Source organism: Ahaetulla prasina, chromosome 2, assembly GCF_028640845.1.
Source record: "Ahaetulla prasina isolate Xishuangbanna chromosome 2, ASM2864084v1, whole genome shotgun sequence".
Taxonomy (NCBI): Eukaryota; Metazoa; Chordata; class Lepidosauria; order Squamata; family Colubridae; genus Ahaetulla; species Ahaetulla prasina.
Window position 1 is genome coordinate 136,092,639 of NC_080540.1, and position 72,089 is coordinate 136,164,727.

At 40.2% G+C, this 72,089-nt stretch overlaps 2 protein-coding genes across 2 annotated transcripts; one reads left to right on the top strand and one right to left on the bottom strand.

The window, feature by feature from the left end:
- The first annotated feature begins 21,617 nt into the window (after positions 1-21,617).
- Positions 21,618-55,641, top strand: CBX2 (chromobox 2). Its single transcript, XM_058166448.1, has 5 exons — positions 21,618-21,890; positions 22,006-22,049; positions 23,352-23,417; positions 45,534-45,603; positions 45,987-55,641. The coding sequence occupies exons 1-5, from the start codon at positions 21,819-21,821 to the stop codon at positions 47,340-47,342; spliced, it is 1,608 nt and encodes a 535-aa protein (XP_058022431.1). The 5' UTR covers positions 21,618-21,818; the 3' UTR covers positions 47,343-55,641.
- Positions 55,642-61,443: 5,802 nt separating this feature from the next.
- Positions 61,444-64,974, bottom strand: CBX8 (chromobox 8). Its single transcript, XM_058166449.1, has 5 exons — positions 64,726-64,974; positions 64,106-64,149; positions 63,833-63,898; positions 63,634-63,700; positions 61,444-63,388 (listed from the first exon to the last, which is right to left on the bottom strand). The coding sequence occupies exons 1-5, from the start codon at positions 64,792-64,794 to the stop codon at positions 62,552-62,554; spliced, it is 1,083 nt and encodes a 360-aa protein (XP_058022432.1). The 5' UTR covers positions 64,795-64,974; the 3' UTR covers positions 61,444-62,551.
- Between the last annotated feature and the right edge of the window lie 7,115 nt (positions 64,975-72,089).

A 72,089-nucleotide genomic window follows, 5' to 3' on the forward strand; every position in this document is an offset into this window, starting at 1 on the left:
AAGAGCTTCAAATAGAAGCAGAGTAATTGTGGCAAAAGAAAGCACAGATAGTACCAATAATAAGAGGCACCTTGGGTGAAATTCCAAAACATCTGGAAGGCCATTTAAACACCATCGGCATTGACAAAATTACCATCAGTCGATGGCAAAAGGCAGCTTTATTTGGAACAGGTTACCTCCTGCAACAATACTTTTAACATTATTAAATAAACATCTGTCTATTCCAGGTCCTTGGAAAGGACTAAATAGGTGAACAAAAATGCCAAATCCAATCTAAGCATCTGCTGACTGTGTGACCGTAATTAATTAGTTTTGTATTGTGCTTGATTCTGAGTAAATCATAACTAACAGATTACAATAAAATCGTTAAAAAATAAAGCACAATGAAGTGAAGGGTCTCACTCTTCTTTGCTGAAGGTCTGGATGAAGAGATTTGGACTGCATTGGACCACCTCACTTTTCCTTGGGAGACAATATGTATTATTTCAAACTGAGATAAGGCAGTCCTGTTTTAATTTGAAAGGGTGGCACTGCTTTTCCCTTCAACATTGTCCATTCTCGTATCTTGTCCTCTTTATTTAGTCAGCAACACGTAAAAAAAGACAAAGAACAGGAATGCTGAACATTTCCATATCATCCTTTACATGGAAAGGCCAAACAGGACACAAAAAGAAGGAGGACATTTTCAGAAGAGGAATAAAACTCCAACTTGCCCTCAAAAAGTACCCAGCAGCATTCCTCCTGATCCCCAACCTATCTTTGTCTAAAGTGTAATGAAATGCCAACAGAGGCAACTATAATCATTTTATTTTATTATTATTTTTTAGACATGAGGCAGAAGCCATCATTCCCTTTAGTACTGAAAAATCTCAGGTTTCACATAATAATTTCATGAGCAAGCACATTCCACTCTGTGAAATATGTACAAGCTGCAGGTCAAAATTGTCTAGCAAAAGCTATCAATAACACTGCCCGTGAAAATCCAGACTGGAATGAAAGTGGGGGGTCTCAACCAGTATTTTGAAAACCAGATTGAATGTAGATACTGTCTGCAATACGACCACGGTGCTGACTGACAAAAGCTAGGAGTGCTCCCATGAATCACTTGACCACTGGGCTGAAAACGCCTGATCAATGCAATTAATCAATGGGTTTCTCACAGCTCAAGAAGTATTGCCTAGCAGATGGATGTTATTCATACCTGCCCTGTACAGAAGGTTTATAATGCTCCTGAAACAAGCTCTATATCGTTGCCTTTTAATTTCAGCAAATATATTTAATCCCATCCTCTGGAAAGATCAGAAAGGCTCTTGCCCTCTTGCCTTTAGGACAGCTGCAGAACATTGCCTGGTATAAGGGGAGACATTTATAAGCATTGGGGGGGAAATGAGATGCTAATTTAAATATCAACGTATCTATTCTTTGAACAGAAGAAACATTGCCCAAGAGTCACAAACATTTCTTCCTTGCATTGCCTCATAAAGAAAATGACTTCTTTAGCTGTACTTGAAGTAGGAGAGTCCAACACAGCCATTCACATGTTCTGCAATACCAATTGCAAGCAGATGATGGCTCCCAAGCTGTGGCTACTATTAAAATAAGCATAATGCATTTTTAACCCCCTGGGCATAGGCTTTTGCAGCTGCAGGGTCAAAACAGGCCAGGGAAGAAATGAGCTCTATCAGCATATTTTTCAAATGTCAAGCAACTTTTACTTGGCACTGTTATCACATAAGGTCAACATAACAATTTCCTTTCTTAGTATTGAGATACCGTTGGTCTCATCCAAGTTAGTGTTCTCTAGATCAGGGGTCTCCAACCTTGGTCCCTTTAAGACTTGTGGACTTCAACTCCCAGAGTCCCTCAGCCAGCTTTGTTTTCCACAAGTCTTAAAGGGACCAAGGTTGGAGACCCCTGCTCTAGATGTGCTAGATTTCTACTGCCATAATCGCTATCCAAGAGGTGGATGGGGGAATTTACACATTTGGCATACACTGAGCGGAGGGGCTATACTAAAAGGGGCTAACCTAATTCACCTAGATTAATACTCCTCTTCCCCAAGCCCAGGCAAGCAATTATTACAGGCTGAAGATCACAGTTACAGGCATATGTACAGTACAGTAACTGATGCCTAAACAACATTGAAAGTTAAAGCAGTGGGCTGCCTGCATGCCTCCCTCTGTGTTTTGACCTTTTTCAAAGCAATTGCAACAGCAGTATGTATAATATGTGTGAAGCAGAATAATTTGGGCCTCGGGTGAGAACTCTGGATTGATTTATTTGATTAACCATTTGTTTGTGTTTGTTTTGTTTGTTTTTCTTGGTTTCCACAGTATTCTCAAGAGTCTTCTCCAACAATAAAATTCAAAAGCATCAATACTGCTCCTGCTCCTTCAAAGGCTAACTTTCACTTCCATGGATTATTGCAGGAACTACTGTTTGTGCTGTTCTGACCTTTGTAAACATAGGTACATCAAAGCATCTACATGTCTCCTCCAAGTCCTTCATGGCTGTTCTACCAAAGTGCTACCGTAGCCTGCAGCATATTTCTTGACTGCTTTTTCCTTTATTATTGATGGTTGATGCTCAAAGGCAGACGATATCCACCCTTTCAATCTCTTTGCTGTTAATTCTAAGTCTGGGTGTTTGTTTCACCAGTTCTCATTATTTTGACCTCCTTTATTTTTAATTTAAGTGCCTTTTTTTTCACTGTACTGCTTGACTTTTATTACTGAAATTTGCATTTTCAGCTATCTGACTAGTGTTATCAGTATAATGCAGGCTATTGGTGTTTTTTCCTTCGATTTTAAAACATAATCTTCCATTCTAGCATTCCTTAATATATATTCAGCATTGGATTTTTTGTGAAATTCAATATTTTCAATAGTTTACATATTCAGATAAGTCTCTCTTTTTTGGTATTGGAATGTAGATTGTCCTCTGTTGGCCACTGCATTTGTTCTCCAGATTTGCTGACATAGTTTGCTGATTCTTCTTCTGTTGCCAGCCATGTGGATATTCCATCAGTTTCTGTAACCTTCAGACTTGGTAAGATTTGGAGTGCTGATCTATCATCTACTACTATCAGTAGAGCTTCTTGTAAGTAGGGAATACCTTCTAAACTATCTAGGATGTTGTCATCTCAACTTTTCATTATTTCAGATATTCCTTTCAACCTTGTGTGATCTCTTTTGAATTGGTCATTATCTCTCTATTGGCATCCATTACCATACTAAATAAAGATTGGAAGCCCCTTCTGAATTTAGAGATCTTTTGAAGACTTTCCTTGTTTTTCCTTGTCTGATTCTATCTTCAGATGTTTTCAGATAAGCAAGCACATTCAGATTTCAGTTTTGAGATGTTGTTGTAATACTCCTTATAGTCCCCTCTAAATGCTCTCTGAAAGTATTTATTCTCTTCTCTTCTCTTCTCCTTCTCCGCAATTTCTGCAATTTAACCGTTGTTTTTTCCCCTTCTGCTTCTTCATCTCTGGCAATCTCTCTTCACATTCATTCTTTACATCCTCGTTAAATTCGTTCCACAGATTCAAGACTTTAAAACTAGTGTGTTCCTTGAAAATAGGGGCATATTCAAGATCCTAATCATGCAAAGTGGTTGGCTTTCTTCTTCTTTAGCTTAGCTTGGAATTGTGTATGAGTAGTTTGTGATGAATTAATGCATTTGCCACTATCACTAAAGCGATCCTATGACTCCAGCATCTTCCTATATTGCTGCTACCACCCAATTTAAATGCCTGCTTGCTTTAGCTGAGCAGCTGGGACGACTTCACACCTTAGATGACCCTGCTGTGAATAGATATTCTTGGCATACACTCCTCACATTCTTCCTTCATTCTTCCCAGAAACTTACTCCCACCATAATGAGATAACACAGCAGGACTTGAGGGGATAACCTGACACTATGTTAATGACTGGAGACCATTACTAGTCTAAATGACTCTACAGCCAATCGCTGTATTGACTAGCTATCAAATATACTGCCAATATATACTTTTTGATTTCTTGACGGCTGCAACATTATAGGATGACTTATGTATTTATGAATATTCCATTTAGACCTAGCATTTCAAACTGACCTTTGATGTTATTGATGTTAAGCAAGTCTCGTGTCTATGGACATTCTCAATAATCTAGGTCATGGTTGTCCCAAAGGTACTTTTCAAAAGGCAACTGGACTTTCTTGAGGGTGGGGTGTTCCTTGACAACATTTCACTTTTCATTCAAGAAGCTTCTTCACTTCTACCTGGAGCAAATCTTGGTGAATCAGAACCTCAACATTCATATAATGTGCCTTGAGTTCCATAGTAAATTTGTGTCCGTATGAATGGATGGGTATATTAATTAATGGCCAAATTGAAGTATGTACCGCTTTCCTCTGTGTACATGTTATATGGAATTTTAAAAAATGAAATAAAAATGAATTTGGAATGAAAATTTCAAAAGAAAATATTTTAAATAAACAAAACAATATACAATTCTGTAGTACCAGTAACAGAATGTTGAAATGGTTCCCATATGAGCCACTAGTTATCTTTTGGCCACATCTACATCACAAGGCTGTTAAAAGTGTGACATGAAAAAAAATGTAAATAATTCCTCACAGAAATGCTTGCATATCAAATTACTAAAATAGTAAAATAATAGAAACATACCATAGTTTCATAAAACTTTGCCAACGAGAATTACTGCTGTAAATGGGATTTTGTTTCCTTTAGGTCAGGAGTCTCTAACCTTGGCAACTTTAAGACTTTACAACGGCCCTGAAAAAAGAGACTTGTGACCGTTTTTCACACTTACAACCATTTTACCATCCAAATCCAGATGCTTGGCAGCTGGTTCATATCTATGACAGCTGCAGTATCCAGGGATCATGTGATCCCCTTTTGTGACCTTCTGACAAGCAAAGTCAATGGGGAAGCCAGGTTCATTTAATAACTGTGTTACTAACTTAACCACTACAGTGATTCACTTAACAACGATGGCAAAAAAATATATATCATAAAATGGGGCAAAACTCACTTAACAAATGTCTCACTTAGTGACAGAAATTTTGGGTTCAGTTGTGGTCATAAGCCTCCACTTACAGCCATTCATTTTATGACCATTCAAAGTTACAAGAACAGTGAAAAAAGTGACTTGCAACCAGTTCTCACACTTACAACTGTCACAGCATTCCCCCCAACCACATGATCAAAATTTGTGTGCTTGTCAACCAGCAAGTTTTTCCGCTGGTTGCAGCATCCCAGAATCATATCATTGCCATTTGTGACCTTCCCAGCTGGCTTCCAAAGTCAACAGGTGAAGCTGGATTCATTTAATGACCATGTGTTTCATTTAACAACTGCAGGGATTCACATAACATCTGTGGCAACAAAGGTTGTAAAATTGGGCTTGACTCGTTTAACAAATCCCTTGCTTAGGATGGAAATTGTGGTCATAAATTGAGGACTACCTGTGTAAAATCTTCAACTCAAGGCTCTCCAAAAACTTTGGCCTATAGATCCCACCAATCTGCCTTTGGTATGATGATGGAAGCTATCATTCAACCTAACCCAAGGAGGCAGGATTGGAGAAGGATGACACAGGAACAAGCTCCCAACACTGCTTCTCCAGCTCCCTTCCAAATGTCTTAATGACATTTTTTTAAAAAATAATTACTTTTCGAGTGATCCAAGAAAGAGAAGACAGAGTTCTGGGTTACAAAAGCCAAAAAGCCCTATGGAGGGTTTGGCGGGTGCTTCTGTCCACAAAAGGGTTTGGAAAGACCATTATTGTTTCCCTCTGCCCAGAATGATTGGTTCCCCATCTGCCTCTCCTGCCTCCCAGGCGGAAAGGAATCACACAGCACAGCAGGGAGAGGCCTGTGTTATATTGCCTTCTAATTTGCTACGCATTTCCACACCATTTGCTTCCCTTTCTCTCTCCTAGGTTGGAAAGGCATTTGCTACCCAGGGGGTCGTAGCTGACCAAGAGAGTTGGAGCTAAGTCCAGAAGAGCTGCCTGTCAGGGGACCGGCTTGGGGGCTGCTCCAGGTGTTCCTATGGTTACCCCAAAGCCATAGGGACAATAAGGGTCTCAGGCCAGCTGACTGGTGGAGATTTGAAGGCTATACATCTATAGTTTCTTTATTGCGATGCATAGTCAGATTCTAACAGGCCAGAAGCCCCTTAATAACCGTGGCCAGCCTATGCTATCTAAACTTCTCCATCACCCCTGCTGCATTATAGAAGTTTATACAGCTGGACATGTGAAATAAATACTCTAGGAAACTATTTTCCTACCAAGAGCTGTTTTAGCCTAGAGGTTCTGACCAATTTATTCTGAATTCCAGATTCTCCTGCTCTTGGACTGATTATCTAAGAGAATCTTTTCCAGATTTCAGAAATAAAAACTTGGCAGACTGGGAACCGAAGATAAGACATCAACATGAAGAAATCAACCAGATGCTCCTCGCATTGGGCTGCTGAAAGAGACAAAAGCATTGAAATCTAGAACATTAAAGTTGCACAGCTTTCAGTTAAAAAGTTATAATGAAGCAGAAGTAATTATTTGGCTGATTCAGGAATGGCCATCAAGCCAGTTTGTCCAGGCTGTGGGTGTCTTCACGTCTCATCCATTGTGATGTGAATTGCATTTGCCAGCAGTCTATCTGAAATCTCTGCAAGGCCAGCTTTGTTTTGATGGTTTCACAGTTTGTCATTGGGAAATGCTCAGGAAGGTCAAAAAGTGCTCTCAAAGGCTGTTGCAATCCTTCCAGTGAAGCAGATAAAAAGACAGCTCTTCTTCTTTTTCTAGTACTATAATGTCAATAGTTCCCTAGAGCTGAAACAAAATATCAGTAATATCATGCAGGGTTTATTTTCTCTTTTTTTATTAGTTTATAATATAGCATACAAAGAAACTACAAAAGTAAATAGTAGGGAAAATAGGAAAGAAAAGGCATTGACTTTCAGCTCCCTTTGGTGCAGTAGAATAAGGCATTAACATCAAACCTCAACTTTTTACTTTTACATAATAGTATAAACTAGCTATTTCTATAACAACAAATCTATCAAATCGGTAAAACTCAAAATCAAAGTTTCATTTTTTTTCCACCTCAAGCACAAATTCCAGAAACTGTTTCTAAATAGAAATAAAAGTATTTATATTTTTTTTCTTTGCTCAAAACAGTCAATTTAGCCATCTCTGCTAACTCCATCAGTTTTTGCAGCCATTCATCCGTTGTGGGGATCGAGGTCCAGAAATGACCTTCCATTTCTGTGCATAGTCTTGCTGCCATCAACATGTTGCATAACATCAAAGTTCCAAAAAATTTTCCAAGTCCTTTTCCATTAAACCCAAAAGAAAAGTCTCTGGTTTTATCTTTATATTCACTTTAAGAATTTTCTGTATTAAGATGTGTATGCTACTCCAATATTTATTTGCTTTATCACACGTCCACCATAAATGATAAAAAATCGCTTTCTTACATTTTCAACATTCATTCAAAATGCCTTTATACATTCTTGACAACTTATCTGGAGTTAAATACCAATGATACATCATTTTATATAAATTTTCTTTTACGTTATAGTTTAATGTAAATTTTATATGTTTGTTCCACATATTCTCCCATTGTTCAAGCATTACAGTTTTTTTTTCTCTTAAAGCAGTCTATATTCCTCTATTTTGACAATAACCCGCAACTGTGTGTTTCTACTTAATATCAGAAATGTTTTAAAAAATCTCTAACAAAATACATATCCTTTGGGGAATAAAACCTGTTGAACTTATTGGAAGTAAGTCTTGGGTCTCTTGTGGCTCAACAGACTAAGACAGTCTGTTATTAACACAGCTGCTTGCAATTACTGCAAGTTCAAGTCCCACCAGGCTCAAGGTTGACTCACCCTTCCATCCTTTATAAGGTAGGTAAAATGAGGACCCAGATTGTTGGGGGCAATAAGTTGACTTTGTATATAATATACAAATGGATGAAGACTATTGCTTAACATAGTGTAAGCCGCCCTGAGTCTTCGGAGAAGGGCGGGATATAAATGCAAATTTTTTTAAAAAGTAACATTTAAATCAAGACACAGGGGATTCTGATACTAGTTAGGAATTTCCATGTTGAAGGGTGCAAACTTAAGGGGAAAAGCTGCCATGATTTTAAAAAAACCCAAGGGACTTGCTCATCTGTTACACAAAGGCCATTTAAAGAATGTTCTCTGGTTTATAACTAAGTCTCCAAGTATTTAGCGGTCAGAAAAAAATCAATCTCTGAAACATCCTCCTTCAGAATTAGATATAATTAGATATAATGTTTAATAAAATAGTAGCAGTGTGTGTTACCACCAAATGGTTTGTTTCAATTTAGATTCATAAGTAAATCAGTGGTCACTTAAGCTCCATCTTAAATATGAATGTCCTTTATATTTTCCCCAGCATCCAGTATGTTATTATGCACAATGATTTAAATTTGGCCTGGGAAGATTTGCTTCCAAATTGTTATGGAGCAATGAATTAGATGGCTAGTTCAACATGTTGAAGGAAAATAGAAGCAGACTTGGAGTTGCCCAACAGGGCTTACAATAAAATTAAAGTCCATGATAATAATTCACCCACTAAACCTCAAAACATTAAAATACAAAATACCATGTTCCTAGAAATAAAATAGGTACCAAAGAAGTACTACTATGCTCACAATCTGCACAATAATGGAAACCAGGTGAGTCTTCCTAGGGAGGACATTTTATAAACTTGTTCCTCTGTAAGACGATTTTTTTCTCTAATTACTACTGCTTCACCTCTAGGAAAGGGGTCATTTATGGGGAAAGAACCTGGATGCAAGTCTTAAATCATATTCAGATGGAAGCAACCCAAGCAAAGCATTTTGCTCTCGAGGCCTTTTCATTGTGATGTTTCAAAAGCTTTTGCAGAGAGACAGATAGGATATGATGTATCAGCAGACATTTAGTCTATAATATGAGCTTCCAATAGGCTGCACAACTTTTTAAAGTTGTATAGAATGCATCCTTCTGGCTTTCAAGTGGAAGAAAAATGTACCCATCTACAGCATCTGCCCCATCCTATTTAATGAGCCTCACATGAGACCTGACCATTTAAAAAAAAACACCATAGAATATAGAATAACTGGAAGGAACCTTGGAGGTCTTCTAGTCCAACCTCCTACTCAAGCAGGAGACCTATACCATTCCACACAAATAGCTGTCCAGTACCTTCTCGAACACCTCCAATGATGGAATACCCAGAGGTAAGCCAGGTTGGGATCTTGCTAAAGTAGGGATCTTGCTAAATATAGAAATCTGTATTTCTGATAGGCACAAAGGGTCCTCTTTTAAAAAATATTTCTTTATACTGGGGTGTCTAATGGAGAATAAAGAGGAAGTGTTGCAGGGGGGAAAAATGGGAGCCACAATAGCACCATCAAAGCTCTGCCCTTTTTATGTGCATCATTTTGATAGCACAGTCACAGATCCTTTCTGAGAGACAGACAGACAGATATAGAATCATAATTTTTCAATACAATAACAGCAGTGGTGGGATTCAAGTAATTTAACAACCGGTTCTCTGCCCTAATGATTTCTTCCAACAACCAGTTTGCCAAATTGCTCAGAAAGTTAACAACCGGTTCTCTGGAAGTGGTGTGAACTGGCTGAATCCCACCACTGAATAACAGTACATAAAACAAAACAAAAAAAATGGAAAGGAAGAAAAAGAAGAGAATAATAAAATACAGTATTGCCTTCCACCCTTCTTTCTGTTGAATAATTATTCTTTTTCTTATCATCTTTGGGCATTTTTAATCCCCAAATCCAAAAATCATCAAATTTTTTTTCTTTCAATAGAAAGCCCATATAAGGTTTCCAGACTTTCAAAAGAATTCATTGTTTCCTGCAAGTTCGGTTAAATTTATGATCCAATCTTCCGCCATAGGTATCTCATTACTTTACCAGCTTTTTGTAAACAATAATCTTCCCACACTTTCCCATCTTTCTTTTCTAATTCCCTGCCTATAAAACCCAATAGGAATAATTCTGCCTTCATCATGACATGAGTACCATTTTGACTTTTCAGAGAGAGAGAGAGAGAGAGAGGGAGGGAGGGAGGGAGAGAGCAGACACTCCTAGCATGATTAATAGGACTCTTGTGTCTGAGGCAATATAAAATTTTCCAGGATAATTCCATCCCCTACCAACTGTATTCATAAGTCTATATAACAAACCTTGTTGCATCTGCGACCCACTCCACAAATTATTCCAGAGATGTTTGTGTATCAGAAAGTGCCAGATGAGTCCCAATATTTTAAAAGCAAGGCCAAAGCTCTCATTGTAGGAGTTAGAAAGCAAAAGGGAATGGACCGCCATAGAGGTAGTCTGGAGATACAGTTGACCTTTCTTATTTTACCCTGAGCCCCAGTGACCTGCAGTCGAAGAGGAAACTAGGGCTCCAACCGTGAACTCAAGTACATTGGAATGAAATGCATTTCTCCACAAAACACAACTCCAATTGAAGAAGCCCCTTCTCCTGTTTAAAAGAGAGATAGTCAAGATGAGCTCAGGAAGATCATCAGCTGAATAACAAGGAAAGGTGGCAATAAGGGAAGAAGGATTTGCGTGTTAATTTTGCCAAATAGACTTGTTTTGTGCTCTCTGGCTATGCAAGTCCATCTCTGATGTTTATAGATGCCAAGTGAGGCATTCCTTTCATTGAATCTAATGAGGTTTGTTCTGAGTCTGAGGCAGCAACAAAGGAAAAGTGATAAAAAAAATGATAAAGGGGAAATGAAAACAAGGAAGGTTTGTTGGAGATATGAACAGTTCCACTCAATAGAAGGCATTATAAATAATAATCCTAAAAACCAAAGAACTTGAAAGGCCTTTTTATCTTCAGAAGTACCCCCATCTGACTGAAGAGAGGAGGAAGCCTCCCAGGGCTGCTGCTGCTGCTAATGAAGTCACTCTTCATTCAGAAAGGGCTCTGGAGGAAGAGGTGAGATGGCAGCAGCCCTGCCAGTAGTGGCTGTCCTTTCACTCACTTGCTACTTCCTTTTATTTATTTTATTTTATTTATTTTGTCAAACATGTACAAGATAACAGGTATAAGGAACGGTAGGCATGCTGGTGCGTTTATGCATGCCCCCTTTACAGACCTCTTAGGAATGGGGTGAGGTCCATGGTAGACAGTTTAAGGTTGAAGGTGTGGGGATTTGAGGATGTAACAACTGAATTCAGGTAGAGCGTTCCAGGTAGAATTCCAGGTAGAATTTCAGGTAGAATTCCTTCTACATTACTCCTCTGCTGTGGCTCCTATTGTTAGGGTATTTACCTGGGCTGCAAAATTTGGACCATCACTTTATCTGCAACTAATTTCAGGCCACTGTTCTTTTCACTAGGTCACTTTCTCTCCTCCCTGGGTTGAGAAGAAACTGGATTGGCACCCAACCTTCTTATTTTCCAGTCAATGCCTATTGACATTCTTCTGTTCCTCCTCACAGACTTTGCCAACAAAAAAACTCTAAGGCTCATGCAGCATATACACTATGGCAAGGGTTTTAGTGTGTAACTATCTACTTCATCAGAAATGAACTTCAAGAACCTCCTAATAAACAGCTAGTTATGTATTTAGATACACCCTACTTTTTCGTCTCATTCCTCCCCCCCCTCCCCGTTCATGACATCTTGGTTGAACCATAATTCAGTTACTGTACATCCTGCCTTTATAATCACTGGAATGTTTAACCCAGTCAACAATCACAATGCAAAAAAACCAATATTAAAATGAATAACAATGAAAGCAAAGATGAGGTCTCTTAGCTCCTCTCCTAAAGTAGAGACAGTGGAGATCAAATACAGCTTTCTAATCAGTGGTTTCCCCAAGTTGGAAGGATACAGAAGACTCTCTCCCATTGAAGTGGTCTCCTCAGAAGGTCTCCCTGAAAATCTTAACACCCAGGAACATCTGTAATGAGAGAAGGGCTCTCGCAGACTGTCAGTCTCTAAACCTTCTTATCAATATCAATACTTTTAAGTCATGGCCAGAAAGAAATCAGCAATCACTGCAGATTTTTCAACAAGGAATTCACTTGATCTCATGGACTTCTGAAAACAAGAGCATTGCAGAGCAATAGAGGGGCTGGTGGGTGGGAAAGGCTGAGCTGTGGAGAAGGTGAGAACTGCCACCATAATTATAGGTCCTGATATGAAGTTCAAGCACTTGCAAAAGCTTAGGATACTGAACAGATAATCATTGGTAGCATGAAGCTTGTATATTAGAGAAAGGCCACCTAGGGCTATGCACCTCCAGATGAGAAACAGACATGGGTTGGGGAGGGGAGGCTGAAGTAAGAGAACTGGCCACAGGAAAGTTGAGATGAAAGTGGAAGGTCATCAAGAAAGACTGAGTTAGTTATCAGAATTCTCAGAGAAGGAGAGCTATATATGGGAACTGAATGTGGATTGAGTTGATTGAGTAGTTTGCCAGAGTACCAACTACCTGGCTACCAAGTAGAGACGTAGTTGGTTAGTTGGATGGATGTTGGGAAAAAGACAGATCTTCAAGAGGTTAGGAAAGTTGTGGAGAAGGTAGTAGGGATAAAAGTGCAAAGATCTTTAAAAGAAGATAATTTAGAATTCTAGATCTTTTACATTTGGAAGGTTTAGATTGAGTATGAACAGAAGTCACTGCGTATAAAAATAAACAGATTTTCTCATGCAGTCATACCACCCTGGAGAATTGTATTTCTAAAGTCTATTTTCCTAAGAGAAAGGACAGAAGAAAAAAGCAAAATTGGAAACTTTGCTGTCCAACAGTATATTGGAAAAGGAAGAGAGACACTAATATACATACAATATTCCTATATCTGAAGGATTTAATAACCGTAGCTTAGCAACTGGAGAAAGGCACAATAATTTTCCTTGATTTTCCCTTTAGGGCTCTCACTGACCATTCAGATCAAATATCCATTTTCTCCAAGATATTTCCTTTGCCACATGGAGATTCATAAATTAATAGCTGAGTGCAGCTGAGTCCACTAGTAGTTTTCAGCAGGCTAATATTAAAGTGTGTGTGTGTACAAAGACGTGCATGTACATACTGTGATGCATACATTTATAATTTTGATGAGGAATATTAAGATTTAAACTTTCATATTTAATATTTCTGTCTCAAAATATATTACTAAAAAAAACCCCACCAATTTGCACTGCTGAAGTTATCTATTTTGGTAGTGAAACATCTGCAAGTAAACATCCAGGCTGAGAGAGCACTAAGGACTCCACAGATATTCCTATAATTAGAGATAAAGAGTTGTACGTACTTTGTTGAATCAACAACAACAACAAAAAGAATAAGCAATCCAACAAGGACAGTATTCAAGTTCTTTGCTCTTGCAATAATTTTACACCAGTGATATTTATCATGCTTCTAAAAAATGTTGATTAAAGAGATTGCTTTTAAGTTTTTGTGATTTTTTAAGAAAGGGTACAATGTAAAAAAGTAACTCAGTTTTGTTATAGCTGCCAAATAACAAAATGGATAAAATTACAACAGTTTAATGACCATAATCTAGAGACAACAGATTGCCTGACATTTTGCCAGCAATTTTGGCTGGCATCTATAGACCACCTTATCTCTGAAGACGCCAGCCACAGTAGCCAGTGAAATATCAGGAAAACTCTTGTCTATACCACAGTCATTAAACATTGAAGACCAACATTACCTACTTGTATCTGTGTTTCTCCCTCTCCATTTTTCTGCCCCAGCTGCATCTTGTTGACTTTTAAAACTAGGCTAATACAGTGCAACTTGGACTCTCATTAAGTCTGTCAGGTTTAGCTCCCTTCATTTTTGAAGAAATGTGTCTTCAAATGTTTCTAACATTCAACAGATTCCATATAACAGCAAAGCTGAGAGTAACGTATCTGTAGCTAGATCTGTTTGGCCTTTTGCTCCATGAACGGAAGACAGCACTAATATCAGGTCTGCTATCCTTCCAAACTAGACTTGCTACAGTTTTTGCATGTATAAAATCAAAGCAAACATTTGGATTAAACTCTGAGGTCCTCAGCAAGGCAAACAATGTACTTTACTTACCAAACTTCATCTACTAATAAAGCGCAGAAGTTTTAGATGGAAGAACAGTCATTACTGTACTCAAGGAATTTGGAATCCGCATAGATTTTATACTTCTGTCACTCACCCCTTTAAAGACTGCAAAGCAATTATAAATGTGCCCATTTTAGCTTTAGCATGTCACCATACTATATCCAAACTTCATCGGCGGTTCCAATAATTCAATCCTCGGTTTGAAGCACATCGGGGAGCACAATAGATAAAACACTTCATCATGTGAGGTCACCAAGTCAATGAAGACCATTCTGGGAGAACTTGTTCCAAAATCTTCTTGATGAGGCTACTGTAAGAAATAGTTTGAAAGTTCAGTGAGGCTGTATACCATTATGGATGAGAGGCAACAGGTTATTATCTAGGGATGGATTGTTTGATTTACTGATGTCCCATGTACTGTACGTTGAGTGGTCAAGAAAATAGTAAATAACATAACATAATAACAGAGTTGGAAGGGACCTTGGAGGTCTTCTAGTCCAACCCCCTGCCGAGGCAGGAAACCCTACACCATTTCAGACAAACAGCTATCCAACATTTTCTTAAAAATTTCCAGTGTTGGAGCATTCACAACTTCTGCAGGCAAGTTGTTCCACTTATTGATTGTTCTAATTGTCAGGAAATTTCTCCTTAGTTCTAAGTTGCTTCTCTCCTTGATTAGTTTCCACCCATTGCTTCTTGTTCTACCCTCAGGTGCTTTGGAGAATAGTTTGACTCCCTCTTCTTTGTGGCAACCCCTGAGATATTGGAACACTGCTATCATGTCTCCCCTAGTCCTTCTTTTCATTAAACTAGACATACCGTGTTCCTGTAACCGTTCTTCATATGTTTTAGCCTCCAGTCCCCTAATCATCTTTGTTGCTCTTCTCTGCACTCTTTCTAGAGTCTCAACATCTTTTTTACATAATGGCAACCAAAACTGATTGCAATATTCCAAATGTGGCCTTACCAAGGCATTATAAAGTGGTATTAACACTTCACGTGATCTTGATTCTATCGCTCTATTTATGCAGCCCAGAACTGTGTTGGCTTTTTTGGCAGCTGCTGCACATTGCTGGCTCATATCTAAATGATTGTCCACTAGGACTCCAAGATCCCTCTCACAGTTACTACTATTGAGCAAGGTACCACATATACGGTACCTGTGCATTTTGTTTTGTTTTTTGCCTAAATGTAGAACCTTACTTTTTTCATTGTTGAATTTCATTTTGTTAGTTAGTGCCCAATGTTCAAGTCTGTCAAGATCCTTCTGTATCTTGAGCATATCTAATATGTGGTTTCATGTTTGAATCTACATATGGCAGCTTCCAGGTGCCCCTTTCTGTACCCACAGAATGCAACCAGATGTCAAAAAGCAGGATTACAGTATACATTGCAAATTGTAATCCCAGGATGTAACCCAGCCACCTCTCACCTCCTCAGCCACCTTGCTAAAATCTTTGCTGCTTCTTGGAGAGATATGCAAAGAGAGCACATGAAGAACAAAGCATAATGATGCCCCCTATGCTTAAAAGGCTTGTCTTAGATAGAGGAGATTCTGATACAGACAGAATACATAAACATGGTTGTGTCAATGCAGAAAATACAGCAGTGTTAAAAAATGGTCATGTAATCTTTTTCAAGCCAGGGAGACATGATAGCAGTGTTCCAATATTTGAGGGGCTGCCACAGACAGGTAGAGGTCAAGCTATTTTCCAAGGCACCTGAAGGCCAGACAAGGAATAATGGATGGAAACTGATCAAGGAGAGATTCAAACTAGAAATAAGGAAAAAAATTCTAACAGTGAGAACAATCAACCAATGGAACAGCTTGCTTTCAGAAGTTCTGGGAGCTTCATCACTGGAGGCTTTAAAGAAGAGATTGGACTGCCATTTGTCAGAAATGGTGTAGGATCTCCTGCTTGGGCAGGGGGTTGGACTAGATGACCTAAAAGGTCCCTAGGTACAAGGAACAAAAGGTTGCATCACTCTAAACCAGTTGGAAAGTTCCCCATAGGGAAACCCTGATGGCTGCCTGGGATATGCAGTGTAGAGGACAATAACAAACTCTCTATTTATGAATGCAATTCATAAGTAGTTCCCCAAAGATGGTTTTAAGAGCTGAGTGGCTCCACATCCATTTTGAACAGGTGCCAGCTTTCTTGAAACAGAGGCCACACCTTCACAACATTTGTGTTCCTTTTTCACAATATTGAAAAGAAACTGGAAAGGAAAGATCATTTTATCACCTTCAGGAAAAACATGAAAAGGACATGAATAACTAACTTAACTACGTGCGAATAGTGAGGATCACTACTAGTACCCTCCACTCTTTGGTACAGCTAGCCCTTAACTTGCAACCGTTCATTTAGTGACAGTTCCAAGTTAACAATGGCACAAAAAAGATGACTTATAGCTGTCTTTCACACTTACAACCATTGCATTCCCCATAATCACATGATCAAAATTCATACACTTGCCAGATAGCATGTATTTAGGACAGGCACAGTGTCCCAAGGTCATGTGATCACTTTTTGGGACCTCCTGACAAGCAAAGTCAATGGGGAAGCTGGATTCACTAAACAACCATGTTACTAACTTAACAACTACAGTGATTCACTTAACAACTGTGGCAAGAAAGGTTGTAAAATGGGGCAAAATTCACTTAACAATTGTTTTTCCTTAACAACAGAAATTTTGGGCTCAATTGTGGTCGTAAATTGAGGACTATCTATATTTATTGCCTACAGAAACCAGGTCAGATAAGCTGCTCGGGCCTCGGTTTCAATAAGACTCCCTGAATGGTCTTCTCCTGTCTAAACTAAATTTAATGAACAGGAGCCATCTAGGAGTGCTGATTCATTCCAGAAAAGATCTCATTGCTATAATAGCTATCATCTAGCAAATGTTATACTGCACTATCATTACAGAAGAGGGGAGTAATTATCTAAAGGTCTTATGGTACAAAGACAACAACAAGAGCAAGATAACAGAATAACAGAGTTGGAAGGGACCTTGGAGGTCTTCTAGTCCAACCCTCTGCACAAGCAGGAGACCCTACACCATTCTAGACAATGGCTGTCCAATCTCTCTTAAAAACCTCCAGTGATGGAGTACCCACAACTTCTGAAGGCAAGCTGTTCCGCTGGTTAATTGTTCTCACTGACAAGAAATTTCTCCTTAGTTGTAGGTTGCTTCTCTTCTTGGTTAGCTTCCATCCATTGCTTCTTGTCTTGCCTTTTGGTGCTTTGGAGAATACGTTGTGCCCTCCCCCCACTTTTCTTTGTGGCAGCCCCTCAAATTTTGGAAGACTGCTATTATGTCACTTCTAGTTTTTCTTTTCACTAGATTAGCCATAACCAATTCCCGCAACCATTCTTCATATGTTTTAGCTTTCAATCCCCTAATCATCTTTGTTGCTCTTCTTTGTACCCTTTCCAGAGTCTCAGCATCTTTTTTATATAGTAATAACCAAAACTAGCTGCAGTATTCCAAGTGTGGTCTTTCTAAGGTATTATAAAGTGGAATTAACACTTCATGTGATCTTGATTCTATCCTTCTGTTAATGCAGCCTTGGACTGCATTGGCTGTTTTGGTGGCTGCAGCATATTGCTTGCTCACATTTAAGTGATTGTCCACTAGAACTCCAAGGTCCTTCTCACAGTTACTGCTATTGAGTCAGGTTCCACTCAGAATGTATATTTGGTTTTTCTTGCCTAAGTGTTAAAACCTCACTTTTCCCTACATTGAATTTCATTTTGTTAGATAGGGGCCCAATGTTCAAGTCTGTTGAGATCCTTCTGGATCTTGACCCTATCTTCTAGAATGTTGGCTACTCCTGCCCACTTGGTGTCATCTGCAAATTTGATGAGTTCCCCTTCTATTCTCTCTTCTAAATTGTTTATGAAGATATTGAAGAGTACTGGAACACCCCACTGCTACTTTGGTACTTTTCTACTATGTCCCCATACCATCAGCCACATCTAGCCACTGTCCTTAGAAAGGCTTACCCTTTGCCCAATGCTGGGGCTCTCCAACAACCATGGAACTAAGATATGGGGGAGCAGAGGGCAGAGGATCCATGCTTGGCTAATGAGAGGGGGAAGGAGCCAGCCGAGAAGGAAAAGAATTCCCTTTTCCATTCATCTGGCAGCAGTAGTAAATCACTGTCTGTCTGTCAGCCTCTTTTAGAGGTGTAACAAAGGAAAAGCTGTGGAGGAAGCAGTTTTCCAAGTAACCTACTTACCTCCTTTTGTTCAGGGACAAGAGGATTGCATCTTGCCAAGGGTGTGGGGGGAAGCCTTGAGATGGTAATAAGGCAATCATTTTGAGGAGGTATGGTACCATTAAGAATTATTTTTTACAACCTGTAATTGATGAAAATAGATGTGAAAGAAATTTTTACATCAAAAAGAGTTCCTGACATCAAAGTCAAATCCTACCTCCTCATCCTAAACTTTTAAGAGACTTTCAAGAAGAGTGTCTTGCTGTCTTTGATTTGATAAAGAATTACTTGACTGGGCCTTTTATGTGAGCTTGGTAATGGCAGCTGGGGAAGAGGGAATCAGTCACCCATCTGAGAAAATCCAAAAGCTTCAAAAGATGTTGTTGATGTTGTTTTCATTTCTCCCCCATTTGTTTTACTCGTAATGTCCTGAAATGGAAGTTACAAAGTTAATCCTCCAGAATATTAAACAGTAGTACCGGTATAGGTGGTGAAGTTGCCCAGAGCAGCCTTATCAGTGAGATTGATGACATATAAATTTAATAAATAAATAAATAAAACATAAGCAGATATAATTTATAAATCTTTGGCCATTCTTTCTCCACAACTATAGTGGAACTTCTTGCAATGATTTAAAATAAAGGCTCCATCATATTCTGTGGGCCATGCTATTTGGAAAGAAATGACTAATTTTCAGAATTGGAGAAAAGGTAAAAACTGCTTGGAAAATTCATACCAATCAACCAATCAATTTTTATTATGGTCACAGACCAGCATTAAATTCATATCTATCTGCATGAGTCATTATAACAATAATTTCAAAGTTGGAATCCTGCTGTCTTACACACACACACACACACACACGTACCTGCGAGGTTCCTTATGGGCTGATAAGGTTTTTACACAAGATTTTCATGAATTAACCATTGTATGGCACAACCTTTAATGTGAAGAATAATTTGCTACCTAAATCTGACATAGAATTTACTTCCAATTGGAAATTGTTCTTGGTGTAGAACAGTAGAGACAACCATTCATACAGTATAATGTTATCTATGAAGTTGTGTCACATCTGAGATTTGGATTTTCTTTTCTGTAGAATCATATTTCAGCTTGTTCTATAGTAATTTAATAACTAATTAATTCTGTAAGTCGAATAGCAACCTATCTCACTTTGGAGTCCTGGTGACTCCAAATTTTGAAAGTATGATTGTGATGGAGGCATTGCAAATAGCTCTGATTTTATATTAGTTTTTATGAAAATCCCATGTGAAATCACTTTGGTCCACAAAGCTCCATGACTCATCTCCACATTTTAGTGATATAGCACCTCCAAAATTGTTGGGTTCCTATGTATAAACGGGTGTAACTAAAGTGATTGTGGTTTCATGAGGATTGCAGATAAACAACATGTCTTTCTGTGAAGATCTATACATCACATCTATGTTTTTGTGCCATAGTGGTGCCAGAACTATTGGATACAAAATTTTGAAGGCACCTTCAATGTAATGGATGTAATCTAATGATGGTTTCATGGGAATCATCTATAGAATTTATGCACAATCAAGAGGATCCATTCTTTAAAATAAGTTATTTGATGAAATAATTAGATTCTTGATGGCTAAAGTTCAGTGCATGTAGTCATATATCTAATTTTATGTGCTGATGCTGATTTTGTGCATCCCTTAAAATACTTAACATTAAAATGAATATTTTGAGTTGAATCCACATTTTTGCATCATGACATGACTCTGCATGCCAAGATGTAGTCTGTAATTTGATAATGACTTCATGTGGATCCCATGTAACTTTTATGACAGGGAAATGTTAAATCTGCTTCCTAACTGTGGCATCTTACCCATAAAATTGATGTCATCTATTATTAATAATGGAGTTCTTGAAAAAATATGAAGATCCGTTTCTCAGATTAATGTATTTGTCTTATAGCACTGCTAGATCCATGGCGATCAGGGAATTTTTTGTGAATTTTTGCATTCTTTTTTTGAAAGGCAAATCAAGAGGATACAGCCCTCTGACACACATTTTTGCTGCATGACAGTGCCAAAATTCATCCAATCTTGATTAATTGAATTATGTATCTGCAGACAATTTATTATTTGTTCCAGGAGGATCCAATGTCAAAATATTACAAAATTATCTATGCTTGATTTCATGTATCCAGCTTCCATCTAAATTCTTCAGCCTCAGACTTCAGAAGATCCAATTTGTCAGCTCATGATTTACAACTCAATTATTCGGCAGCACCTCATTGAAATTACCATACTTGTTTCTCAGCAATGCTGAAGCTGATGAAAGCTGTAGAAACTTATATTTGTTTTCTTTTCCCTTTCTCGAAAGCCTTCTTTTCAAACATTTAATTCAAACAATCGTGGGGGGGGGGGAATCATAACTTTAATTTTTGAACATTGCTGTATTACTTGACTGATTTCCTGACGAGATCATTTGTCCGTTGGGTGATTCCAGACCCCTAAATCCAAGCCAAGTAAGGGGATCCCGCTACGGATTAGGACGGAAGCCCGTCTGAGCACTCCAGGATGCTCAGAACAAGCCGAGAAATCGCCGTAGGACGCCAGAGATTAAGTCTGGAGTTGGATTCGACTTTTATCTCTTAGGAGTCGTGAGAAAATGAAGAGCGAGGATGAAAGTTAGCGCTTTTCCGGCGCGCATTACGAAATAATGAAGAGGAGCCGTTCTTAGAACGCCCGCAACCGGATGACAAGAATTTCGATTCCCTGGTTTAACCGGCGTTCTAAATCAACAAGCTTCGAAGGCTTGTTGAGCGCTGAGAAGTCGAAACCCCTCGAAACATTAACACTTATTCGGGAGCCGATTTCTGGCGCGGCCAACACGTTTTTAAGAGCCCTGAAGAACGTCGCCGGCGGGTCCCCCGAACCTGGGCTGGGCCAGGCAAGCGTCCTTCCTCTCTCCAGGTTTAAACTTCAGGAACAACCCCACCCCTCCCTCTCCCCCAACTCAGTTTTTTCGTCCACTCTCTCTTAAGTCTTCAGCAACTGGGCCGTCGAGAGAGAGAGAGACCCAGCAAGCGACGCAAGAAACAATAGGCGAAGCTCGGTTTCCCTTTCTCCGCCACAAGCTCTCAAAAGCCCCGCCTCCCCCCTATCGGATTGGCTAACCGGGAATTTGGGGAGCCCCTGAGCAGGGCGTGGGAAGGCGGAGCCGGCTGCGCGCGCGTTGCATTGTGTGCGCTCGAAGTGAAGCTCTGGGCGTCGCGGGGGGGGGGCGGCGTTAGGTGCGCGCGTTGCCGCCGAAAGTGGGGGAACGGCGGCGGCGGCGGCGGCGGCGGCAGCGGGGAGGAGGGGAGCGCGCGCTCCCGCGGACTGTAAGCCTTGTTCGGGCACAACGCTGGCTCCGCTAAAAGCAAGTCAGTGTTGGCGGAAGAAGCGGAGGCGGTGGCCGAGGAGGAGGGAGCCGAGCGGAGCCAGTCGGGCGCCATGGAGGAGCTGAGCAGCGTGGGAGAACAAGTCTTCGCCGCCGAGTGCATCCTCAGCAAGCGGCTTCGCAAGGTGGGCGGCAAGCGAGGCGGCCGGCAGTAAAAAGCAGCGACCCCGCCGCCCGCCGCCTCGGCTCCTTCTCTAATGCGCCTCTTTTTCTCTCCCCCCCCCACCTCTCTCCACACAGGGCAAGCTGGAGTATTTGGTGAAGTGGAGAGGCTGGTCTTCCAAGTGAGTCGGACAATGAAGCGAGCAGCTGAGCGCCAAGCCAGCCGTTGAGCCGAGGGGCTCCAGGGCGGGGCTTAAGGGGCTTGGGGATGATGGGATTCGGGCGAAAACAAGACCCGGGCGGCGCGGCTGCAAACCGCCAGCCGGAGCGGAAAAGGGACTGGCGGAAAGTCCGGGACTGGGGAACCGCGGAGGTGGGTGGGGGGGAGAGGAGGAGGCGCGGGACCGCCTGCCACCTCGGCTGGACTTGCGAGCGCTTAGAAGTTACTTCGTTTCTTGCGGGTATTTTTTTGTTTGTTTGTTTGTTTTTTCCACTCTTCCCCCGGGAGCGTTTCCTTGTTTTTGTTTACTTAGTAATTAGTTAAATTTTTGGCGCCGTTTCTTTATTGGGGGTCGCTCTGCCGGTGCCGGCTTTGGGTGAATTTCCCTGCTTGGTTTCCATGTGTTGCTTTTGCCGCTTGTGCTTAAAGAACGAACTTTTCTTCAGTCTTTCGTCTCCCTGGTTGTAACGGGGGGCGGGGGGGTGGTGTAGAGAGCCCCGGAGAAGTGTAAAGGCTCCTCCGCAGAAATAGCAAAAGCTTCCTTTGCTCTCCGTGGACCCACTTCTGAAACCCCGATCTTCCCGCTCAGGCATGTGGTGGTGGGGGCTCCACCCCGCCCCACTTGCAGAAGAAGGGGGAAAGGGTTGTCAAACTAAAAAAGGAGCCTCTCCCTTTACCCCTCCTGCCAGCTGCTCCTGAAAGCCAGACTTTCCCTCTGCTTTTATCCTTTTCCTGCTTGACTTCTCTTCTTACACCCCAGCCCCCCCCTCCCCACACACGTGCCCAAGTTATCCATAATGCATCTCAGTGTGCTCTTTTTTCCCCCCTGATTGCCTCCCATGCCTTTTCCATTAAGCAAATTGAACGGGTCCAGTCATAAAGCACAAACTTTTCATTGAACGGCTGCAAAAAAAAAAATTAAATTTCATCCCAGAATTAAACTAGTGCTTATTACTATTCATCAAGTTCTCTTAGGTCCCTGACCAAGACAGTCTTTAATTAATTATTACTTTCAAGCCAGCTTTCCCTTTGATGCCCTCTGGTTTGATTAAATTACAGCTCTCATTACTCATAGCTGGCAGGGCAGAAGTGCTTCCGTGTTGGGGGTTATGGGAGTTGTAGTAGCTCAACAAATTAGGGAGAGCTAAAGTGTGTACTGCGCTTTGCCTCAAAATGCAGTCCTATAATAAACAAAATCTCTAATTGTGGATTGTATGTTGTAAGAAAGCGGGGTATAGTAGTGAGTGATTTTCCTCTTTTCTAGGCACAACAGCTGGGAACCTGAAGAGAATATTCTTGATCCAAGACTCCTCTTGGCCTTCCAGAAGAAGTGAGTAAGCCACCAACCTTGCTGAGAGGTGGGAGGAGGAGGGCTTGCCTAGGCAAACCAGCTGGAATTGTGGAAACAGAATACAGAGTACTCTATTGTTCCTCCAGATTGCAGCCCATTGGCCTGTTTTTCCTCAATACCTAAATACTGTTTTAAGGGCCTGGTTAATGAAGAAAACTCAAGTGTAAAGTTGATTTGTGATGCTTTTAGACAGAGTTTAATCAGGTTTCATGGTGTTTTTTTTTGCTTCTGTATTCAGCATAGGGGTTGCTGTGTAGATTTCATTCTGTACATTGATAAACTATCCACGCTAATATGAAAAAAAAGTTCCTGTTACGTAGCACTGAAGTGGAGAGGATTTAGGTCTGTCTCACTGGATGCTGAGAAGAAAGTTGCTATCACTAACTTGATGCTTAAGACTTCTGTTAGCACCTAACAGCTGCCAACAGCTTGCCTTGGTCCTCATGCAAGTTTTATGTATTTGGAGAAATTATAAAAATCGTTACCGGTCAGAAAATAAGATACTAAATAGTATGTTCTCTGAATACAATGTACAATAATAGAATATTAAACAGTAGTATCTCTGTGGGGTGGTTCAGAAGGCTCAAATTGGTGGACCAGACATGCCAATCCCAGCCCCATCCTTTTCTACATGCATTGAGGATTGTGCGTGCATAATGTGGTTCAGATCATGTCCACTTTCTTGCTCATTTTGCTCCAACGTAGGTGCCACTGATATTGGGAACTATTGAACATGCATGATATTAGGAAAGAAATGTAAAGCTAAACTAGATGGCATACAAGAGAACGGCTGTTCGGTTTTGGAAAGGAAGTATGCCAGAGATAGAATTGTGTCCAGGGTAAAGGCAAGACTTGTCTTCTTAAATCTATTAGCATGTAGTACTTGTGCAGATTGCATGAACATTGAGAAGTTTATAAAACGGTCCAAATTGATCAAGTTGAAGATATTAAGTGATATATTCCCTCAATACAAATAGTGTCATAACAGATATGCACAATAATTGGACAGGAATGGAAAGCTGAAACAATGGTCATACAAAAGAAGTGTGTCAAAGGAATTGGCAAAAGTGAGCAAATACATGTTTAGATTGACAGTCTGTATTACTACGCAAAACAAGCCTTAGATCTGTCCTTTGGCTCTGGAACAGCATCCCCAGAGATCTTTATGTGTTCCATCCTAAGCATCTTCTGAAAGTCTTAGAAAACTTGGCTTTACTCCTAGGCCTGAAGATAGGTAGCTACTGAGCCCCAGTTTGTTTCTCCCGGGGCGAGCATTCCAGACATTCATGAACTATTCCTTCTGTTTTTATAGTAAAGATTCTCAATCCAGACTGAGTTGTCTGGAAGTTGAGTCATGGTAACTGGATTTATTTTCTTGTTGATTCATAATGTTTTCCTGCTTTTCTGAGAGTTTCTTCAGTCTGAGCAAGTTAGTTTGGGGGACACTGCATATGTCCTCCAGGGGTTCCTGCTAACCAGTTTTCTCAGGCTGAAGAAGCTACTTGGATAAGCAGCAAAACAGTTTGAACCAACAAGAAAAGAAATCCAGTTGTCATGATTTAACTTCCAGACATTTGGGTTTTTTTGTTCCTTACTTTTAAAATGTAAGCAGAAGTTGCACTTTTCACAGCCCAGAGTCAGGTGGCCTCTAAATATAAAATAAATATATTGACAATCACCATTTTCAATGCTTTATCACACTTATGGAATGCAAATTCTAAAAATAATATACTGCTGCATCCTCCCACCAAAATTTCCAGTGTGATTCAAGAGGTTGGCTGTGCAGGTTTGAATTTGTACAACTGTAGTTTCCTGCACATATTTTTGGAAAAAACACGAAACATTTCCTGTGCAAGTGACAATGTTACAAGATTTATAGATTGGGCCATGCCTTCTTCCCCGCTGTGTGCTGCTTCACAGTGAAAAGTCTCCTGTAGCACATGATAGATTTGATTGTGTACTCTGTGTTCCTTAGTTATTTTATCTAAATTTTAATTCCAATAATATAGTTCTAGAAGAAAGATTGATAAAAATGGCACGGAAATATATGAATTTTATAAAAACAACTTAGCATGTGGCATATAAATGCTAATAAACAAATGCCTGAGCAGAGGATTGGACTAGAGGACATCCAAGGTCCCTTCCAACTCTGTTATTCTGTTAATGCATTAAATCTGAGAAAGTATTCTCTAAATGGAGGATGATGAGAACAAGAGTAAATAATTTCGTAAAACAATATAATTATTTGCATGAGATGTGTCTACTAGGCCTGGGATTTAAAATATTAAATAAATAAAGATGGATCTGTTAATAAATATCAGCCAAGAAACTGGAATCTCCATTTTCAGTAGCTGTGTCCCTTTAGGATTAATAAATATTGCTGTTGATGCCATATTTTTGTTTTCTTACGGGTTTCTGGCCATTGTTGGACTGAAGAATAATATTGGAGTATTTAATTCTCCTTACTCTGTGCAATTTTACTATATAATTTCATAAAGTGATTAAAAATAATGTATCATCAGAGGAGAAAATAGCAACATAAAGACAAGTAAATAAGAGTTATTTCAAACTTTACAAATTTATATATGCTTCCAAATTGTAATTCTGTTCCGTCTGTTTTTGTTTTTTAATCTCTGCAATTTTTATAACTTAAGTGAAGGTAGCTCAAGTGATAAGCTGATTTGGGCTTCCTGGATATCCAACAAATGAAGCCCTCAAAAGTAATAATATTGAGATAAGGGATTTTAAGATCTGTGGTACCAAAGAATGGAAGATATGTGACAGGTGCAATGCTGGTAAAACATTGTCACCATGGCTATCCATGTAGACATATGAGGGGAGGAGAATGCTTTGGCTGGGTACAATCTCCCTTCAGTTGATGGGCACATTCTCTTCTGTGTCCAATATTCTATCAGTCAGTCCAAAACTTGGTGCAAGAAATTTCCCTTTCATTGATTTCAGTGGGAGAAATAAAAAAAATCAGAAATTGCTATCCCAGTGTTGACAACAGCCTTACTGATATCAATATGCCAGTGTTTACTACTTGTAGTTCACCTCGCAAGGATAACTTAAATGTATCCACCTCAGACAGATATCATGTCTTAGAATAAGTGTGCAGCATGGGCCGTATCTTTAGCCTGACATTATGCAAAGAGAGCTCGGATGGAAGAATGATGGGAACATATGGAGAAAATACGTTTTGCACAAAAAGGAAGGTTGGTCCACAAAACTTCCTGATCTTACAACACATATGAGAACATTACTAACCAATTTTGCCTAGAACCCTCAATAGGTACTTATCTTGGCATTCCAGACACATTTGTCCAGCACCAAATTCTGTTTTCAAGTTGAAGGACAAGATAGCATTGTACACAGGTAAGCATGGAAATGAGGAACATATCTTAAACTGCATCTCTTTCCCATACCTTTTCCTGATCTCTTTGCCATATACATAAGACACATTTGCATGGGCTGTGTTTTAGCATTTGCTATACCCAACAGTAGAAGTCCTCATTCCTAAATACCAAGAGAATCTTTCAATTGGCAGAGATCAGATGCTTCATTACAACTGCTGTACAGGAGCACCTTTGCTTTGCAAAATTAAAATTTCAATACACTGGACACAGTGTATCTCTCACTGCAAGGTGAAATGTGCTCACAAAAATTTACAGTCTCCTTCCTTACTGTCACAGAGAATGCAACATCAGGGAGGGCATGAGGATGGTCTAAGCCAGCGGTCACCAACTGGTGGTCCGCGGGCCACTGGTGGTCTGCGAGAACATTTTGATGGTCCGCAGAAAAATTATTTGCATTTTTTATATTGCACTAAATCAGGGGTCCTCAAACTACGGCCCCTGGGCCGGATACATGCAGTGAACGCTTGTGTTGCTGCAGAGAGTCTCCCCCTTTGGGGTCTTCTTGTGTGGGTCAGAGGGGGGGCAGAAATTCCTACTTGGGGTCTGCTTCAGCCTCCTGGTGCAGGGCTTTAGGCGAAGGCTGGAGGGAAGCGCCGCTGGTGGCAAAGAACTGAAGGGTCTTTTTCCAGTGGGACTGCATCATGGCCTGAAACTGGCTGACCATCTCAGCCCAGCTGAGCCTCCAGGCACCGGCACCTGGCCTTGCACTCCCGCATGTCTTCTCTCTGCTTGGAAAGCCTATGATCATAGTCCTCAGTGTGGTGCTTCTGCTGAGTCTCCTTCTCAGCCAGATCCAATTTGAACTGAGCCAGCTGTTTTGCCAACTCTTTCCTAGCTTGAACAACTGCTTCCTGCCGGGTCTTAAGGAGTCTAGGCAGGGAGGCGAGGAGTGGCTGACCGGGGAGGGGAGAATACAGGCTGGTGAGGTGCTCCTTGAGGTGACATTGAGTTGGCCACGCCCACCTAGTCACACCACCTAGTCACGCCCACCCAGCCAGTCATTAGGCAGATTATATTAGTGGCCCACGGGATTTAAAATTATGAATTTAGTGGTCCCTGAGGTCCGAAAGGTTGGGGACCCCTGGTCTAAGCAATCAAGGATATCATTCACTCTTTCTCCTGACCAAATGCTTAAGTGTATATCCAGATTAAGGGACTATGGGCTCCTGCTGTCTGTTGCCAGTTCTACTGTCTATGTTTTCCCTTGCTGTCCTACAGGTACAGGTTGATGGACAAGATCAGAAAAGAGATTGTAACCTTTGACTATCAGCAAAACCCAGGATTTCCCCAGATGTTCTTCAGTGAGGTATTGACCAGCCTCTCCAGGCAGATTTACATACCTCCAGAGCAGAAAGTCATACAATTTTCTGCCCTACTGTCTGTTAAGACACGGTTTCCAATGCTCAAGACTCTTCTATTTGTTTCTTCTGAGGCAGTTCTATCCCAAAGAGACCATTCAATAAAAGCTCTGACATTGTCCTATGCATTATTTGTGTTTTGTTACAGTGGAATAGTGACTAAGACTTCTTTTTCTATAGACATTTTAGCTGTGGATATTGAGAGTCTACATGTATCATGAAGAGTATCGGGTTGAAATCATTGCCATAATATCTGCCTCTTTCTCGTCTCGAGGTGGAACAAGAGAATACAGTTTGGTAGACTGAAGACTAGCAATTGCTATGTGCGTTCTCCTCTATGTGCTGAGGGAAATCTTTTCTATGTGAACTGATGGGATAGATGCCTGAATCAATTAGTAGAGAATAATCAGGAGGCCGTGGGATACTCTCACGAGTGCAAAGTTGGTCTAGTCAAGGATGGCAGAGGCTGCAAAATGAAGGTTGGCCTCTCATAAGGAGCAATCAATGTGTTGATGCCATTTTTCATCTTGTTATGCAGTGTCCTTGTGTAGGGACCTATATTTTTTCTGCCAAACTAGGGTTTATTTTGCTCTTTCTTCTTGTGATTACTACCTAATTTAGGGGAGAAAAGAGACGGCGTTCCTTATAGATCTGTTGGTTGTTTTGATGTAATGATTCGCTAACAAATTCTGTAGCATTTCTAGCATGTTGTACTCCCTTTTTTGTCCTGTTTTTTTCTCCCCAGATGTTAAAAAAGACGAGTGGCTGTGTTTTACCAGCACTTCCCCCTGCAGAACTTAAAATGTCTTTTGTTCATCCCTATGCAATGAGCCACTGGAGGGTGCTGCTAGCAGTTTATGAGAACCCCTGTTTTCTGTAGATTGGACGAGTGGCTGTGGCATTTCTTCTGCAGCTGGGCCTCCCTAATGTTGAAGTGGTATTTGTAGCCTGTTCAGACCCACCCCCTGCTTGGGAAGCTGTGTTACATGAACTTTCTTTCTTTCCCTTTATATATTGTGCTCCAGAACTAAGAGAAGAACACAAGATTTTTGCAAAAGAGACAAGGTTACTGCTGTCTGAATGGGGAAGGGAATTCTGAGGGGTGGCTGCAGTTGCCTGTGTGGATCGGTTTTGTAATGATGCAAAAGGTGTGTTGAATGTTGTTTGAGTTCAGTAGCTCCCATTGGGTGGCTGGCATATAGGATCAGCAGTACACAGTTTGAAATTATGCCCATGAAATGTATTGGCTACCTGTTGTTATTGTATTTGCTGATTATAGATGTTGTTCTGCTCTCAGGGTATATTAACTGCAGTTGGCCAAAGGAGTAATGATGCAGTTCCTGAATACAACTGTTCCAATGACATAATGTAGGACCTAAAATCTATCTTGGGCCAGATACAATATCTTCCTTAACCAGATATGTGAAATTAAAGATGATATATTTGATGCAGTATTTAATACATATTTTTTTTCCCTAGTGTTTTCTCATAAATCCAAGGTCTGCTTTTTTCCTGGATCAAATGACTGTTAATCTATTGGTTGTGACAATTGATTTGGAGCCTGACATGGGCCGAGAGTGACTGGTGCGGGTCAAAGTAACTCAGCTAGCTTTCATGCCTAAAACAGGACTAAAACTCACAGTCTCCTAGCTTTTAGCTTGGTGCTTTAACCACTAGACCAAACAATTCCCCTAACTAATAGATAATATCAAATAATATTCTTTACAGAGGCTTCAAAGTTCCAGTTTTCCCAGAAATTGAAAGCTTAGTTTTTGCACAGAACTTCCCTTGATTTTATTCACTTCCCTGAGTTATTTAAACTGTTTCTTTCATTGGACTTTTTTTTTAAAAAAAGACAAATTGTTTTTGTTTTTTATTTATTTATTGTTTTTATTTCATAGTTTATGGAAACTGCTTTGAAATTTGCTAAATGTAAAGTAATAAAAATATTGTAAATGGGGAAAGAAATGTACTTCGTAAGCTGGATATATGAAATACAAAACACGGTACCATCATTTTGCCTTCTTCCATGGTTAATCCAATTAACCAAATGTATTAGGTCTTCGCAGTGTTGGTGGTTTTAATTTTGGTCCCTTCGCCACTGATCCTTTACATTGAACTGACGGGTTTTTTTTTACAATGCTACGTGTTGAGTCAATGTCTTCTTTCAGCTATCTGCTGCAGCAGCCCCATTTATGTCCCCTGGTTAGTTACAAAAAACTCAGTTCTTATCAACTTCAGTTTAAAATAAGAAAGTATGCATCCCTTTACATTTACTTAAACCCAACACTAGTCCATTTCAGTGGCCATTTGCTCATTTTAAAGAGGAGCCCTGGTGGTGCAGTGGTTAGAATGCAGTATTGCAAACAAACTGCCCACAGCCTGGGGTTCGATCCTGACGGGGCTCCAGGTTGACTCAGCCTTCCATCCTTCTGAGGTTGGTAAAATGAGGACCTGGATTTAGGGGGGCAATATGCTGACTTTGTAAACCACCCAGAGAGTGCTATAAATCACTAAGGGGCGGTAGATAAGTCTTAAGTTCTGTTGCTATTAAAGAGACCCTTCTGGAGATTTTATTAATCTGAATATAAGTAAACCTCACTTGGTAATCACAATTGGGATGGACAATTAGATCATTAAATGAGGTGGCTGGTAAGTGAAACCACAACTGTGCTTATGATTTTACTTCAGCTTTCCTTTGCTTGCAGACCTGGAAAGGTTATAAACCTTTGTAAGTTGTAAAGTTACTTTTTCACCACAACTGCAATTGTGTACAATCACTAAATAAGGACTACCTTAGTTTGATATCATTTGGAAACTTGGCAGCTTACTGCTTATCCCTAAGTTAAGATTTTTTTTAGGAAGTTTAAAAAAGCTTGAGAGACTCTTTCTTCCCTTCACTGGGAAAATTGTCAGTTTATTCCTTGTCACTGCCTCTTCTTTTTTAACCAGTTGCCAATGTATAAAAGAGAAATAATATTTTTAAAGAATACAAAATATAATCAAATCACCAAGATACACAATGGTAACAAAATATAACAATGCATAAAACTAAAAATTATTAGGGGTGGGAGAAGAAAATGAAAAGTGGGAAAAGAAAAAAGGAAAAACAATTTTTTTATATTAAATTTATATTCACTAGTTTACAAAAAAATCAGATATGTTATTACAAATTATAAAATCTAAACTTAGGGACATAATTCTACAGCCTTTGATTAGTAGAAAATAAGACACTTGTTTTATCTCATGAATGCTTCATTTGCGTGAGAGTCTTTGATAAAGTGAATATTTGATTTTGTCAGGTTCTGAGATTCCTAAGGAAGCAGCAGTGTCAGCACAACATTTAACTCTGTTGGTGGAATACATGCTGGAGTATATTGACTTTCAAACTAAGTCAAAATAGCTTAGTGGTTCTGGTTTTAGCTTTGCTTAGTGGTTCTGGCTTGCATAGACATATGTTAGTGGTAAAATTGGACTTTGGTTGTACTTGAGCTTTCTGGCCAAAATATACCAAATTGACCAGTGTTGTGTTTGCCATTGGCAGGGAATGCTACATGTGGCACAGCCATAATCTTGTAATTCTATTACAAAACATATGAAAGCTTCAATTGACCAAAACCATGTTGGGCAATGGAAGACAATAATTATGGGTTCATCTTGTGATGACAATGGCATTTGGAATATTGTGGCTTGGAACGGAGGAGGAGTAAATAATAAAGACTGAATTAATGAAGTGAAAGAATAATCATTATGAAAATAAATCAGTGGAACAACTTGCCTCCAGAAGTTGTGGATGTTCCACCACAGGAAGTTTTTAAGAAGAGATTGGACAGCCATTTGTCCGGAATTGTACAGGGTCTCAGGTCTCCTGCTTAAGCAAGAGGTTGAATACCTCCAAGCCCCTTCTAACTGTGTTATTCTGTATGAAGAAAGAAAGATTGTAATCCAACTGAATGAAATCTGGATCTTCTGAATTGGAGTCAATGTGAATACATGGAGGAGAGTAAAGGTGGGGGTTTGATTATGAATGCAAGGGCTAAAATGTCAAAAAATATAAATGAGTTTTATTTAGGTTATGATGGATGTGTTTAAAAGTATATTGGTGGTAATTCAAGTTATACACATTCTAGAGTGCAGAAACCAGGGGTGAGTTTGAAGAAAAATATTTTGAATGAATTCAATGGGGGGGGGGGATATTGTGACATGAGTGGTTAGAAATGTTAACAAGATAATAGTATGAAAAGCACCACTGAGTCATTTGGAATGAAAATGAGAATAAGAATATTGATTACTTGGTGAGTATCTACTTGAAAGTAAATCTATTGGCTTTAAATAAGCAGTATAACCATAAGTATGTATATGTATTCATGCAAATATGTAAATACAAGCCTCCCAACAGAATGAATAGAAATTAGATACCAGAAAAGATGTGAGTGCTGTAACATGAATTAAGATGAAGTTCCACATTTATGCATGGAATTATGCTAATAGGAAGTCTGAAAAAATGCTTGATAAGAATAATGAAATGGAAGGGGCTGTGAATAAGAAAAAATACACATAAGAGTGCTACAAAAAAGGGAATGAAAGATATGTATATGGAGAGGGGGAAACACTTGTTACAAAGAATGCTGTCAAACGTTCTACATTGTTGTTGGGAATCTCAAGAGAAATTCAGTGAGAAGTGATCATTTAAATATGGGTTTTAAAAGCAGTATAACCATAAGTAGTTTTTAAAAGAAGAAAAACAAGATTAAGCATGAACGGGAGCTGAATTAATGTCAATTAAATATAAAGTGAATTGTTAGTAAAGAAATACATTGATGGTAAGTAAGGATTGCATCCCTTACTTAATGATTCATTCTATTCATTTTTTCTTCAAATGAATTCAAGAACGAATAGAGCAGAAAAGTTATGGTTGGAGGGAGTTAGTCAGATCTTTCAAAAGAAAGATGAGAAACTTAAAAAGCAAAAGGCAGTGTATTGACATGCTGGAAGCAAAAATTGTTTGCAAAAATAGAAGTATATGGAAAGATAATAGTAGTGTTTTTGAAAAGTGGACTGAGTTTAACTTACTTTTATTATGACTTAATATTTTTGTCTTTATTATTTTTGCTCCATTTTTGCAGTTAGCATTATGTTAACATCATGAAACAAAATACAGATAGTCCTTGACTTATGACAAAAGGTGATCACGTGACCTGGGACACTGAACTGTCATAAATATGAATCAATTGCCAAATGTCTGGATTTTGATCACATGAGGATGCTACAATGGTCATAAATGCGAAAAATGATCACTGACAAGCAAAGTCAATGGGGAAGCCAGATTCACTTAACAACCGTGTCACTAACTTCATAACTGCAGTGATTCACTTAACAACCATGACAAGAAAAAAAAAAGTAAAACGGGTCTGAACTCTTTTAACAAATGTCTCACTTAGCAACAGAAATGTTGGGCTCAATTGCGGTTGTAAGTCAAGGACTACTTATAGTAGGATATGCTTGTATTTGAAAAAGCCTTGGTATTGGCAGGGCCAACCCATGTATCTGTTGATACTGTCAAAAAGCTCTATAGAAGGTTGGAGAAGCAGAATTTATCTTTGCGAATCCAAGCTTATTATACATTAGCAAAACTCTTTGAATGTAGTTTTACTTGATTATCATGTCTACCAATTTTCCCAGAACAGATGCTAAGCTAATCGTGCTGTAATTTCCCAGATCTTCCATGAATGATTCCGCATCTATTACCTAGCCCAGCATGTGGAACAAGATACATGTCTGCTAGTAGTTTAGCAATTCCACATTTGAGTTCTAACTCTTGAACAAATACCATCAGAACCCAATCATTTGTTACTGTACATTCTCTCCTAATGTAGAATCTTCTCTGGGTACCTCAATTTGCTTCACTTGTCCCAATTCCCTCCCTAAGGAAGTTAGATCTCTCTTCTATATTTTCTGTGGTACAAGCAGAAAATATAGTTCATATATTTCCTCAACATTCTCAATAACATTTCTGAGTGTCCCTTTCACTCCTCTGCTGCTTAATGGCCCAGTCACTTCCTTGGCTGGTTCTTTGCTCTGAATATATTTAAAGAAATTCCCTTATTTTTTTCCCCCGTACTGTACTGAAATTATAATTATTGTTATTTACTGGATTATCATCTTACACTTCTCCTGGTTTGTACTTTATGTTCTCTTCATTAGGACAGATGTTCCCTTTCCTGCAGGAAGACTTTTTAACTTTTTACAGCTTCCTGGATACCATTAGAAAAAACAAGGCATTTTCCTGGACTTGTTGACCCATTTTTACATTGTGGTTATTTGTGGTTTTAAATAGCCTATTATGAAACAAATGGACTTTTATTTTCTTTCGCTTTCTTTACTAAAAGTTGATAAATTCCTTCAGGCCAGAAGTGTCCCTGGATTCCTGCTATATCACTTTGGTGTACTTTCCATTTGGTTGGCATTCTGTATGAAACAGAGAAAAGGCCAACCAATTATTTTTATGGAAGTTCTACTATGTGAGAAAGTATTGCCTTTGCAATTTCTACTTTCTAATTATGCATGCACTTGTTATAGCGTACTGTATCTCCTTGGTTACAGGGAGAGATTACAAATGGTAGATTCTTGAACAGCCGTGCTTCCCCCCCCTTTCCTGGTCCCACCTTTTCCCTCTCTTGTTCTTTGTTTTCTTTAAGATACATATACTACTTTAGAAAAATTAATCAGTAGAATTCCCATTCTTCCATCTTCTCCTTACCTATCTGTGTAAAGGAGATTTGATATGATGCACCATGTTTTGCTACTAGCACTTGCAACATGTAAATTTTAATACGGCAGAGATATGTCATTCCCACTGCTTTGAATATTAACATTTAATGCAGTCTCCTTAATAACATGGAATGCTAAGATGTTTTTCCCTGCAGTGAAACGTAAACTGATGTTAATTTAGTCTTTGAAAGACAAGCACTTAAACTGCTTTTCTGCAGGAAAACAGACTCCTATTCTCCCTAAAGGTAAATAGTTTTTAAAGAACATGAGGGTGGGAGAAATATTACAGTTTTGAACAATAGTTTTTCTAGATTAAAATTTTACTAGATATTTGATTTTAATTTTGTAGGTTAGTTGGTATTCCTTGCGGATATATACTTCTTTTCTCCATGCACAAAAAAATTGTTTTTATCTGAATATTTTTCCTGATAACTCATTCTTTGCTTTTTAAATTTAAAGCAAGTAACTTCAATGATACTGTAATGCTCCTGTACTTTAGCCTTATGAGACAAAAGTTTAAATGCCTCTTTTGAGTCAGTTGTGAAAGCATTACTGAAACATAAATGTTTTTTTTTCTTAAGCAGGTGGACCAGAAAGCACTATCTTTTTTTTTTGTTTTAACCAGAATTTTTCTATATCACTGTCTTAACATGGACCACTGCAAAATCAGTTATTTGAGATTGAGGAATTACATATGTTTCTTACAAAGCAACAACTAGCTGAGTTAAATTGTTACAAGAGAAAGTTAAATAATTACTATCTGTCTATAACTTCCCTCCATGTGAGCAATATAGAATTTTGATCTCTGCCAAAAATAAAGTAGAGCCAGTTAGCTTGTAATAGTTTTAATTTTGGACTAGAATTAGGAAATTCCAGATTCTAATCCATTTTCAGAATAGAAGCTGATTGTTTGACTTTCTCAGGTCAATCTATCTCACTGACTTATTGGAAAAATTAAGAGGAAGGAATCTAACATGCTACATATATTTCTTGAAGGAAATACAACAATCTCGCAGAGAATAGGGTAGAGTAGAACAGAATAAAATAAAAGTCTTTTATTATACATAATTATATTCAGAAAGGGAAGAATTTTGTAAATTGCTAGCCTTTTAGACTCAATAAAATTTAAATAATGTAATATTATACCATCAATTTTCACACAGAAAAGTGAATAACACATTCTATTAATAGCTGTTAAATTTTTATTCTAAATTGTGAGGGAAATATATTAGGGTTACAGAAAATGAAACTTTTCATATACTTAAGCTGCATATGTCGCTGCATAAATTGGCTGGAAATGAAACCAACTCTGGCTTTCCACCCCAACCACTAGTTTCACTTGGTTGTGGACCTGATCAGTCATTTTCCATGACTCTTGATTGGGGATTTCCCTATTTTAACCCTCCTTGACTGGAGAAAAGAGGGGGAAAGTTTTATTATTTCTTTTCCTTATCAACTGGGCCAAAAGTAGAATATTGCAGAACTCTTTTTAACCTGATTAAAGGGGGAGAGGAGACTTGCATATTGGCCATGTTGATCTATCCTTTATCTTTCTTAAATCATTGAGAAATGTTTGAAATCTGTGAAAAACAATGGTCCTATTGGTACAAAATGATCTTATTTTTTTAACTTACTAAAGGTATATAATGGAACTTATCCAAATTAAACTGTATCCCTAAAATGTTTAGCACACACAAAATTTTAGTAGAATTTGGTTAAAGTTTATGATTAGATAAAATGCAAATAGAAACAAAAATCAATAAAGATAGAAAAAGAAAAAGTGCAAAGATGAAGAAAGAAAAAGGAAAAAGTAGTGGCTTCTGATTTTCTTCAGTGTAGTGGAATACAAGAAAAATTAGAACCTCAATCTTTTACATTTCCAATTAATTCAAATAATTTCTATAACAACAAAATCTAATCATCAAAACTTAAAATCCAATTTTCATTTCCCTACCCCGCCATTTCAAGCATAAGTCCAGAAACGTTTTCCAGATGGAAACAAAGCTAGATAAGTTCTTGTCTTTAATTAAAACAGTCGATTTTGCTATCTCCACCAACTATGGTATATCACCTTCACTGTCCATTTTCCCATTGTGGGAATCATATGTCTTACTATCATTGAACAAATAAAATTCTCACCATTGTCAACATATATAATAATAAAGTTCCAAATTTTCTTTCAAGTTTTTTATCAAACCTAGAAGAAATATTTATTTTTATATTTATATTAAAATAATATAAAATAAATAATAATAATATTTATTTCAAAAATGTTCTGAATTAAAATAAAGATCTGGCCCCCAGTATTTCTTTGCTTTGTCACAAGTCCGCTAGAGATGATAAAAAATATTACATTTCTAATGTGCATTTGAAATTCTCTTATCCATAAATCTCTAGGGTGTGAAATACCTATGATGAATCATTGTATAATTTTTTAACTTTTTTTTTTTTTTACATTTATATCCCGCCCTTCTCCGAAGACTCAGGGCGGCTTACATTGTATAAGGCAATAGTCTCATTCTATTTGTATATTTATATACAAAGTCAACTTATTGCCCCCCTAACAATCTGGGTCCTCATTTTACCTACCTTATAAAGGATGGAAGGGCTGAGTCAACCTTGGGCCTGGTAGGACTAGAACCTGCAGTAATTGCAGGCAGCTGTTTAATAACAGGCTTCTTACAGCCTGAGCCACACCGCAGCCAATATAATAATAATAATATAATAATAATAATTATAATATAATAATAGTTCAATGTAAACTTCAGTCTATTTGTTCATATGTTTTCCCATTGATCAAGTATTATGTTGTCACCAAAGTTCTTTGCCCATGAGGTCATGCAGTCTTTACCACATACACATTTCCCAAATTCAATTTCAACAACGTTTTATAGACCTTACCAATAACATCGTTCACCATTAGCATACAATGCAATTTCAAATGCCCTTTTTACAAGCTCAAACTGAAGTCAAGATATAAGATTTAAGTTATTTCTTATTTAAGTTAAGTCTTTTAATTGTAGATATATGAACCAGTGATAAACATGGCCTTCTAACTTCAGTTCGTTCAACTTCAGGTTAGGTTTACCTTGAATAAAACATATTTCATCATAGGTCCACCAGGTGGATCTAATTGTCATTTCTTTTAAAAAAAAAAAGACTTTGGGGGTGACAATCAATAAGGTATCTTAAGAGAGAACCTTATTTTATATTTATTCCAAATTTTTAGGATGGCACGCCTAATAAAATGATTCTTAAAATCTGCATTTACCTTACCCGTGTGAGATCCACTGTGAGGTAACAATTTAATGTTGGACAACACACCCAAATCTCAACTCATGGCCCTCCAGATCTAATAATCTTTTATTTTTTAGGGTCACCCCCTTCATCCAAACCAAGCAGCATGCACCAAACTACAGTATAATCTTAAGTGTGGTAGACCTCTTCTGTCTTTTGCATCTTGCAACAATTTATATTTGATTCTCAGATTTTTTCTTTGTCATATGAACTTAGAAATACCTTTTTGCCATTGCTTGAGTGGAGCACTGATCATCAATATTGGTAAAACAATTGAGCATCTTAGGAAAAACATTCATTTTAACTACAGAAATTCTACCCAACATCAATAATTTCAGTTTATCCTTGATAAGTCCTTTTTAATGTCATCCCAAACAGCAACATAATTGTTCTGAAATAATTTAAAAGTTCTATTAAGTCAATATAACCCCTAGATATTTGACCATTTTTCCACCTTAAAGCCTGACTTTCTTATTAAAATTTTATGATCATGTGCAGTCATATTCTTTACCAACATTTTTTTTAGTTTTTGTTTATGTATTTTAAAACTAGCTAAGGCACCTAAGTCATTCTGTTTCTTTAAATTAAATTAATTAAATATAAAAATATTTATAAATATTAAATATTCCATTCCATTTTGGAGGGTCTTGAAGAAACAAAACTAAATCATTAGCAAAAGCTCTCAGTTCATGTATTTCTTCTTTAACCTTCACATCCAACATTTTTTCATCTTTTCTGATGTTTCCATTCAAAACCCCCAAGATTAAAATAAGAAGCAGAGAAGATAAAGGACATCTTGTCTTCTGCCCTTTTGAATCTTGCACAGCTTAGGCAAATCTCCATTAATGATAATATGTGTTTGATGACATGTATAAAACAATTTAATCCCTTAAATGAATTTCTCCCCAAATCCATATCTTCCAAAACTTTAAACATAAAGATCCAAACTAAAAAGTCAAAAGCTTTCTCCACATCCAAAAATATTAATGCTGAATATTGTAAATATTCAGTAGTATCCAAGGCACTTTGTCTCTTAGCTGCCTTCTCAGCAGAACCCTAGACTGGTGTTAAATAAAGGTTTGTAAAATCTTTCTCAATTTTTCAGCCAATATTGCAGTAAAAAGTTTATAATCATTACTTAACAATGAGGTTTGTCCATATTTTTTTGTTAGAGACACATCCTGGTCTTCTTTTAGCAATAAAACAATACTGATTTCTTTCCAAGACTGAGGCATTGTAGAGTCTTGCAAAGTAATGTTCATTGCATCCTTCAGTGATTTAAGAATTGTCTTTAAAACATTTATAATTTTGATTCGAGAATCAATCCAGACCTCGTGCTTTATCTATTTTTATCTTTTTAATGGTGTCTGGTATTTTAAAAGTTGTTATAGGATCATTCATAGTTTGTCTCTGAGCTTGTGGAAGTTTTGGTAATTGTTGCTTTTGTAGATCTTTTTTTTCCAAATCCACTTCCTGTTTCCCTTTTGTTGAGATAAATATTATAGCTGTTTCTAAGCCAGACATGGATTCAACCATGTATTCTAATTATATTTCTTTGATAGATATGAATGATAATTTCAATAGGTGCTTTAGTCGGTAGATTACATCTTATTCTTTATCATGCACACAGCCCAGGCTGGATTTATACAAGAATTTCAAGCTTCTGACATAATCAGGTTTTTAATTATGTTTGTGCTGTACTATAAAATAAGTAGAGTCTTAACAGCTATAATTTATTTGGATGCTGAGAAAGCCTTTTATATGTCTTGATTTTTTAGCACTGATGATGTTACCTAATTTAGGTAATGAAATGTCTGAGCTAGATTTTTCTTTTAGTTTCCTCAATAACAAATGGGGGGGGGTTGTTTTAAAAATCCATTAATGAGGGAAATTCTTAATGCTGTGGCATCAGGATAATGTATATAACTTTTATCAATAAAAAGCCTCCATAATAATAAACCTTTTTGAGTAAATTGATTCTTTCATATTATATTATTTTAGATTGACTCATTCTAAAGGACTCATTTTTTGTCAGTTTTTTTAAAAATGTAGTTTGATTTATCAGAGCATTTCTTGGCAATTATTAAATTCAAGCATAAGTTGTTTTGTCCAGAAGCCATTGCTATGTCTTTTTTAAATAATAATTTCATTAAAAATTACAATTAAACAAATAAAAACTAATGCAAACTAAAGGGTAAATGAAGAAGTAGTGCAGAAAATAAAAATGGAACAGAAAGAAACATATTTCTTTCATAAACATATTTTTTTTCATAAAAAATGAAAAAAATATATAAGGTCATGAGTTTTCCCTTCACCACAGTAAGTACAAACAGTTTAAGTGACTTATCACCTTCTCTTAAAATATAACAAATAATCATATCCCTTCTCTTTTCTATAAATTCTATAAATTCTTAAAGCCGTGTCATTCAGTCCTGATTGGCAAAAGTCCATTAAGAGTTGCCATTTATTTATTCCTTTTTCTTTTAACAATCTTGATCTTTAATCCTTTCAAATAATGCCATAAAACTATTTCTTTTCATTTTTTCTTTGTCCCTTCTCACAATTTTTTTAAAGCTTTAACAAATCTCTTTTGTAAATTCCAAACAGGAAAGTTATCTAGCTCATTCTTCATAGAATAGAATAGAATTTTATTGGCCAAGTGTGATTGGACACACAAGGAATTTGTCTTGGTGCATATGCTCTCAGTGTACATAAAAGAAAAGATACGTTCATGAGTGTCAATGCATTCCTTGTAGTAGGGAATGTTCCAAATGGCTGGTTGCAATTGCCTTGCTGTTGGAGATTCTATTCAGGAGTTTGAACTCCTGAATTGTGGTCAGGACAGGTCTTCCTATTGTCACCTTTGGGGCTGAAATTGACTTCTGTCCATCTAATTGTGTATTAATTACTATGTTAAACACACACATATATCTTAGCTAACTCCCTAGTATTTGAACTTTATCAAGAACTATAAATTTGTGTAATATACAAGTAATAATAACTATGGACTTCTGGGATAAGTGATTAATACATACAATGTTAGAAGGAAGACTGTATACCAGATCTGCAACAACACCTTAACCAATTTTATGTTTTGAGCAATATATTATCAAAATTATAATGTTGATGTGTTGATATATATTAATGCATTGTGTTTCTACTAAAAAAATTAAAATTCGCCATTGTAATAATATCCCAAAAGGAATAATACTGAAGCCATAATATCGTCCATTGTTTTATGTTGTTGGGTTGTCTGTATTCATACTATGATTTGTTTCTACCATATTACTCCAAATAAGTCTCCTCTGTGTTGTTTGATGGTTGCTTATTAGTCCTATTGCAATCTCAGAACATCTACAGGTATAAATTTTGGGGATGCGGCTATAGAATACTGCACTAATCTTTTTTAAAAAAATAATTTCATTTTTTTGCATTTTTAATGTTTAGGCTTGTGTATGTACCATTTAAAAGGAACTGAATACATTAAATGTCATGTATTTTTAAAAAATACATTTACTTTCCAATTTAAAGAATGCTGACATTTTTATCGTATATATTCATTAAATTTGTACGCTGCCCGTCGCCTAGATGTTACCTATAAGTTGTGGTTGAACAGTAATCCGTTTTATTAAAATATTTCAATTGTTTTATATAAGAAAATGGTTAATTGGGTAAGAGATGGAATGGTGCAAACATTGAAAAATATATGCCATGTGACCGTGAGGATGCTGCAATAGTTGTTAGCTTGAGGATTGTTTGTAAATCACATAATTACTCTGAAACAATTTAGAATTTGTATTAGTAACATAATTCCTAGATACTTGACATTTTTCCACCTTAATGCCTGACATTCTTACTAAAATTTCATGATCTTGTACGGTCATATTCTTAACCAACGTTTTTGTTTTTTGTTTATATAATTTCAAGCCAGCTAAGGCACCAAAGTCACTCAGTTTCTTCATTAAATATTCCATTCCATTTTAGAGGTTTTGCAGAAACAAAACTAAATCATTAGCAAAAGCTCTCAGTTCATATGTTCCTTTTTTTTTAATCTTTACAGTTAATTTTTTTTAATCTTTTCTGATGTCTCTATTTAAAATCCCCAAGATTAAAATAAAAAGCAAAGGAGATAAAGGACATCCTTGTCTGGTGTCCTTTTGAATCTCGAACAGCTTGGGCAAATCTCCATTAATGATAGTAGGAATTTGCTGAGATGTATAAATCTCAACTGGAATGGAATGGAATCTCAACTACACTGGAATGGTGTAAAGATTTTAAATAGGCTGACATTAGACTGACATTATCAAAATAAATAGTTCCAGTGTTACTTTAAAGATAAATTTATCCCCATTTACCAGGAAAAAATATTGGAACAGTTTGCATAAGGCAGTTCGGGAAGAGACCAGACAATTGCTAAAAGGTCTGAGAATGTATAAAGACAGTTAAAAGTGTTGGGTTTCTCTGGGGAATCAAAAAAACCCAACAGTGGCAGTACTAGAGAAAGACACTCCTTCATGCCAGTCCCCGGATTGGTACCAGTGTCTTTTTATGTTAGGTGTATCGACCAATGGTGGGTCCTGTTTCTGGGATTCCTGCTAATACATACTGATTCATCCTCATTTTGCTCCCCAAACACTGTGACCTGCTCTTGGAGGAGGCACCATGGATATTTAGCCTTAACAATGTAAGGAAGCTGTAGTACAGGGCTGTCAAACTTGTGGCCCGCAGGCCAGATGCGTTACACACTGGAAACGCCCACGCCCGGTTTAACGAAGGGGGAGAAAAGTCACGATATGTCACATGATGCTGCCGTGATGACGCGAGTTTGACGCCCCTGCTCTAGTAGGTTAAACTATCCAGTCTAGTCCAGCATTCTTTTCCCAAAGGTTACCAAAGAGGGACCATTTTGTCCCTCTAGCAGCTGATATATTTTCTTGGGAATCTTTCATAAGGGATTTCATCAAGCATCATTTGAAAGTAAACAGTATCCGCTGGATCATCTATATCCAGTGGTGTACTTCATACAAAGAATTAAGAACACGCTATCACATCACTCACTGCACCTCTAAATATTGCTTGTAAATTCTCAAAATAACTTTTTAAAAGTCCAAATATTTGAAATATTTTTTCTATTGATTTACTCTAAGTAGGTATTACATTTTATTTAGCCTTATTCTCTGCAGCTCTTCTTAATATGAATATTGCCTTAACCACATTGGAGATCTCTGCTAATGGTACTATAAAATATTTTAATATTTTTGTTAAAATATCAGTACTTTCATATTTTATTTCTGTAATATTCTCTAATGGTTCTTCCCTGGATTCCCAACTTGAACATATAACTATTGGCTGGTACATCCAATCTACTTCTGTAATAAAGATAGGCGCAAAGTATCATTAAGTGTCTTTGAGAAGTCCTTATCCTTCCCTAATCTTTGTAATCCAATGAATACATTGCCTTGTGCAAGCATATGTTAAACTCACATTTTCTCACAGAAACAATCTTTTTACCGTTTCTTCAATACCACTGGATTAGGTATATTTATTTCATTGCTTGCTGTAGAGATGCAAGCTGAGCTTCAAATGTGGTTTTGAGTGAGCCCAAATATTCTAGATAGATTTGATCTTCCTGTTTGGAAACATTCATCTTTTGAAATCTAGTGCAATTATTGGACTTCCTTAGCAATTTTCCACACTGAATTCTTTTAATAGTTTTTGTGTATGGGTTTGTTTTGCTTTGCATCTAAGTAACATCACAATTACTTTTGATAATATCTCTCTGTATATTTGGTGTGTATATTTGATATGTAATACAATGGGGTTTTTTTATTTGGAGGCATTTGTATACTTAAATCAGTGTTCTTTGAAAATGTACAAAATGCATATAAACAAAAATTAAACACAGTCAAGTGTTTTGCTGGTTCAAAAGTCATTGCCAGGTTTTTAAAGTCCAAATATTTGAAATATTTTTTCTATTGATTTACTCTAAGTAGGTATTACATTTTATTTAGCCTTATTCTCTGCAGCTCTTCTTAATATGAATATTGCCTTAACCACATTGGTGATCTCTGCTAATGGTACTATAAAATATTTTAATATTTTTGTTAAAATATCAGTACTTTCATACTTTATTTCTGTAATATTCTCTAATGGTTCTTCCTGGATTCCCAACTTGAACATATAACTATTGGCTGGTACATCCAATCTACTTCTGTAATAAAGATAGGCAAAGTATCATTAAGTGTCTTTGAGAAGTCCTTATCCTTCCCTAATCTTTGTAATCCAATGAATACATTGCCTTGTGCAAGCATATGTTAAACTCACATTTTCTCACAGAAACAATCTTTTTACCGTTTCTTCAATACCACTGGATTAGGTATATTTATTTCATTGCTTGCTGTAGAGATGCAAGCTGAGCTTCAAATGTGGTTTTGAGTGAGCCCAAATATTCTAGATAGATTTGATCTTCCTGTTTGGAAACATTCATCTTTTGAAATCTAGTGCAATTATTGGACTTCCTTAGCAATTTTCCACACTGAATTCTTTTAATAGTTTTTGTGTATGGGTTTGTTTTGCTTTGCATCTAAGTAACATCACAATTACTTTTGATAATATCTCTCTGTATATTTGGTGTGTATATTTGATATGTAATACAATGGGGTTTTTTTATTTGGAGGCATTTGTATACTTAAATCAGTGTTCTTTGAAAATGTACAAAATGCATATAAACAAAAATTAAACACAGTCAAGTGTTTTGCTGGTTCAAAAGTCATTGCCAGGTTTTTAAAGTCAATGTTTTATCTTAAAAATTTCTCTAGAGGAAGTAATATCATTAATACATTTAAAATTGTGTTGTTAATATTAGAAATATACTTTGCAAGGCAGCAAAACCAGAATAATTGCTTTCTGCACACAAAATACTTGGAGGGAATGACAAAATATTTCAGCATAATAGAACCTAATCTTCATTACAACAGAATTATCCATTAAAGTGTAATGAAGGAATAGCAGTGACCAAATTCTATCAATTGAACTCTGGTGATTTGTGATACAGCATACTCTTATAGGTAAGATATAAGAAACAAGCAAATTTGTGTTCTGCTGGTAATCCATATTCCTATGTAGTGAGAAAGATTTCAGTCTGGATGGATCACAAGATTCCTATGAAATTTGTAGTGAATTTGTCTGAAAACAAAAATAAGGCATCTTCTGCTGAAAAAGAAAAGTAAGAGGATAACTTTCTGTTTTCCCAGGGAACATGAGAAAGAGGTACAAAATCGGAAAAGAGGCAAACGACCCAGAGGCAGACCAAGAAAAAATGTTGTAAGTAATGGTGATTTATAGGACCCATTGAAATTACAGTCACGGGGGCATTCTTGCTTGTAGATAGCTGGATTTCACCTGCTATGGTGCCTGGTAATCTCTTGTACAGTCTAGTTTGATTCCTATCACTTGGAGTCAATATTTATTCATCATTGGCAGCATCTAATTTTACTTAAGAAAATACAAGTCTATAACAAGAAACTTTTACATATTGAAATAAGCAAATTATAAAAGCAAATTCTGTTGGTTTTGCAAAGTAAACTGTTATCCAGGCCGAAAACTGATTACGTAAATCTTATTTAAGAGAATAAAGCTTCGGCAAGATTATTGAATAAGTGGGCCATATTGATGATGTTGTCGTTCTGTTTTGCCTGTATTTAAAGGAACCTGAAGCTCCCTCCAAGAGCAAATCCAGCAGCTCTTCCTCCTCCACCTCCTCTTCAACTTCTTCTTCTGAGGAGGAGGATGAAAGTGACCTTGAGACAAAGAGAAGTCAGCGGAACAGGGAGAGTCACCCAGTGCCTCAAAAGAAAGCTCAGATTTTAGTTGCCAAACCTGAAAACAAGGACTCTGCTAGGAAGAAACGTGGGCGGAAGCCACTGCCTCCAGAGCAGAAGGCAGCCAAGAGGACAGTCAACCTAACCAAGGTGCTTAAATCAAATAGAAAGGAAATGGGAGGGGGAGGGGGGTCCAAACTGGCAAGCAAGATGCAGCCACAACATAATGCTCAAAGTTCTGGCATTGCCATGCTTAAATCCCACATGAAGGAAGCGCAAGGTGCCTTCAGCGGCTTTTGTTCTGGAGCATCCTCCAATGATAACCTCTCCAGCCTAGTGAAGAATACTACCGTTGGAAGCCCAAATTGTGGTATCAGCTGGCAAAGCTCGATTGTCCATTATATGAGTAGGATGTCACAGAATCAGAGCTCCGCAGATGCCTCTGCAGTGGGACGACTGACTCTGAAGTCAGCTATGTCCTGCAAGAACAGCCTAGGTTTGGATTTAAAACTAAAAAACCAGAAAGGTTCTGGAAACCTGGAATTGACTGTGCAAGGATCCAAAGTGACCAAGAGACCGAGTAGCAATTCCTTGGGGGAACAAAAGGCAGGGAACTTGCACAATGGCAACAAAGTTCCTTCTGGCTCTCCTAGCAGCCAGCCATCTTGCAACCAAGAGCTCAACCTACAAGCTTTAAATCTGCAAAGTGTGAAGAATGGGCCAAACTCAGCCAGCAGTAGCCATATCTCTCACCATGGCTGCGGGGCAAAGGCAGTTGGCAAAGGCAGTGGCAACAGTTTAGCAACAAAGACAAGCGCATCCAAGGGCAGCGGACCTGGGAGTGGCCAGAACATCGCCAACACAGGGGCCACATCAACAGATGCAGATCCTTGCAAAGGTGAAAAGCCGGCACAAAGAGCATCAATTAGTGAGAGAGATGTAGCTACCAAGAGTAATACCACCTGTGCCCAGGAGGGATGTCCCACAAAAGACAAGATTTCAGGCATGTCAGAAGGGAGCACCGGAGAAGAGGAGACTAGCTCTGATTCTGACAGAGATTCTGCTTCTTTTCCTGGAGCAGACCAGAATACGTCTGTTTCCATCCAGACTAGCCAAGACTGGAAACCTACCAGGAATCTTATTGAACATGTTTTTGTCACAGATGTGACAGCTAATTTGATCACAGTAACTGTTAAGGAGTCTCCAACAAGTGTGGGTTTTTTTAACCTAAGACATTATTGAGATCCAAGGCAGATGAGCATTCTTCCTCCGTCTCATTTGACTCTCCCTTTACTGTCCCTTTGGATATTAGAAGGAGAAACAAACCACAGTAGTTAGAACCAGAGAAATAAGTTTAGGGGCTCTTTTCCAAGACTTTTGGCTTTACTTATGTTACTCACCAATACAGAGGAGTGTATTGAAAACTACATGCTTTTCTGTACTTGAACACTTTAGCTATATGATTTGAAAGACCAGAGGATTTTAACATTCAAGAGAATAAATATATACATATACATATTCATTCTCCTGAATAGGTTCTCTTAAGTTTCAACACTTCTCAGCTCCTAGAACAAATTATGTTAGTTTAAAAATTTGTGAACAATCTATGTTTAGGATACCTGCCAAGCACCATATAAAAAGTTTGTCTTAAGGGAATGTATGTAAGACATACTTCCAACTTGCCTTGGAAACTAGAGGGTATAATATATGAGACAGCATTGGTTTGGAGCTGGGACTAACAGCTATCAAGTAACTTTGGTTCAGGTTGAGCATTAATCTCTAGGAGCTTCAGAAGTAGCAATTAACTTGTTTGAACTAGTATCTCAAAAACTTGCGAAGAAAGTATGCTTTTCATTCTGCCAAATATATCAACAGATATAGGAAATCAGCCTTGGAGAACTGCAGAACAATGTTCTCAAGAACTTGAAAAGACAATATGTTTTTCAATTTGCCAAATGTCAGCCGATGCCACTCAGATGAGAATGCTGCCTCATTTTTAACATCTGGGTGTACATGAGTGTACGCACACATATGAAATTCAGGAGATTTTTACACATTGAAAAATTCTATATGGAAACCTGTTCCATGTAAAATGTGACATGTGTAAATCATTGCTTAAATAAGCCATGTGTTCTGAGAAATTGCTATATGCTTATGTGGTTGAGGCCACTTGTGGGTTCCCAACGTGTTCATGCACACATGCACACATATACACATTTTAATGCTGTTGCTTACGCAGAAGAAACGGGAAGGAAGCAAAATTAGAGATTTTGCTGATGTTCAGATTTTATAAGCATAAGATGCCTTATAATGTGAGATGAAATACTGTTGATGTGTGCTGTTCAAATTGACTTGAGAATCTTTGGAACTAGAAAACAGGTTTTTGAGATTTCTATGCAATTGATATCTTTCCGTAGTCCTCAACTCTCTTGAGTTTGGAAGTTTGCTTGCAGACGTTTTGTTACCAAACTAGGTAACATCATCAGTGCTACTGAGTGTGGTGTTAGCTATCTGAGTGTGGGGTCACACACCCCATCAATACTGTCAGGGCATATTGCTGTACTGTTATAAAAACATGGAACAAACATCAGAGTCACTTGCATTGATGATGTTACGTAGTCAGAGAATGAAACATCTGCAAGCAAACAACCAAGCTCAGAGAAGTCTAGGAGTCCACAATTTAACCCTAAGGTACAAATATTCTCTTCTGTTGGTGATACCTTTCTACTTATTCTTACCTGCAATAAGTACAAAAAAATTATGGCAGTTGGCAAGATAACATTGTGATACGAACTGCCATTTACTTTTATTTGATCTCTACATATGTTCTGTATCTCCCAATTAAATTCTGCTACAGGGCATTACTACAGAGCAGAATTAATTGAAACTTCTCTTTGCTTTATTCTTCCATCAAGGGATGGCTTTAACATTACCTTGACCAGGAAGGTAATGTATGAAACCAGAGAGGATAGACTTGAGTGAAAACGTCCTTGAAGCTATGTTTATTTTAGGCTACCTGCTTTCTGAAGTCAAGTGACGATTCGGTTTAGGTTTCTATTATTTCTCTCAGAACAGGTGTTTCCTGTTGGTCAAGAGCCATGATCTAAGTTTGGGCAGCGCTGAGCTCGGTCAAGTCAACTGACAGTCAAGCTCTATCAGAATTTGACTGTGTTCTAATAGTGTGCTTCTAAGTCCCCATAGTCCTAGCAAATTCAGTAAAAAGAAACAGAAACAGGGAATGTTAAATTGATTAGGAATTTTATTGAAATGGGTATTTTTGCAGCTTTCAAAGTCATAAAGTACATGATGTTGGACCACTGTTTTATCAGACCCCATTCCAAGGTAAAGGAATGCAAAGGTTTTGTTCAAAACTTTATGTTAAGACCACAGTTTAGTTTGTTGTGTGTATGTTGTGATATGACTCAGCAAATGGTTTCCAGACTTTTGGATCATTTGGAGGATTGGCTTAGCCTACTACTATTCTTGCTCATACTGTAGTTTCTCTTTTATATTGCTGAACCTTTCCGCTACTGCCATACGAGCTCTGAAGCTAAGAAAAGGCAAGTTGGCAAATTTATCAGGGATAAAGTATTGCTCGTGCTTATGTTAGCTAATATGATTTTGTTGAATACATTGATATGGAAGCTTATCTTTTTCACCAAAGTTTACTCACATAGAAAACAATTCCAAGGAAGTCCATGAGATTTGCTTCCATGGAGCTGTAATTTAAATTTGATACGCCGGGTTATAATAGTGCACTGAATGAGTCTTCTGCAAACAGTGCTTCTAGTTCCTTAAGCTTATTCCTCTTGATGTGCACTGCTGCTTAATAAGGTGATAGAAGTTGAGCTAGGATTTTCTAAAAGCCTATAGCTTGGTAGAATGCCTCCAAGGGTCAGGCATCAGGCTTAATACAATGTTATTCAGGTAGCATTTTCATATAACTCTCCTGGTTTGAGTCCTAGGCTGCCTGGGGTCTCAGCTCACCATATTAGTTCCAAAAATATTCTTTGTTTAGATCAGAGGGGGGGAAAATCTCTTGTGAGAATGTGATTTGTTATAATGTAAAAGAAACCATCCAGTGGCTATATTACAAACATCCTGATAGATAGCAGTAAGAAAACAAGGCTTTTGTTCTGAATCGTAGATTTGTATGACTTTCTCATTCAGTGCTTTTAATCAGATGCCCTCTTTTTGCACTTGCTCTCCATTGCAATTAGTGCAGTACTCTATAAATTTTGTATGCCTCTGAGTCAGATTACACAATTTCCATTTTCTATTTTTTTCTGGAAGTCTCCCCACCTCAACAAGTAATCTCCTTAGAGTGCCCAACACTATCCAGGGGTTTCTGTCCACTTATTTTAAAGTTGTCAGTGTGTAATATTGAAGGGGTCACCTTAGTCAATCTTTTAAATGCCTTTGGTAAAATCTGCCAAATTTAGATAGCCCAGGTAATGCTCAGTCAAAGATAAGTTGCCTGTGTTCTTTGTAGCACTTGGTGCATCCCACTTAGATATTATCAGTGAAGGATCTGAGGAACTGAGGATAAGAATGCCTGCCTATCTCAGTTTTTGTGTGTGTGTGTGTGTGTGTGTGTGCGTGCGCATCTCCTGTTGGAGCTGTCCTTGGCTAAACTCTTTTAAACTTCTATCGTGTGCCTTTTAATTCTGAGTGTATGTTGACAATATTTTGATAATTCTGCCAAAGTAGATGTTTTTGTGGAGAACTAAGATTCTGGAGCAGAGTCAGAGGAGGAGGCTACACAGCAATTCAGTTAAATGAAGTCAGTTTTCTATGAGACCCCACCGCACCCTTTCTTGTAGAAGCTATTTTCTTTTCCCAAGGAAGAAAATTCCATTAAAACATTGGCAAATATTGCTTACGGACTTGAAGAATTTGGTGGTTTCAGAAATGGGAGTTCCTCCCACAAAGCCCTGTTGTCCCCAGTCCAATTTCTCACGTCCTTGTTATGTTGCATATGTATGCGTACATAATGCATGCACCTGTGTTACTTTGCTCTTTGCAGGACTGCTGCTTCTATTAGCCTACATGCAATATTGTCTTGTTTCAACAAGTCGCTTCTGGTTCCGTTTATTTTCTGTACTAATTTTTTCTCCGACTGTGATCTATAATGTGCAGCCATTTCCTCTCACAGTCATCCTTCCCCCCCCCCCCCGATCTGTATTACAGATCTTTAATTCTGGTTTTCAGTCAGCTGGGTTTAAAACGAGCTTCTTTCTCATCTCCGTCTTGCTTGGAAAACCGAAATGTTGCTCTCCTTCAGAAGCTCAAATGCTGTTATGCCTTTTGGTTAACCAGCTATTTCGGTTTCAAAGTCTAAAGTTCTAAATAGCTTATCTGAATGAGCAAGTTGGCATATTCTTCTTTAGTTGTATATTGAACATGCAACTGAACTCCAAAATGACAACTAACCTTGTATAAGCAGATGGTGCATGTGAGTTCTCTAGTTAAGGACTCAATTTTATCAATAATGGGTAGACAACTGAATTTGATGACGATCACTGCTCGTTTTTATTCTTACATGTTTTTCTTAGGCTTGTTGCTGTGCCTCTTCTGTGCGTGCTTTATATATGTAACAAACTGCTTTTAAAAGTTCTGTTGTTACTATTCTACGTTTTAAAAACTTTCTATAACAGGTGTGTTACTGCATTAATCAGGTAAATATTTTTTTTTTTGGAGTAACTTAGTTACTCGGTTTACACTGAGCAAAAGTGCTCAGTTTAGTCTTGTGATTTAACATTAATAACTGCAGTACCAAAAACTAAAGGGGAACAGAGTTACTTTATATTACAGTGCTTCTGCTACTCCAATAAACATTCACTCTATTCTGCTCCAAGCTCAGCGAAATGCCTTTGCAAGAGACTCGCAAGAATCGGTTCAGTGTTTCTTGCAATGTGTGTCAACCACTGTATGTTCCATTTTTTAAAAAAGCCAAATAGTTCTTGTATGACATTTTCTAATTGCTTTAACTGGAGCTGCTTCTTTGCTTTTATACTAAGAGAACAAAAGTTGGGGATGTTATTACCCTGGGAAAGCTTAGCTTCTTTGTTTGAGTGGGACAGACTTTCCAGGCAGAATATTAAATAAGGCTGACAGCAGTGTCTGTCCACTGATCTCACTGTGGGTTCACTGCTGCACTGGGGTTTATTTGTTTGACCCTGGCTGTGTAGCTTGCTTGGTTCTGTTGTGTGATGTCTATCTCCCCATTTTCTTGCCACTTACTCTAGTTTAGACTTGAGATTACTATTCTGTTTGTTTTGTTTTTTTAATTTATTTCCCAGCTTAAAAGAACTTTTAGACAACATTATGCTGGACAGTTTTTGTATAACTTTCAATTCTCTGTTCTAGTATCAATAAATATTTTTTTAACTTAACTGACTGTGGCTTGTGCTGCCTCATTTGGATAGCCTTTTCACTATTAACTTGTTTCCCTAAATCTTAAGATATTAATTCATTTATAACACATATTTTACTGACAATGCAATCTTATACATGTTTAATAAAATCACACTGTATTGTATGGGTTTTATTTCGGTATATAATTTCAGTTTAAAAACTATTTAACTTTGCCAGTATAAAAATACCTGCTGATACAGGCTTCAGAAGCAGTAGATGAGAAAAAGAAACATTAGAGGCTTCATTCAGCAGATCTGAAGATCCTGAGCAATTATTAAAGCATATAGCCACTGATGCAATAACATATAGCTCTCTTAGAGGATTTTTCAGAGTACTCCTTCACACAATCCCTCTCCCACAAAAATATACAGTAATAGGTTTGGGATGCATTCTATGCATTTTCCTTTAACCTTTCTTTGTGGTAGTGTGTGAAATTTCAGCACTGAACTGATAATTTTTCACAAATCTTGCAGAAAGTTATATGGCCTTTTCTGAAGCACATGAGGAACTACTAAATATCCACAGCGAGGAAAAAGTTTCAAGCAATAATTTTGCCCCTGGTTATGTAGATTATGGGTCTTTTTTTGTCATAATTTGCAGACACATTAATCTTAAAGGTAGACAAAATTGAATTAGAATACTTCGCTATCAGAAATTTTTAATGAGCTCTAAAATGCATTTTTAATGTCACAAGATATTTACACTGTCCTTTGTTCTTATCAATGTGGTGGTGTATTTGTAGCCCGTCCTTGGGATTAGCAACTGTTTAATTACACCATAAAAAAGAAACATAATCTTCTGAGGAGGAATGCAGTGTAAAAGTTCAGGGGAATGAAATATGAAACCCACCTTGTTTCATTTAGAGACTTTATCTTACAGGCCTTTTGAATAGTTCACCATACTTTGGTCAAGCTAATGAAGACCTGATCTAATTGACCTTATTTTACTTAAACAAAGCTAGAGATTGGTAATGAAGTTAAATTTATAACTGCATCTTGCTATCTAGACAAGAACAGTTCCTTACAGTGCATTTTCCTGGGTTAACATGTGCAAATTATTTAGAATAATATATTTTGTTTGTCTCGTCTTGCCAAAAGGATATTCCTATTCTAACACCCTTGTCTGTTTCATTTCTCATGGGTAATTTTAGCTGGAAAATTGATAACAGCAACTGGATTCTGTTAAGGCTGATTATATGTAGGCAGCAAAATAAAGAACACTGAATAAACCAGGATGGCAATGAAATCACTACTCATGTCGACTTTAACTTAAAATATGTTATGATGAAGCTTTGAATCCAGGATTCTTCAAATGCTGGTAGATTAATGGACTTCAAATGTTCCTGGGTGAAATTCAAATCCGGAACTGATAAATGCAGCTGGAACAGCTTTGTTCTGCTTTTCACTTTTCCTCCAAATTCCGGGACCTTGCTTCGTCAGCAGTTTCCCGAGTCTTGCCATGCTAAAACCGGCATAAGAAGGATTTCCCTTCGGTCGCGTGTGTCAGTCCAGTCCAAACCTGACTTCCTGGATGTAGGGCTCCGTCATCAAGTCGCCCCTAGTGGCCAGCTTAGGGTGATACACCCCGATAAGGATTTTCTGAACTCTCCCACGGCAGTCAGCCGCCTGAGGCTCCGATAGCCACAGCGTGTCCAGCAGCCACGCAGTTTTTCCCAGGGGGCTACCCCTGGGTGGGCATCGGGATAGGATGCAAGGGGTGGATGCAGCTCAGTCTTTCCTCCGCCTCTTCTTCCTTTTCCCGTTTCCATCAGGAAGAATCGCATCACGCAAGGTGCTGGCACCGTTCTGAATGCTTTAGAATCTCGAAGATTTGCTGCGAAGCCGCGGGGCACAATGACGCGTCGCTCACGTGGAAGGTCTTGCAAACCTGGCTCCGGCGGTTCCTTCAAGGAACTGGAGTCTGCACCTCCGGGCTTTACGGGAGGTGTGATCTCAGCCAGCGGCTGCAAGTCGTTGGCGTCGGTTGCACCAACCTTAGCAGAGGGACCGGGGGATTCTGGGAGTTGCATTCCGGTACCTCTGGCGGGCGGCCGCGTTGGAAGAAGCGTGGCTTTGTTTGTATCGTTCTCCTGATCCGTAACAAAACTTGGGGCTCGTGTTTCCCGTTCCTTCGCTATTATTAGAACTGCAATCATTTTGGAAGCGATATCTGGACCGATTAGGAAAACCTGTTCGTCCACTTCTTTTACAGCTGGGGGTCGCTGTTTTGTGGCAGATGTTGGTCGCAATCCAGCAGTCTTTAAAAAAAAAAAGGCTGAAGCTGCTCTAAGTCCTCTCTAGGGAGAACCCCAAACAGCCCTCCCGGGGCCAAACAGGCGGCGGCAGAGAGGAGAGGATGACCTTGGAAACCAAAGAAGGCCTTGGAGCGAGGAAAAATGCTCTCTGAGTTCGTGGAAGAAATGCCCAAGGACTTCCTCACTTCACAAAAGTTATTTGAAAAGTTCATTCATTCAGATTAATCCGGAGCGGGGTAGCGTCAAGCATTACGATCTTTAAGAAGATAATGGGCACCCATCTTCGTTGGTCCTCTGATGTAAACTGTTAGCCCGTGGTCCGCTCATATTTGAACGACACCCCCACAAACCAAACTACATATAGCCAGAGCTAAGAATAGTTGCATACGAATAAGTGCCTGCGATCGTCTGAGGTTGGAATCTTTAATTCTGAAAAATATTAATGGCGGGTGGCAAGTGCTTTCCCTGGGACTCAACACTCAGCAAAGCTAGCCCTGGTTGCCAGACCCAGCTCTATGTTTTCTAAGGAACAAGGGCGCTTTTCTGTTCTTGATTGGTCGATTCACTTTCTCCAAATTAACCAACTGAAGTTTGACCCTGCCCGATGGAACTTTCGACATGGAGTTTGGGGTGGCCCGACATGGAGTTTGGGGTGGGGATGACGCACCTTTGACTTCATTATAGAGCCTCTGTTTTCGGGGAGTTGCATCGCTTTCGCCTTCCCTGGCCAGGTAGGATCACGTTTGCCTTGCGGACTCTCTGGAGAACATGCCCAGTGTCCATTTCCCCGGAGCCTCCAGGCTGGGCTCTCTTTTCCCGTTCTTTTTTCTGAGAAGCTGTCCAGAGGTCCTCTCTTCTAGGACCTTCACTGATCCTGAAAAGCAGAAAGAAACCTGGTTCATAGCGGGATGGGAGGTCACCATGAAATCCCACATCTTATCAGTTCCACTGGGCATTTTTTTTTAAAGGGCAATGGTTAATCATCTCCCTATTGTTGCCAAGAAAAATCGGCTGGATCTGCACATGAAATCATGTGGAGTCTAATTTGCCCCCAGACAGATTTTACCGGTTACTTCTAAGAAGTCCCATTTAAGATGGGCTTCCGTCCATCCCTTTCTCCGTCTCTTCAGCCATTCCTTACTTTTCCATTCCTTCTTAGTCAAACAGAAATATTTCATGTCTTGTCTCATGCCCTCATTTCCTATTTGCTAGATCCAGAGCAAATCTGTCTGGAAAGTCAAGATAGAAAGAGTTCTAGGGTCTCTGCCCCCACTTTCGGCTTGGTGTAAAAGAGACCAAAGGGATCCACTTGGAGCGGGAAGGGGCGTGCCTTTAATCCCAAAAGTTAAACGGCGAGGTGGTAAGAGAAAGTTGGCTTCGAAGGCAAGCACATGCGTACTAAGAAGTAGAAATTGTCTGGGTACAGTCTTCTGAGCCGAACTGGTTGGGCTTTCTTGGCAATCAATTTTTTGAACCTCTCATGTTAAGCTATAATTCTGAGATTTCCTGGTAGTCTCCTATTCCAAGGATCAATCAGATCAGAGACAGTGAAGTTTTTCGAGACCGGCCGTCTAGTATTTTATTGAATGGAAGCCAAAGGATTCCCATTTCCAGTAACTGTTAAGAAAGTTCATCCGCTGCAAGGCTGTAAAATTTCCGTTGGCAATGGACCACTGGTCAGGATTGGTCTAAACAGAGGGGTTTTTTGACAGCTGACTAACCTCTTAGCAGCGGCGGCTCCCAACTCCCCAATAAGGAGAAAAGAACGGATAGGATATCTGACATTAGTCACTGCCGGGTAAAACCAGACGGCGCGAGGCGCGTGTGTGCGGGAACATAAAAGTTTGCGGGTAGAGTGAAGGATGTGAGAAGCGGCGATTCCTCTTCCCAGGATGCGCCCGTCATCCTGAAAGCGCTCGCCTTCACATTCAGAATCGCCGCGAAACTCTCCTGTTTCGATCTCCCGAAGGGCGGAGGGGGAGGGATATGTCTTCCTGTCTTTGGTTAGAGAAGGGGGCGTCTTAGAAGTCGGGGAGAGGAAAGAGTCTGATCTCGTCCCAGCCCGGGCCAGCTAAAACTGGCACCGCTCATCCTTAATTTCACAGTCCACTTCTGCAGCTTTTCCTGGGCAAGAGTTTAAGCTGCCTGCTGGAGACAAGATGAGCTGCTTACTAAGGCTCAATCCTAGATCTCCATCTCCGCGACAAGCCACCCCCATTCTTTATGTCAATTGTAAGGGTGCCTTTTAAGAACCTGTAAAACAACCACTATTCACCGCGCATTCACGCACATCTTTTGGGTGTACGGCTTTTTATATTTTGGGTAAGACTTTTTGCAAACATTGTAAGGTGCTTCGTAAACTCACTTAAACCAAGTTTCTTCTTAGAGCAGCCTTCCTCAGCCTGAAAATCCTGCGAAGTGTTTAAGGCTTTGAAGTTACTCCCAGCATTGCTAAGCCAGATCTGGGGAAGGCTGCCTTAGAAATTACCAGCCGAAGCCATAAAGCAACGCCTAGTGAGCGGGGAGCAACAACAGGACGGCGTTCACTTCCTTAGTAAACACACAGCGATTTGTTTTGCCAGTTTGGCCGGCTGCCTTCGGGGGGGAAAGACAAAAAATACGCGGGTACAAAAGTTACGGTCTCCCAAAGAGCTTTCGCCTTGCCCTCCCTTCCCATTCCCAGCCGCCGTCCCGGATGCCGGGTGGTGAAATCGGGGCAAGCCGTGCAGGAGGCGTTGGAAACACCGGCTCCGGTCGCCGCCCCGACTCCTTTCAACCTCTTCCTCTTCCTCTGGTGGGAGGGGAGGAACCTCCTACTCTCCCCCCTCCCCCCGCGCTGGTCTGGGGGGAGGAGGAGGAGGAGGAGGAGGAGGAGGAGGAGGAGGAGGAGGAGGAGGCGGCGAGAAACCCTTGACTCGTCACTCCAAGTGCCGGCTCTTCCCTTCCAGGACCACGAGCCGCTTAGCAAGGCGAGGGAAGCAAGCCGATGCAACCCCACCCAACCAGTGTTTCTGGACTCGATAATTGCCTACCTGAAGACACACACACAAGACTGAAAACACGGCAGAATAACAATAATTATGTTGGCGCAGAATCTGGAGAAGGGAGAGGTGCTCATTGAAAATAAATAAAGCCGCCTTTCCCACAAACCCGACGCCTTGGCCTCCTCCTTGGCAGGTTAAGGCGCGAGGGAAAGGGAATCGCTGAGTCGATCTTTAAGATCCCCGACTGGGGGCAGGTGCGGGAACAAGAAGCTAAAGTCAAGTTCCTCGCGTGGGGTGCGCAGAACCCCTTTGCAATAAGTAGGGAGGGGGTCTTTATTAAGCTTGATAGTTCAAGATTACGGCCGTCTCTGGTATTCGTTGAGATAGCGATTACATCGACGGCGGTGCCGCGATTGAATCATACGACCCACCTTTACGCTGGGAAGCCCGTAGCCAACCTTGGGACCGCGGTGGCAGTCGCTGTTTCTACTCCTGTCGCCAAACAGCTGCAATTGAACCTGTTTTACTCCAGACTACGATAACTGTACCCCGCTTAACTCTTCTCCTATCGCCTGGGAGCAGGGTGGGTCACGCAAAGTATTTGGCTGGGTTGAGTTGCGGCTTAGGGCAAGTTGAAAAGGAGCTTGGGCTTCCATATCTGGTGGACATGCCTTGTCTTGCCATTTGCGTGAACTCGACCTTTCTGTTTCTATCCGAATTGTGTTTTGGGGGGCAAATTGCCAGATGAACCTTAAACCAGGGGTTATGACCCGCAAACCCGCCTTTTAGAGTTAAGCTTAGCGGTTGGGCGAAACCAGCCGCTCAGCAACCTTTCAGGTCAAGGATTGGCATTGTTTCTAACCGCGGGGGGCCTGTATGGTCCCCCTTCCCACGATGGGCGCGGAGGCGCTAGATTGTCTTCTATAACGCCTCCGTCTCTTCAGGCTCGGACGCTTCCCGGACTCGCCAGTTATACGGAGCTCCAAACACTCCGCGCTGCCACACAAAGACCTGGGAAAGTGCGTGGTCACGAAGGCCCCGGCATATTATTACTTCCAAAGAGTTATATTGGTAATAGTGTTAAGGCTAGATGAGATAGATAGAAGGCTAGATTTAAACAACAATGAAACATGGTTTTGGTTCTTGACACCTGAAGAATTTGTAACAGGGATTAGGATTTCTGATCACAAGGAAGCCGCGGATAAGCTACCTCTGCCGGCCTAACCGAAAAGGGGAAAGGAGACCCGTATTTTACTTGAGTTAAATTCAAATCTGCCCGTTTTCCTCTCCTGCCTTTTCAGTTGATCTCAAAGGAAGACTTGGAATTGAAGTCATAGAGGCCCTTTGCTTTACAGCCTTTATGGCTTTTGTTAGTGAAATTTGAGATTGTGGATCATTGCAATTCTGCAAGGTACCTACCAATCCTTGGGTAGTCCTATTAAATTGTTTTACTAATTATTTTCCAGATAAAGAATACAAGGCTGTGCCTTGAGTTCAATTGAAGGCAACTGAATTTCTGTAAACTCCCTGGCAGGGCTGGCCTCCCACTCCAATTATCAACATTGTAAAACTAATTTAAGGTCTGAAAATGGATTGATTCATGTTTGATTATAGCAATAGCACTTAAGATTTAAATATGGCTTTGTAGTGCTTTACAGTACACTCTAAGCCGTTTACAGAATCGGCATATTGCCCCAAACTATCTGGGTCCTCATTTTACCGACCTTGGGAAGGATGGAAGGCTGAGTCAACCTTGAGCCCGCCAGGATCAAACTCCAGGCTGTGGTAGAGTTAGCCTGCAATACTGCATTCTAACCACTGAGCCACAAGATTATGCTCCTTAGATCCAGCTTCCATCCATAACTGGGTAATAAATACAGATACTGCCCTTTTAATCTTCAACTTCTTAGGGATTCATTTAATCCCAGAGACTGATGAATGCCCCAAGAGAAAACAGCTTGGAGCTCAGGGACATCCATTATCATCCAAAAATCATAGAGGCCAGCAACATAATGATATTCCCAGGGAAGAGTTCTTTATTTCAGTTTCTCGGTGATCCAGTAGGAGAACAACCTAGGTCAGATTCCTGGTTTCCACTACCTGAATTTTGGTCAAGCATGAAGTGTCTCCCCTTTCAGTTGTGTGTTGAGCAGCTGGCTAGGGCAAAAGGGTAGCACCATATTTTCCTAATTTTAGTACCTCACTCAGGAAATGGGCCGGACCTGTGCACTCCATCCCAGCTTCAGATCAGAGGAACTGCTGAATGAGCTAAGAGGCAGCTATGTGCTCTTTTCCCACAAGCCACTCAGCAGGGCAAGATAGGGTGACCCTCAGAACTGTGAATCAGGAAGAGGAGCCTTTTACCCCGGAGAGCAACAAATGAAACAGAGCCAAGTCTCTATTTACAAAGAATTATATATATTTCAATTCACAAAAAAGCAGGTACTGTATTAGACATTCCACATTTGCAGAAGACACCTACTTAAGCTTCATTTCTGAGACTGTGAGGCCAGTTCAATAATGTTTTTTTTTTCCTTTTACAAATCTTAAAAGAGAATTAAATAACTCACACCCACATACATTCAATATATGTAACTATGTACATAGACAGATACACTCACATGTCGGTCTAGCTTTTATATACCCATGTGTGTGCCTCTAGAAACCCACATCACAGGGGGCATATACCACCTTTGACACCTGAGGAACTAAGGAGAGCACTTAAAAGATTGTTTCTACCCAGGAAATACACCTCCTAGGGATTCTCCCCTCTTCCCCACTCCAGCTCTAAACTATATGGAACCACTGTCAACAAACACATATGCTGACATGCTTCCTCACCCCTGGTTGAACTCAACAGATTTGCAGAGCTTCAGAAATGCTTTGAGCTGACTGGAATTTAAAATATTGGTTTTTTCCTTTAAATAAGAAAAGGAGGGTGAACAGGGGGAAAAAATGAAGCCTGCTTACTTCTTCAGCACAATCTAAACAAAATGGCCATGTTGGTGTTGTTGGAGAAACCCCACCTCCAATAAGCAGGGAGGAGATAGGTGGGCTATGAAACAATATTTCTATCTGAGCCCAGAAATGACCAGGGCATTTCTACTTCTTGCAACGGGGTTCACTGTGTCTCTTCTCATTAAGCCACAGATAGTGTTTCATGCCCTGTTCACTCCCCCAATTAGAAAGTGTGGCCCAGTGAGTCAGCCATTCAGAAAAAGAACAGAGAAGTCAACACATCCCCCTGCCAGGCCCTTAGGGGCTCTGAGGCAGATTTGTGCTTTTTGAACCAACAAAAGATACTTAAATCAATATCTATTGGGACACCACAGCACCTGCTAAAAGCAGAGGAAAGTACCCTTCCCCCAATTTCCTCTGCGTGTTCCCTCTTAATCGGGAGGGTGAATAAAGCACAACCAAACCCTTTTCGTGATAAGTTAAGCAGAGTTCATCTTCAAGGGAGCAGAAAAATGGTTTAAATGTTTATTTAAAGTTGCAAGCATTTTTTAATCACTTGGCTTAGAAATGGGGGTGGGGGTGGTCAGAACCGATGCTTCTTTCTAAAAAATGAAAGAAATTTAGCTATAAAAACAGCTAACTCTGAAACTCTTTCCCAGCCCCACTACATGGGACTTAATCAGAGATTGAGAATGTATGAGGAAAACAGTGATGATGTGCCACACATTAATCTAATAGCCTACAAAGGAACTACAAACATGGGGGGAGGTTGGAAAATCCACTTTCAAAATAACAGCAGGAACACTGAGAATATGACCAGTCAGATGCTTTCCTCCTCAACTTTCTGGCATGTAAGGAATGTAAACAGATTTTCTTATTGGAGTGAGCAGGGAAAGATCAAGAGAGAGAGGGAAAAAAATAAAAATTAAATTAAACTATCAGCTCAATTTCTTCTTCTACTAACTCCCACTTTCCCTCTATGACAGTCATATTAAAGTGCATAACAGCAGCTACACTTTAAAAAAAAACACATCCCCTTCTCCCTTGCAAGAAAAGGTATTCAAGTTAATACTTCTTTGCTAAAACATCTTTCAACTGTTTTTTTAATGGACACTTTTTAGAACAACAACTTTTTTTCAACTGGAGCAAAACAAAGCATGACAATACTGTAAAGTCAAGTGCTTACTTCACTGTCCAGCCAGAACAGTTGTGTATACAGCACACTTGATTGTACAAAGCAACACCTTATAACAATTAAAAAAAACAACCCCTGGAGCTTTTTCAATCCCCAGATGAATATAATATCCCCATATTTTCAGTCAACATCATATTGTGGGAAGGAAAGAGAAACAATTGGGGGGGGGGAATTAAACCAAGGTATTATGATTGACTAACAGAATCATTCATTATCTACACACCAACTCTTGCCGTTGAGGCAAGAGATGCATCGCTTCTCTCTTTTAATATCCTTCTCTCCAAAGGCCTTAAATAAAAAAAAGCAACGATCAAACAACTTAAGAGTTGAAATATATATATTTATATGTATGTATATAGATATATATATATATATGTATTTTTCTTTAAATAACATATTTACATCTAATAGAAAATATAACTCTAGAGATAATTTTTTCAACCAAAATTGAAATTGGTGTGGCAAGGTGGCAAGGTTGGGGTGGGGAGGGAAGGGAGATAAAGAAAAGAATTAAGGACAGATGTTTGAGAAGCAAGCCTGTCCAAAAAAGTTTTAAAATAAAAGTTAAAAAAAAACAAAATCCCAATTCATCCGACCTCTATCCAAAGCCTTTCAAGGACTTCTCTTCTCTGAAAAGAGGAATTCACCGCTTTTCTTTAAAGAACCCTTGGTCTGTGCTGCTCTCCTTGATGGTTACTGTCAAGAAATTGGATGTCACGTCAGTCACTACTACTTTCTCCAAATTGTTGAGAGATGGGCTCCAAGGTTCTTCTTCTGGGTCACCCAGGATCCGGGAGACAGGGATGCGGGCAATGAGGGAAGGCCTGCCAGCCTGTGTCCCTATGCCATCTCGATATAAGCTGCCTTGGTTTGCAGAGCTGTGCAAGATCTTAGAAGCCCCCAAGTCCAAACCACTTTGCCCTTTGGAATCCAGGAAATCCGCCCTGTGCTTGGGCAGTCTAGGAGGGTAAGTCTCAGGTGCACCCAGTTTCATGCCAGTTTCTGCCCTTGGGTTGGGAACAACATTGGGTAACTCAGGCTCTCGTCTCCGGGCTAACTGGATCACGCTATGTCCTGAACTGAATTTTGCTGTCCCAGAGTTAGCTGTCTCTTCCAATTTTCTGGCTTTTAGGTAGTCCACCACCATCTTGTCTCCAGGCTCCATTGATTTACGCTTTGAGGCAACTTCTGCCATTTCAGGTAGGTCTTTCCTGGCCTTTGGACCTCGCTTTTTGAAGGCGCCTTCAGATCGGTCTTCCTCTGTCCCCATCCTGTTTTCCTGGATGGGCTCCATTCGAGGCATGCTGGGGGTAGAGGTGGTGGAGCTGCTTTGAGGGGGCAGTGGAATCTGTCTCAGTCCTTCTCTAGCCCGGGAAGTAGAGCCGAGTTCCTGTGGAGATCGTCCGGGATAAGGTACCCGGAGGCCCCTAGCAGAGTCACTACGGAATTCATATGTTTTGGCTTTGGCTTTGGCCTGGGCCTGTAAAAGAGTGAAAGCAACTACACTTCTTTAGTCCTATGCTCCAACAATGTTGTCAAAACAAAGGCAGAGTGACCCCACACACACACACTCAAACACACATACATTCAGAGACAGCAGAGAGCAGAAAAGAAGCTGGTTCTTCAGAATTTGACCTTTTAATTAAGAAAAAAGTTGCATTTTCCATTACGACCCCAGCAGAAACTCATAATGAACACATGGTTCTTTGCATTTGTCTTTCTTACCTTTAAAAGGAAAGTTTTGGGTTTGGGGCCACGTTTCTTAGGACCATAAAGTTCCATTTCTCTTTCCCTAAATGTGATTTTTAAGAAAAAAAAAACACACAAATGCAGGCATTATTAGGACACAGAATGATTTAATAGTCCTCTAAAACACAATGTTATGGCTTGAATAAAAGTGTAGGGTTTCCTCAAACAGACATACCTTTCCTCAAAAGCAGCAAGGAGGCGGGCATCTAGAATGTTTTCCTCAGGTTCCCAGGTGCTGTACCTAGCAAAAAGTAAAAGAAAGTCAAACAGAGAGGGAGAAGAAAAAAAAGAGAAAGAAAATATTTTCCCCCCTCCCTCCTTATGTTGCAAAACACAGCAGTGGAGGATAGCTTTGGAGTGTCCCTCTGTCTACTCCACAAATTATTTCCGTCCTACTGCAATTTTAGCTACCACTCTACATTAGACTGCTACACTGAGGTCTACTTACTTCTGAGACCAGCCTTTCCATTTCACCAGATATTCCATGCGACCCTGCAGTTGTCAAGAAGAAACAAATGAGCCCGCATTTCAGGAGAGCGTACTAAATAAACGGCGCTACAACATACTTGCTATGAAAACCAAAGGTGTTCCCGACCGCATGCGTCAATTGCAAAAAAAACACAAAAAAAAAAAACAAAAAACCCAAGCAGACCCAAAGCATGCCACGAAAATGCAAAGGCAAAAAAAAAAAAGCTGCAAGGGCGGAAAAAAAAATCCATGCATGAAAAGGGGGCGTGCTTGCAAGCCGGGTTCCCAATATGCATGCAGAGCTGCGTGCAAAAAAAAAAAAAAAAAAGGTAGCCGCAGCAGCCAAAAACGTGCATGCATTTAAGAGGGGTTGGGGGGGGGGAGGGTCCGCGACGCTCGAGATGGTGGCAATCTGCGCAGCGCGAGCCGAAAGGGGGAGCGGCAGGCAGCAAAGCGCTGCTGCAGAAAGGAGGGAGCCGTGCGGAGCCCCGCTCCTCTGCCTGCCTGCCTGCCAGCCTGCGGCCTCGGGCGGGCCTGGCGGGTTCGGTGCCGCGCGCACAAAGCCGAGCCTGCGCTGCCAGGCGGCGCCGGAGCACCTACTTTCCGGATGCGTCTCTTGAGCAAGGCCTCGGCCGCGAAGACCCTCTCGCCCACGGCGGAGAGCTCCATGTTTACTCGGCCGCTGGCAGCAGAAAAGCGGCGGCGGCGGCGGCGGCAGCCAGCACAGCCCAGACCATAATACTCCGCTCGCTGACGTCAGCTTTCGCCCTCCCTCGCCTCGCCTGCCTCCCTGCCTGCCTCCCTGCGCACTTGTTGCTGGCTTTGCCTGCCTGCCCACCCGCCCGCCCACTCAACCGCTCTTCTACGGGAGAAGGGCCGCTCTTGTCGAAGCCCTGGCTCGGCTTCGGCTCGACTCGGCTCTTCCCCAGCCTCCCCTTCCCACCGCCCCCGCCTCCTCGCGACGTGATCCGCGTTTCAATCACAAAGGGGCGGAGCCAAAGGAGCAGGGATCCCGGAGGGGGGTAGGGAGGCTGAGTCCCCAGCAGGGGGAGCTGGGAGGGGGACCTCCGGAGCGGCTGAGGTGGGGAAAAAGCGAGACGGAGGGGGTCTTCAGCTGTCAGGAGGGGGAGACAAGAGGAGGCAGGGGGAGGGGAGCGGGAGCCCCCTCCCCACCCCTCCTCCTTCATATCCAGCCTTGCTCACCGCACTCCTCCAATCCGCTTGTCCAATTTCAGTCCCCTCCCTTTCTTGTATGTGTGAGTGTCGGGTGGGGGGGATAAATCAATGGCATTTATAGAGCCTGGAGACAGGCGAAGCTTTTCTTTCTTTTTTTAATCGACTTCCTTACTCCAGCTAAATAAACAACGACCACCCCTCACCCCACGCCCCAAGCCTGGAAAGAAACAACTCCCCCCACAAGTAATAAGGAGGCGGATATAATAATACGCGATCGAGGAGAGGAGGCGCCCCAGCCCGATTAATCTGGGAGAGAGGAGGAGGAGGCCAAGTTAACCCTGGGATTCGCAGAATCTGGGCATTGACGCATTAGGAACTCGATTTTGAGCCTTGATTCTGGAGCAGGGTGGATTGAGTGTGTTGCAAAAAGCGGAGGGAAGAGACACGCCGACCACACGGCACCATTCCTTCTTCTTCCCTCGGCTGAACGCCTTTCTTCGGGGTAATGGGGGGGCAGGGCCAGTATAACTGTGGTTCCAAAACTGCACACCCCCCCTCGCTCCAGCCCGTCGACTTTCCTGAAAGGAGACGTGGTTGGGTGGACACCCACGCGCATAATGAGTTGAAATGTCGAAGCAGCCGCACAGAGCGCCCTCCCCAGTCTCATTTCTTAGTGGTTCCGGGAAGAATCGTCTCCCTCCGAACTGTTCCTCGTAGATCCAACTAGACCGGGACTTTCTCCGACCGTCTTGGATCTATGCAAATCTCTAGGACAAGCGCCTCCCAGACTCCACTTCGGTGCGTTCTGCTAAACCTACCAGTCCCTCCGCTTTCCCGCTGGTGTGCAATTTCCCTTTCATCTGTCATTCTGCAGAGGAGTGGAGAAATGCAACTAGTTTTCCTTTCATTACAGCGTTTTGAACTAAACTTGGTGAACGTTGACTTCAGCACATTTTCTGTGAGAAGCATAAAGACGCGGGGAGATGAACTAAACACACTGGTGTCTTTACCTCATACTGTAGCTCATAACTTATGTCCAGGGAGAAAAGCTATTTACCCACCGAAAAGTATGTTAGTCCTTCCACTCTAAGCCTCTAAGTTTAGCGCTTAAGGGTCATATACCGGCAGTTAGAAAAAACTTCCATGAACACCAATAATCTTTGTTCCCCAGTAAATCCTGGTGAGATCAAGGAAATATCTATATATTTGCTTGACCCTAAGAGTCCTTTAGACTCTTGGGAAGACGTGGCCTTCCCAGACGTGTTCTTAGTGTAGACATGCTAGATGTGTCCAAAAGATGTATTTGTGTGCAGAAATCGCGGTCACGATCTATCCCTGACAACAATCTAATTGTCCCGGATCATTATGATCTGCATCTAAAAAAATCTTAAAGTGAATCCTGTTCTACTCTGCTTTTCTGCTTCAAATCAGCGAGGATCTCAGTTTTGTACTCCACCACACGATTTTCTGAAGCCCCTGTGCTGATGGGTTGGAATGAAAACCAAAGAGTTCATAGAAGTATACCAGTGCTCAGGAAATAGTTTTATAGTAATATCTAGAGATTCTACAATGTGCTTAACTCTCTGCTATCGAATGCATTAAAATACGAAACCAAGTCTTATCATCAGTTAATCAGTGTATGTAATTTTAACTCACTTCCGGGGAGGGGTGAAGGCGAGGAGGAACGTCGAATCTATTTGCAGGCTAAGTTTAAAAAAAAAAAAGCAACCGAGACATCTTCCCTTCTAAACCGCCAGTTCTGAATTACAAAGTCGACTTTCGCAGCAAAAAAAGCAGTGCCAGCAATCCAGCTGTTTCTGCTTAGCTTAAGTTGAAATACTTTCCAACAGTTTGGGCAGTGAAAATAAAGTCGACTTCAAGAGCCTATAATGCGCGGTTCTGATTTCCTAATACTTAAGTACCTGGGGAGGGGGGAGAGGTTGTTCGTTAGTCTTCTGGAGAGACCGCGACGGGGTGGGAGAAAGGAGAGTGGCGGTGGGGTAGGAAAAGTGTGGGGTAGGTCAGATCCCATCCGGGGCGTCTGGAGGTCGGGGAAGAAACCGCCTGCCGATCCCATCCTTAAGGGCGCGAGCAGTGTATGTTCTCCCAATTTTTGACCCTCACCAATAACTTTGGGTGAATCTTGTCACTGAACCGTTTACCGGATCTCATTTCGATCCGCTCCTCTGCCCAACTCTTGAGAACACTAACGCCTCTTGAAGAGTTCAGATATTTGCTCTAAAGAGATATTTTGCTGTATTTCTTGCCTTCTTGCTCCTTTTAACTGTATTTACCTTTTGACGCTTTGAAGAGATTCAAAGGATTAGGAGACGTGGGAGGAGAGAACGAAGGCAGAACAATTTTCTATTTTGTGTTTTGGGGAGGGGGGGATTGTCTGTTTTTGCACTTTTCGGTGAAACCTAAACAACAACGACCCTCTCAAAGCGAATATTGTATTTGCTTTATAGTGATTCCTGAGTGAATCGCAGACCATTTTTTTTTGTCGCCCCAGGAACCAGAGTGCGGGAGAGAGGGGACACCAATAAAATCCCATCATAGTGTCATGCTTGTGGGAACTTAAAACACGAAAACAATCGGATGGGAAGCGAAGGTACAACCTAGCTTTTCTAGGCAGCAATTTCACCCAAAGAAGTGAGGTGCTGGTTTCAGATGAAACACAAGATAAAAAAGAATTCCGTTTTTCTCGACCCGGGCTCAATGTCCACCTCTGGTTTCTGTGTCCCAGCAGGGGGAAAGGGAGCAAGGGCTTCCACCATAGAAGACTTCCAGACACTCGCCAAAGTTGCTAGGGTAGCAATTCTATAATCACCTTAAATCGCTAGCAGAGAGGCAGGTATTGGGAACAAGAGGTGACAACAGAATCTTATATCGCACCTACGTCGGACATTTGGAGGTTGCTCAGCTCTACCTCTTGAGGAGCCCTGGTTCACTCACGTGTACCGGCTTGATTCCTCTTCTTTTCTTCCTCCGACTAAACACGATACAAATTAGAAAACTTTTTGCAGTCAGTCAGGCTATCTGCCCATCTGTCCCTGTCCGTATGTCTGTCTCACTCACTCACTCACTCACTCGCGCGATTTTCAAGCACTCCGAGTAGAAAGATTGCTGGCTCCACCAAGCGTCAATCTACGTGCGCCTCTGCTTGGATAAATAAGGTAAAGCTTTCTCTTCCGCTAGGTTGTCTCTATATCTGCTTACAATTTTGACCGTCACGGCGGGTCTGGCGAATGTGGAAATAAAATGCTCTCATCACCGCAATTGTATCAAGAGAAAACGGCAGCCGATCCATTTGCGTCGTTATTAACAGCTTGGTCAATGTACCTGCCCGCCTCCAATTCGCCCGGCCTCCTCCCTCTCGCTCTCTTTGTGTATACCCACATAGCTCTTGAAGGGGATGCGCGTCCGCGCAACACCTGTTTCTTTCCAGGACTCTTAGCTTTTCTCTCTCCCAGCCAAAATCGAGAAGGGGCGAATGGGAGAGCAGGTGCTGAGTTACGCTTTCATCCTGGGTTTTTCCTGCCGACCTGGGACCGGGGAAAACAATTTGGCCAGGGACAGTCGCGGGGGGCGGAATTGGTGAGGGTTGCCTGCCGAATATCTCCCCAGCCACCTGCCCCTTGAAAGGCACGCCAGCCTATAGAACCCGCGTGTCTAGGAGCAGCGGGGGACGGAAGGGAGAAATATCCCGGTCCCTGCGGCGGAAAGCGCGGCGGAGGAACCCGCTCTTTCAGCCAGGAGCCGAGTTTCTGCAGAGATCGGTGCCTGCGCGCCTGCGCGCCAGCCGGGCTCGGAGAGAATGCGCGTTGGTGGGTTGCCGCGTTCGTGCCCCGAAGGTCACTCCATTAAAGCCGGCCTAGGAGCAATTGCTACATACTGGTGGAGGGGCACGATCGGTGTTGACCCCGACCCCCAACGACAAAATAACGGACAGCAGCCTTCTCCCCGGAGAAAAAGATGGCCAAATTTAGCAATCGGGGACCGTTTAACACCTTTACTGAGAGAAGGCTCTGTGAGATTCAGACATTTTCACACACCTCTTTAAGGGATCAAGATGAAAGAGTCTTTTAAAAAGGAAGGGGAAATGTAATCGGAATGGGGAACTAGAAGGGACAACAAACAGGCTACAATGTATATTGTTTCCTGCCGAGTATGGATAGTAAAGGTAGTCTTCAACTTACGACCATAATTGAGCCCCATATTTATGTTGTTAAGTGAGAAATTTGTTAAGTGAGTTTTGCCCCATTTTACGATTTTCCTTGCGGAGTTTAAATGAATCACTGCATTTTTAAAATTAGTAACAGGCTTGTCAAGTGAATTTGCCTTCCCCGTTGACTTTGCTTATCAAAAGGAGATCAATAGGACTCTGGGACACAACAGCCATCATAAATGTGAGTCAATTGTCAAGCCTCCAAATGTAAATCACGTAACCATGGGGATGTTGCTGTGAAAAATGGCCATAAGTCAATTTTTTCACTGCCATAGTAACTTTGAACCGTCATTCAATGAACTGTTATATAATAGCTGGGGGGTGGGTGGGAAGGACATGCTCCAATGCAAATTTTGGGCACAGTCGCTGATGCAGCAGCACCTGCTCCCTTGCTAGGTACCCTCCTTGCCAGAGCTTCCATTGGCCTTTTCCTGTCCCCAGCAAGCCATCAAGTAACAGGGAAAAGCACACGCACAAAAAAAAAACCCTCCGTGGCTGACGCACGTTGATAGAAGAGCTTGCAAACTTTTATCCTTTGCGAGAGAGCCTAGGATCGTCCGCATTGAAATGACTGGGGATAGACTGTGACCAGCTTACACGCACATCAGCATGTTTTCTGTCTGTGCACTAAAGCATGGCATTTAACCCTCCAGCCTTTGAAAGGCCATCGGCCAAGGTCAAAATCTGCTTTAGGACCCGGAACGAGAGGCCGCGCACAGGAAGCGGTTGTCAGGTGAACCCAGGTGGGAGGCAAGCGCCCAGCCCGCCAAAGTCAGGCTGACCCCGGCAGCCCGTCTTTTTTTCCTCCGGTGTCTTCTGGGCTAACTAACACTCGACTCCTTTTCCTTTCAGCAAACGACTCAAACCAAGTTCTGAAGTGACTGATGAGAACAAGGGCAACGAGTTGGGACTAAATAATCCCAAATTTAACCCATCCTGATTGTGAATCTTCTTGCTGGCGGCTGACGTCAAGCGAAAGAGGGGGCGGAAAGCCTTATATAAACGCTCGTGTAAAAAACCCTTTACACTAGTGTTGAATTATGAATAATAGAGTTGTGAATTATAAGAGCAAACAGCGCGTCTAAACCAATAAATACGGTTCGTGTCTCTCGATCTGTCAGCCGCTGAGTCGGCAAGTGCGCCGGCGAAACGATTTTGTGTGTGAGTGGGTGTCTATGTGCGGTCCCCCCCCCGCGCGCTGCAAATGATAGAAGCACGCGGCACGTGGACAAAGCAGCTGCGGCTTCTTGCCTGGCTCAAAGGTGTCCGGCCCTGATAGCGTTCTGCTGTGTGCCATCTCTCGATCTGGTGGAAGCCAAACGAAGGGGTTCCGGAAAGCCAGTCACGCAAAAGTTTTTTACTGACAACATCTTCAGTCCTTCAGCATATTCCCACCAACCCCCTCGGTCCGATCGCCTTCTTTGCTTGACCCCTACCCCTTTGTAGATGGCGGAGATAACCTATGTATTAACAACAGTCCTTGATCCTTCATTGGGAAGAGGGGCAGGTGAGGAAATCTTATTCAGCACTGCCGGGACTATTAATACTTGGGATCCTGTACTGAACCTGAGAAAAGGAAGAGAGACAAAGATTCCCCTCCCTCCTGAATCAACCTGTGATAGTAGAGCCCGGTAGATTCCTTACTAACCAGTATCCTCAGAGTTAATTTTACCTGAGTCCCGCTAAGGTTCTTTGACCAATAACAATTACTTCAATGTATTTCTTATGGAATGAAATTGGGCCAGCTTCCTAAACTGTGCTGGTTTAGTACTAGAAAGATTGACAGGCATTGTTCACACAGACATTCACCAAATTAACCTATATTCTGGAACCACCTAATACCCTGAATCATAAAATAACCAAATGAACTCAGCTTGCACTACAAAATCACAAAAAAGCAAAAAAAGGTGGGGGGGGAGAACCGTTATCACAAATTAAATTCAGCACATTGTATGAATGCAACTGCTAGAAAATCTGTCCTAAACTTTCATTACCGATACACTCACATCGCTGATGAGCATTATACAAAAAATCCCAGAGAACAAAAATGCTGCTTTTGATTTAGGAGGCCTTTCAGCCACTGGGAATAGTTCTAGGGCCTATGGGAAGATACTAAGCAGCACTAAGCCATAATAGGTTTATTAGTTCTAACTAAATCTTTTAGCTTTTCTTGTTTATAACAAACTATGGTTTATGGAAGACACCATAACCAACTACCAAAAGAACACCTTCTGTGTATTTATAAGAAGGGAAAAGTATAAGGAAGCAAGAGTCATGTAATCCATTTTTCTGTATTCCAGAGTGACCAATCAAATTCATTCTGGAATCTCTGAAAAATGAAGATAATCTCTCTTTGCATACCCACAAACACATACACACCCCACAGTAGCTGGCAATTAAGGACTGCTCCCTTTGATTTAGAGAGGCAGAAAACAGTTTTCCAATCTAGTAGTGGGTGAGAGCCAGGAGTTCTCAAGTTTTTTAGTCCTCTTTAAAACTACCTGAACTAGTGACTGCCACCACCTTTGATGACAAGTGTAGGCATGGAAGAAGACAATGG

What these genes read in the sequence shown, in the direction of transcription:
- CBX2 (XM_058166448.1), top strand. Translation starts at nt 21,819, where the DNA reads ATGGAGGAGCTGAGCAGCGTGGGAGAACAAGTCTTCGCCGCCGAGTGC. An exon ending in TGGAGAGGCTGGTCTTCCAA is followed by an intron (nt 22,050 to 23,351) that starts GTGAGTCGGACA and finishes CCTCTTTTCTAG; the next exon opens with GCACAACAGCTGGGAACCTG. An exon ending in GCAGACCAAGAAAAAATGTT is followed by an intron (nt 45,604 to 45,986) that starts GTAAGTAATGGT and finishes CTGTATTTAAAG; the next exon opens with GAACCTGAAGCTCCCTCCAA.
- CBX8 (XM_058166449.1), bottom strand. Translation starts at nt 64,794, where the DNA reads ATGGAGCTCTCCGCCGTGGGCGAGAGGGTCTTCGCGGCCGAGGCCTTG. An exon ending in TCAAGAGACGCATCCGGAAA is followed by an intron (nt 64,150 to 64,725) that starts GTAGGTGCTCCG and finishes TGACAACTGCAG; the next exon opens with GGTCGCATGGAATATCTGGT. An exon ending in CCAAAACTTTCCTTTTAAAG is followed by an intron (nt 63,389 to 63,633) that starts GTAAGAAAGACA and finishes ACTCTTTTACAG; the next exon opens with GCCCAGGCCAAAGCCAAAGC.